The sequence below is a fragment of the Platichthys flesus genome, chromosome 22, assembly GCF_949316205.1.
Source record: "Platichthys flesus chromosome 22, fPlaFle2.1, whole genome shotgun sequence".
Taxonomy (NCBI): domain Eukaryota; kingdom Metazoa; phylum Chordata; class Actinopteri; order Pleuronectiformes; family Pleuronectidae; genus Platichthys; species Platichthys flesus.
Genome location: NC_084966.1, coordinates 7,541,342 through 7,593,331, shown reverse-complemented (window position 1 = coordinate 7,593,331; position 51,990 = coordinate 7,541,342). Strand labels below are relative to the sequence as shown.

The following is a 51,990-nucleotide window of genomic DNA, read 5'->3' as shown; positions in this document are numbered from 1 at the left end:
CTCGCTTCCATTTCTCCTTGCTTGCTCTCCATCAACATATGCCTCCGTGTCCTGTTGGGACCGGCAGGATGTCCACTTCAAGACAAGCCACACACACATATGGTCAGAGTGAGACTAGGACACGTCAGACGGTGACGTAAACATGGCTGAAATGGAGCAAGAGAAAACAAAGAGGAAAGACAGACGAGGAGAGGAGTTAATTTGGATTCAACAAAGACATCTGACTACAATAGTCACTGTGTGGCTTTTCATTTTGAGAAGAAATGCTGCAAGTCGAGATAAAACAGCAACAAGGATGAAAAATGCTTTGGAGACGTCTTTAAATGCTGTGATGATATAAATGAAACACTTGCTGGAACCATCACAGATTCTGGGGGAATGAGGAAATAAAAACAAGTCTATAGCAATGAAGCGTGCAGTTTCAGCCTTTTCTTTAAAAAACACCCAAAGCACTAAACTGATTCCACACAGTTAAGGTGTTTTCAGACGTGACCTGCGGGTAACATCCGGAGAATTGGCAACTGGATTTGCGATGCAGCATTCCAACACTTACACAAAATGTATATTTTAACTGCAATAAGGTGAAATAAAGAAATTACAATTGTGATTTAGAAATGATTCCCATTTTCCTTTCCGCAAATTCAAAGTGTCACGGAAATTCCGTCGCCATGTGATTGTTAGAGTCGCATCTTAAATACATTCCTTCGAGACAGCTTCAGCTCGACTGGGCTTTACCGTATAATTACCTTGTTACATTAGCTCATGTGCGTGTGTGCACGTGTGCAGGCATGTCTCTTGTTGTGCATGGGCGCGCGTGTGCCTGAGTGTGTGCGTCCATTAAAGACCCTAACAGCCTTATTACTTGCCGTGTTTCTACCTTAAACTTCCTTCGTGGTTAAACGGGAGCACAGATCAGCTCTAGATCGGCCTCGGGCGTTTCCTTACGTGCTCAGATAAAGGAGGGTGGGGGGATGGGGGGAAGGATCTCTGTAATTCAATTTCAATTAAAGGAGGAGGGGAAGAGGATGCTTTAATTGACTGTCGCTTTGCCAGGGATGTGTGTGTGTGTGTGAGTCGGACTGACCAGAGACACACACACCGATGTCCTACTTTCTCTCTGCTTGATTCTATTTAGGTTCTTTCCACGCGATGCTTGTGAATGTGTGTGTGTGGAGGGGGGGGGGGGGGGGGGGGGCTCATGTTTGAGATGACCACTATATTGTAAATAGCAGGAAACTATTTTTCCCTTTTTTTGTTTAAATATTTAGCTTTCATTTGAGTTTTAGTCGCTGTAAATTGGATTAGAATAAGATGAATCAGATAAAAATGCTCGAGGATTAATCCTTTTTTATCTATTGGGATTTTTATTAAATGGAGGCACAAAAAAAAAGTCAAGCAAACTCAAACTGTTTGTTTAAGCCACTTTCCCCATCCGAAGCTTATTCAAATGTGCCAAAGGCTATCATTATAATACCCCGCGCAAATATGGCGACGTCATTACACCGAGGACGGTTTCATCCCTAAAGTACTGGCCGCTGAAAAAGGACCTGAAAGTCGTGCACTGTGATGCCCGCCTGTCACATTGTGTACAAAACGACACGGGTCAATGAGTAGATGTGGAGAAAAACAGGGGACCCCACAGAACTGCTTTTAACCAACTTTGGTTTTTTTTGTCTTTTTATCCTTTGTTTGTTTGCGTTATTTGTGTGGGATTTTGTTTTTTTCTCATGCTGCATCTCCTCGTCCCTGGTCGCACTATTTGTTGGCTCGGCTGCAAAGCGTTAATGAAAGCGCTTGGAGCAAACATGTCGATTTTTTTTTGTTTCGCTTCCGCTGGGATCCAGAAGGCCCGACAATGTCACAGAGGCTTCGGCCAACAGACAAACACCGCTTGCCTTTCCCCCTCTTTTATTCACATTGTGTCCTTCCATTTCCCCTCAACCCTCCACTTCTTCTTAGACTCCTCATACTCTTGCCTCTTGGGTTTTTCCTTCCACGTTTCGGTTTTCCTAATCCCTCATTTTTTAGCAGCCTTTCAGCTCCCTTCTTCTCTTCTTCTCTGCCACTTTTCTACACCTTTCTTCTTCTGTCTCTGACCCCTCGCTATTCTCCTCAGTCTCTGTCTTCCTTTGTTGTCGTCTGTGTGCGAAGAGCTGCGATAAATAAAGACAAACATTGCAGTATACATGAGTGTGTGTGTTTTATGTGTGTGTGTGTGTGTGTGTGTGTGTGTGTGTGTGTGTGTGTGTGTGTGTGTGTGTGTGTGTGCTTGAGAGACGGACGCCAGCTCTCTGATAGCATTGTTAGCCTCTCCACCTCTCCTCACTCCACTGCACATCCAGCGACGGGCTTTCTTCCCCCTCTCCATCCCTCCATCCAGGCCCCGAGCCAGGAAGGCAGCTTCGGGGCCAAGTCAGGTCAGGTCGGAGGCTTCATTGTGGGGCTGCAGGGGACGCCGGTGGTGGAGGATGAGGACCAAGGATCCAGGCCAAGCCCTAGACCCAAGACCCTGATCGGGCTTGCCAGCCGGGCCACTGAAGGGCCTGTGTGGCTGGGCACAACATCAGGGCAAGAGGGGAGGCGGAGGCTGGAGGTCTCAGCAGCAGTAATGGCAGAGGCTAGATTAAGACCTTCTCTTAGAAGCAGCACAATGGAAGAGGGATATAGCGAAGCCACACACAGACCCACACACACACACAAGCAAACACACACACACACACAGACTGCCTCTATTCAGCCTTGTCCATGTCGTCCATCAGAGGCAGACAAACATGAATAAATACATGAGCAGTGTAGGGCTCCATAGGACTGATAGAAAGAAAGAAAAAACACACATGAATTACAGGAACTGAAAGAAAGAAAAGTAAATTGAAAAAAAGGGGACAGATGAATAATTTTTGATGGTTTTGTACTACCGTAATTGTACTGGGAGGGGAAAAATAGAGGGGGGGGGGACGATGAATTACAAAAATCCTCCAAGTCCCTAACCTCAGGAAATGGAATAATTAGGAAAAAGTTCAAGTTAATGGCAGAAATGGACTTTCAGAGGCCTCGGAGTTTGCTGATGCTACTGCTGTATAAGTAGCATCAGTTGAGTATTACCGAGGACAGTGGCGACAATAGTTTCCAGGTTGAGCTAATCAGCAACAAGTAGATAGAGGTCGACATTTTTCCCGGAGAATTAAAGGTAATAAAGATAACGGCATACGCAAAACAACTGCATCTCATCCAACAGAATTACTGTACCACAAATAACACGGTTACTGGTATGAACACGTACAGCCAGTATTATACTACTATACTTTCTTCTTCAATAACAGAAGACGCAACACATTTCTGAATATTCACAAAACCACGTCCAAGTTTACCCCCCAATTAAGAGAATTGTAAACACATTATTTAATGAAGACGCGGATTAAAAGAAGCAGATTGAAATACATCAGATCATTCCCCAGCTGGTAAAGTGTCCGCTAAGAAAAGCTCTCACCAGTGGCTACATTAACCAGGCACCCTATTTTCTAATTGGTTCACACAATAAGCAGCAATTCCGAGCATCTTTTCACAGATCATTCGAGGCATTAAGGGAGCGGGCGAAAGTGGAGAGAGGGAAGCCGAGAATAGAGATGATGGTGTGTATCAAAGTTCACCAAATAAATGCACGGGGACGGCGGGACACACGGCGTGTTGCTTTATTGAGCGCTGTTCATTTTTCTTTATGTCGGCTAATGTCTGTGTTTTCGGGGCCACGGAGGAGAGTAGAGGAGCCTGGCTGCCCGGTAATGTCTGCAATAAGACCTTTTTTACCACCTCTTACCTCTTCACCTGCCGTATGCTATACGCTACTTCTGTAGTCAAAGTGTTTGTGCCTGTGCGAATGCGTGTGGGTCACCGCGTGTGTGTGTGTGTGTGCGTGGTTGTGTCACAGCTCTCAGAGAGGACCCTGGGACCCTCCTCGACAGTGAGAGCTTTTAGCTCTTCTTCGCTAATGTCCTGAATAATGGCATCTTGATGGAGAGCGACTAGATGAAAAAGAGAAAGAGTGGCGAGGAAAGGAGAAAATAAAGGAGAGGACAAGGGGAGGGGAAAGAGATGGGGGGGAGACAGAGAGAGAAGCCACTGCATCCATCAGTCTTTACCTCCAGAACTCCATCAGCAGCACTTCTGCCATTATTCCCTCTCTGCCTCTTTTCATTACTCCCTGTTTTTCGGCATTATGATGATCCAGAGATTTGGGCACGTCTCGGTGAGCGTGCACGTGTCCACCCACATGGAAGGAGTGAACTTTTGATGACACAGGCACTATTAGGAAGAAAAAGCACCATAAGTTGATGCTACATACGTCCCTCAAGATCTAACACCTCTCCTGTTTCCATCAAAAACATAATTTCCATGAGTTCCGACAAAAGGCTTGAAGTTATATTAAAAAAATGTTTGATTACTTTTCAGAGAAGGTAATTTGGTTGGCATGGCTCTCTCATCCTCAGCTTCTCCCCGATTTTAAAAATGTACATTTGCCAACTTCAGCTGGTGACATAGATGCAGATGACCGCAGCCCTCAGTGTCGACTTGCAGGATAAAAGTTGTTCTTGTTTTTTGAGCCACAGAGCTCACATGAACTTGGGCTTGACTGACAAATGGCGTTAGAGAGGTCTGACCTTCCCAAACTTAAGTCTCTTTCCTGATACCTCCCTCAAATGTGTTATATTGTGGCTCATCATGTTTAAATGCTTTAAACGAGTCACTCTCTACTGATTCAAGTTTAAAATGTGGTTTTCAGATGAGATTCCATTTGAAGCAAAAAGGGGCATTTTCAAATAGATGTGACGAGAGTTTAAAAGAGTCAAGAGTACTGAAGAAATAAATCACCTAGTCACTTATTTAGCAGTATAGTTAATATAGCTCTAGTATAGCTCTTTGGTTAAATCCTACATGGTTGATAGAAGAACTGTTGGCATGTGGTCATTCTGGGATGTCAGCTGCAGCGACAGTTCAGGGTGAGTGACCGTGACCGAGAGACACATCCACACTTTCTCTTTCCTCACAGTTTCCACCTATTTTCAACAGCCCAAATACATGAGTAAGAGTGAGAGTGAGTGTGTGTGTACAAGAGTGAGTGTATAAGTGAGAGTGTTACTGTGAGAGTGAGAGTACAAGAGAAGGTTTGAGTGTGAGGGTGTGTGAGAGTCAGAAAGTGTGTAAGAGTGTGTGAGAGTGTATAAGTGAGAGTGTGGGTGTGTGTGAGTCTGAGTGTATAAGTGAGTGTGTGTGTGTGTGTAGGTGAGAGTGTCTGTGTATGTGAGACAGTGTATAAGTGAGAGTTTTGGTGAGTGTGTATGTGTGAGTGTTTGTGAGTGTGAGTGTATAGGTGAGAGTGTGTGTGTGTGTGAGTGTTTGTGAGTGTATAGGTGAGAGTGTGTGTGTGTGTGAGAGTGTATAATTGAGAGTGTGTATGTGTGTGTGAGAGAGTGAGAGTGACTATGTGTGTCATTCACTGAATAACACAAACACTCTCTTGCACAAACACTGGATGGGGTCATCGCCACATCAGGCAAGCTAACACAGGGAGCTGCACAAGTTAAACATTACTCCCTTTTTATTTAAGTGAAAGTGCACACGTGAAGATTATCTACACTTACTTTTCTTCATTTGCCATTATTACTCTTGTGGATTTCTTTTGTGTTATGAATTTAAGAGCCTTTTAACCCCTTATAAACTGATATAATTTAATATTTCCCATGCGCACAATTAAACATGGCCCCCTCCTCTTTGCGGAGATAAGAGGCGTCCACCAGTGCCTCGTCCTATTTTGGCCCTTGGTCGCTCTGGAGTCAGATTCATTTACTGGACTTTTGATGTTTTTTTTCTAAACGTGCGCGTATTCTCCCCCTCAAGTTCACGTCAAAGTTACCGAACTACAAAACGGCATCACCCGCGGCACGGTGGCTGCAATGGGGTCACAGCTTTTCTCAGCACATTGTTAAGTGGAGGAGGGGGCTCCGTGTGCTGCTTCGTGGCGAGGGTTCGGCTGCTGCGTCCGGGCCAAATAATTGGAAAGAGATCATTAAACAAACGGGGCCCTGTTTGTCTCATGCGTGCGAGGACAACCTGTGCGGGCAGGAAGCACACCTCGGTCTCCTCGGGACATTTCTGGGGCTTCAACGTTTTCTCTTCTGCTGTAAATCGACCCACACGAGCACTTCAAAAATAATTGTATAACTTCGTGCAAACGCCGATGAATCCCGTGCGTAATTGGGTTAAGAGGATGAGCTGCTGCATGAGTGGCTCCGCCGTGCGCGGTCCTGAGCCTGCTCGGATATTTAATTGTGAGAAATAATGGAGGAATATCCGTATTCATTTTTTTCCAACGACCTTGTTTAAAAAACAGCATGTTTAAAAAAAAAAAAAATTGTTTCATCTCAATAAATTGGATTTTTACAGTTTTATTAAGAAGATGATTTTTTTTTCCAGACACACGAACACACGGAGCGCATTGACATTCCTTTACATTAAAAAAACACACAGTTAATACCGGCACGTTTACTCACAATTTTACGCACAACTTTATGCGTAAAATACCAAAAAATCGCACATTTATTCTGTTTATTTCTTGCGTTTATCTGGAGAAGTTATGCGTCACTGCCGAGTTTTCCACCTCATGTACACAAAGATGCAGAATCTAACATCCACTGCGTTTTCCTCTGAGTGTGATTTATTCTGATTAACTTCCCTGAAAGATCCTCTGCGCTTAAATGTGTGTGTGTGTGTGTGTGTGTGTGTGTGTGTGTGTGTGTGTGTTTTTCTCCGTTATCCATCTTGTAGATTTTTCACCTGGCGCGTCCTCGCTCTGGCTTTTATTCGACGATCGGACTCCAGACACGATGGACGGAGGAGACACGACTCCATCATCTTTACGATTTTATTTAATCAGGCCAAACTCTCTTAAAAAGCGCAGAGTCTTCCAGGGAAATTCTGGCAAGTGAAACCACACGTTTACGCATTGAAGAGACTTAATAAAATCCAGTCTATAGAGGCCTCTGAGTGTTGTCTTCTAAAATGTTGGATTAGTGGAGGTGAGACTCCTCCTGCAGACGTGTCCTTGAGCCAAGCACTGACAGCCCCGGAGTTTTACCCGACTCCCGATGAGGAGGGGAGAGGAGATCCACCCCACTAGAAATATGTTACTCTATGTGAGCAACTTTATGATTGACAAGGAGCTGCGTAAAGACGCGGCCGAATGTTTTTCCAAGTGCGCGCACGCGATTACAGCTGCACCAAAAGTCCGAAAATGAATGAAAAAGAAACAGACCAAATTGATTCCATCTCAAGTTTATTAAAAGCATCGCATGCAGTGTAAACATCTCAACAGGAACATACAGTAAGAGCGGGAAAACAATTCAATAAATTATATAAATGACACAAGTGCATTTGTTGGATTCACTTTGTCTATCAGGTATCGAATACGTTGTGTCAAAAACTGAGATGAAATTCAGCATAGACGGAAATATTGGATTACATTGGGGGGGACAAAGGGATTTTAGTTATGTCCTTTAAATATGTAAAGATATTGATACAACAAAGTTTTTTCTCCGTAAATGAGAAAAGTTGGTGAACCTGACTTGTCCGCCTGCTCCTCTGCCTGCTCCTCTCTCCTCCTGCTCCCTGTGCAATCTGGGCTGCGCGCTGCCGTTTTTCCGGGAGGGGGGGTCGCTCCTTATAAATAAAATCCAGCGTCTCTGGCTCCTCTTCCTTATTGGTCAGGTGGAGGCGTTACCTCACTCCGGGACCGGTGACGCAGCGTCTTCACGTATCCTTCACGCGCGTCTCCCCTCGTTCCTTATTGAGAGTCTTGCAGTCGGTCAGAGCCGAAGAGACACGGTGCGCTCGATACAACACACTTCCCATCCCGGGAGGAGAGCGGCGCACAAGAGCAACCTCTCTCTCTATATCTCTCCCTTTCTCTCTCTCGCTCCCTCCCGTACACACGCTCACGCCCGCGCGCACGCACGCCCTTCATACGTCTCCACTTCGCCGTGGTAAAATTACGGCATTGATCTCAACGGCGAGTGCGGATCTGTCTCCTGCGTTCGCCCCCTTTTCTTCGACGGACCGACTTTGGGAAAACACGCTCCTCCGGAGAAAAGTACGTACGAACTTATTGTTTATATCTTGTGCGTGTGTTTGTGTCCGTTTGTGTGTGATTTGTCCGAGCGCATCGTGGGCTTTTCGGTGCAACTTAACTTCCACTGTTTCTTTCCACGCAATCCAGAGGGTTTCTTTTATTTGGCTTCTTGCGCGTCAGCCTCGGAGGGTTTGTGGCTTCTCGCGGCTCTGCGGGTCAGAAGTTTATTTTTGACATTAACGCGGAGCTTTGGGTTTGCTGTTGCTGTCGTTGTGCCTTTTTAAATGTCCTGGTCATTGAACGCAGAGATGAGCTTTAACATCACGCAGCTCGTGTTCTGTTTATCAAATTAAAATAATGAAATATGATAAGAGGTAAAATGTCAAAACCTCACGTAGACATCATCCAGATATGTCACAAACGCACGTAATCGGTTTTAATTTAATCTTATCACTGTTTTGGCTATTTTCTAGTTAAAAGCAAACTTTATTTGTTTATGATAAAATAATTAACAGCATGTTTAAGTTCAGGTGGACTTTGTCCTGCTGCTGCTTGTGTCCTCACCTTGGACTATAATTCTTGTTTGGAGAGATGACAGCCATCTCTGCGTATTTGCCGTGCGTAAAAGTAACAGCTTGCCAGTCTCTGGACAGCGGTGCTCTCTGCCCAGAGCGCACACACACTCAGGAACAGGGAGAAATAACGAGGGGGTGATTCCTTTAGCATTTTATTTTGGCGACTTTATCTAAACAAGAAGAGTCCTTTCAGCAGCAAAGTAAAATGTCTGTAAATTATGACTTTTGAATTATGAAGTTTGAATTCCAAAAAATCACTTTGACCCCGTTTTTCCCCTTTTCTCATTCCAAGCCAGAAGTAATTATATGAGGTGTAAGGCATTTTAGATGAAACCGTCACCGTTCATGGAACAACGATACATTAATTTACCCAGGAGCCACCACATACTTGCATTGCTTGTAAATCAAAACGTGCCTTTTACAGTTATTCATCAGTTACTTCCCATTTCCCCTTCAATTGCAGAGTGAGTTTTTCCTGCTCCTCAAAATCCAGATTAGATCTAAAGTTTCTGTTTTGATGCTGAAACCACAAACACACACACACACACACACACACACACATTCTCACATCTCCTTTCATTGCTCACCTCTCACAGGAGCTCACATGTGCATGAACGTGAGAAGATTTGCTTCTGAAACAAAGAACGGAGCAAAGTATCTGCACGTTTTGTGCTGTAAGTTAATACTGTCCGTGCTCAGGGAAAAGACCGTGAAGACTTCATTTTTTTCTTCCTATCACAGGAAACATTTGCTGTTTTTACACCGCCAGGCCCCCAGCTTGACCTCAGACACAAATTTCTAAAACTTTTCAAGCTCTTTGGACCCCCCATGACCCCCCCATCTAATCTAAACTATTTGTGTTGCCCTCCGCTGCCTCTACCAGACCTCTGCCCAGAGTACTGCCAAGAAACCAATAACGCAAACAGTGTGTGTATGCATGCATGGACTGTATGCAAGTGTGTATCTGGGTCACCGCCGGCCACTGTGCCGAAACACCTCTCGTACACAACGCTGACATTTTCGGAGTTACATTCAAACTAATCCTCCTCGTCCCCTGCTCGGAGAGTATTTCATTTTTAGCGAGGGCCCCTAAAGGAACACAACAGGGTCCGCTTTGTCGCCTGTTGTTTGGCAATTGCAAAAGCGTCTCGTTTGTGTCCTTGATTCCCTTTGAGCGTGTGTTTGAGCACGTTTGCGGCTTCTGTCTCCCTTCAAAATCTGCTTGTCGTGTTACGTTTGCACAACCGTGTGTTGTTAACAGTGGACTGGAGGCTGCCCGGCTCCCCGTGAGTGCAGGCGCTGCTCTGCCAAACTGTTTCTAGGAGGCAGCTTGAATTTGTGAAATATTTCCATTGACCTGACCCTGAAATCCCTTGCAAAACAGATGCAAACATGTAACATGAAAAAACGCTGCCTATGTACTTGTGAGCAAATATGTGTCCCACTTCCTTTTTGTTGACACTTTTTGGGATGTTCAGGGTTTTGTCTTTGTTAAATGCTGAAAAGGGTTAAATCATCTGTGGATTAAATTCCATTTTGGCATGAGACTTTTGAGTCTTTAGGAAATTAGGTTTTGATAGTTTATCCTTTTGGAAACTGCCTCACTCAATGGAGACACGATTTCCCACCCACAGGACAGTTTTAGCTGCTTTAGGAGCATCAATTTATCCCGTTTGCTGCATAATAAAATAAAAGGATGCACCGCTTGGAAAACTTAAATAGAATTAATTAAACTGTAACTTTTTGGTTAAAACAAACGACTTAAATTCACCGCTTTGGAGAAAAAGTAAGATAAGGACCTACATTTTTTGAAATCACGTGAAGAAGCAAAACACAAAAATGAACACAAGGGGATAATCTCTTTTCTTCTTGAGAGTGGAGTGAGAGCCCTCTGACAGTAAGAAAGTCGATTCTTCACAGCTTCTCACAAGATGTAGAAATCAAGGTTACCCCTCGGGGGGGGTTAGGAGGAAAAGGGAAATTATTTTTGTTATTACCGGCAGGTGTTACTCCTCTTTAGGAAGATCTTTGCTGAGTTCCCTTTGCTTTTGTAAGAAGGGTTTTATTTGTGTTGTGGGAAATAGTTTTGAAACGGCCCCAAAGTTGGCATTTTTGTTTCTATATGACAAATACACTAACATTTTCTGTCCTGTATTTGTAGTAAATGAAAAAAAACTATCACTGTATTTAAACGAAAATCACTGAGGTTTCTGTCATTTGTTCCCGTTGTTGACTAGGTGACTCCTCTCGTCCTGCATGTGTCTGTGAGGACCCCTGGTCATGTCCAGTTAGCTGCCCTGCGTGATGCCTGATCATGACAGCACCACCCTCCTAACTAGACAGACGAAGCGCCGACGCGTCGACATCGGGGTGAAAAGGACTGTGGGTAGCGTCATATTCACCCGCGCCAGGGACACCCTGTTTGACAGCATGAACCAATCGCATGGGCCCGATCAGGACGGAGACTGCTCGTTGGTCAGCCGTAGCCACGGGGGCTCAAGCGGCGATGGCGAGAAGTCGAATGTCTTGAGGAAGTTGCTGAAGAGGACCAACTCGTATGAAGACGCCATAATGCCGTTCCCCGGTGTGACCATCATCTCTCAGCTACTGAAGAACAACATGGGCAAGAATGGAGGGAGTGACTCAGGCTTCCAGGTACAGACACACTCATACAGTTGGTCGTGAAACATTAATTCCATTAATCGCCAATTTAGATCGCCATTGAATCAAACCTTGCATCTCTATCTCACCCAGGAAAAGCGATTATACTGTCTGCAAACCTCATCCATTAAATAATGAATTTACTAAATCCGTCTTCCTTTACAGGGGAGTGGTGCTCTGTCCAGTGGTGGCTCGGAGATGCAGGCCGAAGATGCCTGCAGCAACTCCTCCCGCGACCAGGACAGCCCGTCTGACTGCCTCTCTCCCGGGCCTCCTCTTCCCCCCTCTTCTTCCTCCTTCGGGCGACCACTGCCTCCTTCAGGCCTCAACTCCCACGCTCCCTCTCAAGCCCTCTCCCTCTCGTCCTTCGACTTGGACCGGCTATCAGACGAGCACCTTCGCGCAAAACGCGCCCGCGTGGAAAACATCATCCGCGGCATGAGTCACTCGCCCCTGGTCCGGCCCAGCGTCGGCGACCACAACCAAGAGAGCCACCGCCACAATGAGAACAGCAGCAGCAACAGCAACAGCAGCAATGATCACAGAGGAGACGGCAGCGGCCACAACATCAGCAACCACAGCCACATCCGGAGCGACTGTCCCTCCCTCATGAGCTCTCCAGGCTCCCGCGCCGTGGTCGTCGGTGGTGCTGGTGAGGTTTACCGGGAGAATAAGAGAAAGCAGCGTCTGCCGCAGCAGCAGCACAGCTTCACCCAGCTGGTGTGTTCCAGGCAGGAGCAAAGGCAGGAGGAGAGACGGCAGCTCAAACTGCAGCTGGAGGACATGCAGGTTGGTGGCAGGGGAAATGGAGAATTGACGTTTGAATCAAAAACGCAGATTCTGTCATACAGTATAGATTCTCTTTAAAGAATGTTAATACATTTTTTCAAATATCAAGAGATTCAGGGTTTTTTAGTGAGCAACTTGTGACATTTGAAAAATACGCAGATACCTGTTTCAGGGTCTAAAAGAAGGCCGACTTTTCAAAGTTTAGCAGCAATGGAAAAAATACACCATATACATATTGGATGTCTACCCAGAGAGTGGCTGTAGAAAATCAGTGCTTTGGTGTCAAAGCCGGGGTATTCCTCTCAATCATCGAGAAGCTTTTTAAGAACAATTTCTCCGGAGGGCTTTTCCTCTCCCGACATATGAGTAAATGAGATGTTTGGTAAATGTAAAGAAGCAGAAAAGAAATGGTGTCTGAGGCCTATTACACTGTTATCATTTCTCTTTCCTATTCTAACCTGATATTTAAAGTTATGATAACAGGTTCTCTAGATTTTTTAGGAGACATCCTCTGTAATATTCTCTATCTTCTCCATTAGAAACAACTGAGGCAACTTCAGGAGAAATTCTACCAGATCTATGACTCCGAGACGGAGGAAGAGGAGGAGAACGGCGAAAGTGGAGAGGCGGACCGAGGAGGAGAAAGAGAGGAGGATGGTAACTTGTCAGAGGACAGCATTCGCTCCGACGGCTTGGAGGAAAGGCACAGGGCCAGGGGGCGGCACAGACATGACGAGCTGTCCGAGCTGGACCCAGGTCTCTTCCTGGACCGGGCCCGAGCCCTCCTTCGTGAGCAGGCGATGTTAGATGGAGAAATAGAGGAAGACGTGGACGGCAGGGAGGAGGAGGAGAGGAATGAAGAAAGGGTGATGAAGAGGAGAGGGGCCGCAGCAGGGGGAGGGGGAGGAGGAGGAGGAAGGCAGTTAGCAGAGACACTGAAGCAGGAGCTGAACTGCGCTGTGTCGCAGGTCGTTGACACCGTCGTCAAGGGCTTCTCTTCGCCCAAGCAGGCCAACAGTCACCACCACGGCTGCCACAGTAGCACCCCAGCAGCACCCTCCTCTTCCTCAAACTCATCCTCTTCCTGTCCTCCGCCTTTCGGGCCTCTCCCCTCCCTCACCCCTCCCTCACGATATAGCGGCGGCGCTCTGGCCCTCACCCTCAACGGTGGCGGCAGTCCCACTCCGAACTACCACTCCTCCAACCAGAGGCTGCACTGCTTCGGCGATGTCATTGTCCCGAGCCCGATGGATTCATTTGGAGGCTTGAGTGGCAGACTGAGTGGCGTGCCGACGCCGAACGACCAAACAGAGGCGCTGCCGCTGGTTGTGCGCAAGAGTGGCGGAGGCGGCGGAGGAGAGAACCTCCACCCCTCTCTTCCTCCTCCGCCTCCTCCTCCCCACCATCCCTCTCACCATCCCTCTCTCCATCCCTCTCCGCTCACGGCCTCTCTCGGTTTTAGCCCGCCATCTTTTCGCCACCCGTTCCCGCTTCCCCTCATGGGTTACCCCTTCCAGAGCCACCTGGGGTCGCACGGGGGCGGCGGTGGCTACCATCCAGGGCCCAAGGACCACCATCGGTCCTCGCCCGATTCCCTGGACATGACCCGGGAAACGATCAGCCTCCGAAACAAAATGGCATCCCTCGGAGGGGGTCATCTCAGTCACCACCACCATCACCACCACCACCACCGGCAGAATTCCCCGAACCAGCACGGACCAGAGGGTCTGTCCCTGGCTCTCATCAAGTCTGAGTGTGGAGACCTGCAAGACATTGCTGACATCTCGCCCTACTCCGGCAGCACTGTATCCTTCTAACTGTGAGAACTGTGGGTATGAATTCTTGAACCCATTCACAGATATTTGTTCCCTAAATGTTAAAAAATGTCAACAAGATCCACAAATTATTAATCCTGTTACTATCCGTCAAACACACGCAGACCAAAATATAAGTATGGACCTTTGACAACTACAGGGAGCATGACAAAAATAGCATTCTATCTATTTTGCTAATACACACGTTACACACACACAGAGACGTCTTCTGCGGCAGTCCTCACAGAGAGTCTTAAACATCAATTCATCTGCATTAATTGGTTCCTGGTCTAACCCTCTTGTTTCCCTTTGCCAAGTGGGGAAGATGAAAAGGGACACGCAGGGTCTTGCAAGAGGGGGTAAGATTAAACGGGTCTCGCACTGCTCTCTCTCTCTTTTAAGTCTGTGCAGCAGGTTGTGGTGTTTAAAGGTGCTGAGAAAGGCAACACACACACACACACACACAGACACACACACTGTTCCCACAGTCTGGGACACTTGTGCCGTTTGGTTCCCTTTCATCACAAAGACTTTGTACATAAATGCTCAAAGCAAATCATATTTCACTTTGTCTGTGTGAGTGTGTGAGTGTGTGTGTGTGTGTGTGTGTGTGTGTGTGTGTGTGTGTGTGTGTGTGTGTGTGCTTGCGTGTGGGGTAGGACCTTGTACATAGGAGCTCAAAGCTAATCATATTTCAAAGAGCGCAGCAGAAAGACAGGTGAATGCTTGGGCCTCATTGATGGGAGCGTCTAAATGTGTGTTTCAGCATGTGTGTGTGTGTGTGTGTGTGTGTGTTTGTGGGCACACATAAGGAGAAGTGTGATATCCAAAACGCACACGTTGGTTTCCTCTTTACAGTTTTTAGCTCGCCGTCTCCCACCCCCTTGTTGTCGAAACTTGCTTTCATTCGCTGGCCTTCGCTCTCGGTTGCTCGGCAGATGTTCGCGTGGTGTTTGCCTCCTTTTCGTAACACGCACGTGGAAACACACACACACATATACACACACACTCACACACACACACACCCCCCCTTTCATGGCGCATGCATGAGGACAGGTGTTTGCAGGTAGCTGTTTATCTTTTTTCATTTCTAACCTTTCATCAGCAGAGGGCTTCTCCCGGCCACTGCCTGCGCTCTGCACACAAACAGGCGCTGGTGTGTGTGTTTGTACTTCGCACACATACAAACACACACGCGTGCACGTTTGAAGAACAAAGTGTAAAGAAAAAATAAGACTTTGAACCTGACAAATAGGAACTCCTCACACCGCTGTGATGAGGATTTGATCACAGTGTCGTCTTCAAAGCCAATTTAGATGTTGCTTTAATTATAAAAATAAATATTTGACACGTCTCTTGATCCCGCTGAGCCGTTTCATTCCAAAATGCTTCCCCATTCATTTGGAGTAAACAAAAAATTGGACATTTATGTTTCAAAAGGTACCGGCCACCCTTCAACCCTGCCAGCCCTGCTTCAACAAGAGTTCATTCACCAAATTCAGTTTTTGTATTTCTAGAGAAGGTCTGAATGAAGTTAATACTTTTAGTCTTGCGAGGATCGGTTTAATTAATCGATTCATTTGGATGAACAGGAAATTAAAACACAAGATTGAAAGAAAATATGAAAATAATTTTGCAGTTGCAGCTTCTCAAACGTGAGGTTTCTGCGTTTTTACAGAGCTAAAAATGAATGGCTTTACACTGGACAAAATGAACAAGCGATTAATTGATGATTGAAAATTGGATTTGTGTGACCAGCACATGTTAACATTCACATATATTCCCACTGCCGACTGAACTTGAATTTAATATTTATAAAAGTGAAACAATCCCAGAGTTTTATTTATCTTCTCCAAAAGTCCAAAACGTTTTCACAACAACTGCTTTTTGCTGTTCTCGTCTCCCGCTCTAGTTTAACAAGCGCGTTCTTGTTTGATTTACATGGTCGGAATAAATGGTGATGGCACCGTCCGAGGGTTTATGGCTTCAAGGAAGCCCGGCGGCTCGGTTAAGGTGTTTTGCAGCGATCGTATTTCACCTGAAAGTCGCACAAACACCACAAAAACAGAACACACACGCGCTCCGTCTCTCAGGTCCGTGTATCTTTAATCCTCACCACAGAGCTGAGCAGATGTCCCCCTTTTATTTATTAATTTACCCCCCCCCCCCTCGCTCTCGTCTCCTTCTCTCACACACACACACACACCTGGCAGCAAGGTCAAGTTACAGCTGATACAGTGAACGCTGCACAAAACACACAACGCACACACACACAGATGTGTATCGAGAAGAACCCGCACAGCATTAGGAGGGGAGGAGGGGGGGGGGGGGGGGGGGGGAACATCATTTCATTTATTCACTGAGTCACGTTAGCTCCTGCCACACACACACACATATATTTGCTTTTTATTCATTACGATGCTGCTTCTACCTGTTGACTCTGAGTCCTGTCTGTGTGTGTGCTTCAGTATATGTATGTATGTGTGTGTGTGTGTGTGTGTGTTTCCATATAAAACACAGGTTGGTATGAATGTTAACCAGGCGATGGTGTTGTTGTCCGTTGACCTGACGTAGCCACCGCTCGATGAATGATGCACACACAGCTCGGCGCTCGGCAGTCATCGAGGCCGAGTGTGCGGTGCGGTGGTGTCACGGCCGTTTCCAACGTTCGGTTGCTTCTCATGGCATCGTAGCTCAGATTTAATAAACTAACATCACAACTGGTAACTGGTGATAACAACCAATGACAGCTGGAGTTGCTCTTTCTGGCTGTTATAAAACAATTATCATGACGAAAAAATGGCCAAACTAGAATGTCTCCTCTGCTTCCCGTCAGGACGCTGCTCCATCCCGGTTCTTCTTTACACTTTATTAACTTTCTTTCTCTCCCTCCTTTACCGATTGCTGATGATGCGACTCTCCCTCTTTCCTTGTCCCTCTTTCCAGCCATATCGGGCCCCTGGGGTTTGTGCGTGTTGTGTGTGTGTGTCTGTGTGTGTGTGTGTGTGTGTAATTGTCTGTGTGCTAATTGACCTTGCAGGGGGTTCCATTGATTGCCTCATCTTCTCTGATAGATTATAGGGTTGTTAATGTGGTGGGGAAATGGCAGCGTGGTGGGCCACAGCTGTTGTCACACAAGCACACACACACACACAAACACACACACACATTGCACATACACACACTCACTATGATGGACCTGCAACCAGGGCCTCCACAATTATTATTTTCCTTGTTGAGACAATGGGGTTGACATTGGGGCCTCGGAGTCGGCGAGATGCAGGAGTGACTGTGGGATTTGATCCAAACCCAGCAGGTGCTCGTGTTTGCTGTTTTTTGCTCGCGGTGTAAAACGGCGCGCCCATCGCCCGACCTTGGTCTCGACTATTGTCCATCTGAAATGCTGTGGCTGTGTTGAATGGCGCTGTTGATTACAGGTGGCCAGTGCTCCCAGTGACCCGCTGCCAACGTGCTTTTCTCTGAACTTTCCAATATTTAAATAGAAAAAAGTCTATCATCTTTCCATCTATTCATTTCAGATTCCCTCACACCTACGGGTCTTTATTTGGGAGCCCCTCTCTCAGTCACACAATGTTTATAATGATTTGTTGCAACTTGCTCGCTGGCTCCTTAACACGTCACTCAGATCCAGGAGGGTTTGTCTCCCAACCACCTGAAGAAAGCCAAGCTGATGTTCTTCTACGCCCGCTACCCCTCCTCCAACATGCTCAAAATGTTCTTCTCCGACGTCAAGGTAAGACCTTGCCCTCCTCTTTTCTTCCTCGCACCTTTCTTCTTCTCCTTTATGAATCTATTATCCCTCATAATTCCCGTCTAATTATTACATATTTTCCTTTTTACATATCAAGTAGCTCCTTTGTGCCTTTTTTTCCGCCCGACTCTTTGTTTTGACCCTGAATTGATTGTATTTATTTCTCATCAGATTGTTGGTGATAAAGAGTTTATTTTATTTTTTAATAGCAGGTTCAAACCAGTGAAAAACAACTTAAACTTGATAAATGCCATGCAGCCACACACACACACACAAACACACAAACAATCTCACACAATGAACCAAAAAGCAAGAAATTAATGAACACACCAGGTTTTATAATGAAAAAGCGTAAAAAAGAATGAAACTTAACCGCCTAACTACATTTTTGTTAACAGGACACGAATGTTGGAAATAGATTCTTAAAAAACTAGATATAAAAAAAAAGTCATGTTTGCATTGTGAGTCCGCCCTGTCGAGATAAAATCGCCGGTGTGTGTGTGAGTGTGTGTACAAGCAGATATAAGACAGAGCAGGAAAAAGTGACTCATGCCGTGAGGAGCGATACGATAAAGTCACGCGAGCACCGTCAGGCGATGGGAATTCAAAAGGCATCTTTAGAATCAGAACCTCAAAAATCACATAGTGACAGATGGTGCAGATGAACTGTTCTGGACAGGTACGAGTCTTTGTGTTAGTGCTTTTGGTTTTCTAGATTCGGTTACACTTTGGCTTTTATTTTTACATGATTGTGCTTTACACCACTGTCGGACACTTCTGTGTTTGTGAGTATTTCTGATAATGTTCAGTTATTTTGCTTTGTGTATTATTCCGTTACTCAGTGTGTGTGTGTGCGTGTGTGAGAGAGAGAGAGAGAGAGAAAGAGAGAGAGAGGGAGAGAGAGAGAGAGAGGGAGAGAGACAGAGAGAGAAAGCGCAGATGGGTGCTCCAGTCTGTCACTTCTTTGTGGCATAATTAGAGATTCTGGCCTTAATCGGCCTGTGGTTGGAAAGGGGGGTTAATAGCGCCCACTTTCCCTCTCACACACATACTGTAACCCCCCCACCACAACACACACACACACAGGCCATTACCTCTATCTCCTTTTCACCCGAAACACAGTTTCACTATCACTCGCTAACAAATGAAAGACTGTTTCAAAAAGACGAATAAGACAAATAATCCCACTTTAAGTGTTGACAGATATCAGGATGCACAGGTTCAAAATAAGAAGAAAAGACATATGCATGCAAAAAGCCAAGAAAGTAAATAAAATCATCAGGAAAAAGAAAAACAGAAAGTAAAGGAAGTTAGATGGGAGGCCGGCGACGACGCAAACTGTGTGCGTGCGTGTGTGCGGTTGCGTGTTTTGAGAAAATGATGGAGAGAATGTGGGGAGGGGAGGACAAACAAATGAAAGGGATGACAACAGAACAACAGCTTTAAAACAAAGGCGCTGATTGTTTTGTGTTTACAGGCTGCTGTGTGTTTTGTAAAGGAGCATACGGCTCCTCCACGGATTCAGGACACTGTATTCAAATGAGCAGCCCCCCCCCCCCCCCCCCCCCCCCCCCCACACACACACACCAGCTGCCCTTTGGCTCATGTCTGTGGTGATCACTTCCTCATGGCAGTGCCACATCCTCATCGGGTGCCATGGCAACAAGGGTCGCTGGGACACCGGGTTGCTAGGCAAACACAAGGTTGCTAAGCCTACCTGCCCCCAGTACATGCCAGTCCGATTTGCCATTAACTCAGAGAGAATGAGGTGATGAGACGGGTATTATAGTATCCAGTTATACCTCTATAATGTTATCGGGTCGCTGAAAGTGGGAAATGATCCAAACTCGAAACTGTTTAAAACTTTTAAACTTATTTTTTTAACGTCATCGCCTGAGTCACATTGTCGGGGAAGCCTTTTAATCCAGATTAACAATGAACTGGCACTGATTAGCATAAAAAATGTCAACTGTTATACAGAAGCTAAACTAAACTTTTCTCACATTAAACACACATTATCTGCACTCTACACATCAACGACTAAGAAGAAGCTTGTAAAGTGACATTTCAGGTGCTCTTCATCCCTGAAGGATTTTGACTCTTCGTCACATCACTTTGACGGCAATGAATGTGCTGAATAAAACCAATAGATGGGTTTTCACGGATGTGCAATCTTCACTTCTCAAAATCGAAGGAGAAAAGAGTTTGCAAATGAAATTAATTCAGAATTCACTGAGATCTATTATGAGATTTAACAAGATTGTGTATCCCAAAACGTCCTTTATTTTGAAAAGCCTAATTAACCTTGAGTTACGGGAGAAAGAAAAAGGAAAACAGTTTTAAACTGTTATGTGCTGACATTGATAATTTGTCCTTAATCAGCTTACTCCCAGTCTAAATCATGGTTCCTATTATCTGAGTAAATATGCTTAATATTTACGTGGCCAAATACGCTGCAGCTTCGGGTTTTAATTTTGAAAAAAAGGACAAATTAGGACTAATGAGTTAATACATAGGCTTGTGGAGATTGATATTGGCTTTTAAAATTAATCTAGTCTCCAATCTGTGGCTTTATTTCCATACTGATATTCAATTAATCTCTTCATCTCCACAAACATGGATTTAGATTAGGAGATGTTTGCGGTGCTTTGGTCCGACACTTCGCTCAGCAGATGGACGGCGCTGCTGCGAAAACGGGAAGTGGGATTTAAAGGAATGAATGAAACCGCTTTTCTAATGGAATTTATTGCCTGAGGTTTGAAAGATAGCATCACAGCCTGAAGAAAAATAAAATCAGGTATTGATTGGATGGCAAGCGCCCCTTTGGATTAGCAAAAATTAAATACAACTTCCTGTGAATCCGTCTGGCGTGTATCTGAATCGAGAAAAAGGCGTCTGTACCAAGTGCTGCCTTTTTCTTTTATTTGACAAAGGTCGACTTCACAAACAAGTGGTGTCCTATTACAGGGCCCTCTCTCTGAATCACATCCAGAAACCAAAGAGTCTGTGTCCTGGATCTCTGCTTTGGGGGGGTTCAACAAATGTTTGTCGTTAATTATATATTTTCCGGTTTCGTTTCTCCTTGTATTTCCATATTTTTTCAGTTAATTATATCAAGTTTGATCACAAAGGAGTACATGTGGTCATAGAGAGGTAATGACAGGCTGTGAATGCAAAATACTACAAAGTATGAGACCGATGATAGAAAATGAAGTAAACTAAGTCCTTTAAAAGCCCAAACTACAACTGTTAGTTTTCCTGTCCTCAGTTTACATTTCAAGTCCACTGGTTCCTCCTGAAGTACTTTTCAGTACATTTAGCATTATTCTGGAATATTTCCAGATGCGTGAGAAAAACTCATTTGATGTATGTCAGTGGGAGCAATTATGTTTTGATTTTGTAATTTCATAAAACACAATGTGTCTCGCGTTTCGCATCGAGCTTTATCCTTAAAGAAACTGATGGCTTCTTGTTATTCATGTTCATGCAAATACTGGGGTACAGTCCAATTTAGTTTTAATTGAGTCATAATCCCAGTTAATCCATCATATTTATATGTGGGAGGAACCCTTCCAGACATTTATTTTGCTTAATAAAAAAATGAATCACGGATAATCCTATTTGTGATGAACAATGCTGTTCTTTTCAAGGCTCTGGGGGTGTGTGTGATTGTGTGTGTCGAGCGAGCACCCTGTTGCTGTCTGTCTGTGTATGTGTGTGTCCTGTTTCATTGTCCCATTGCATTCATTACCCTCATCATTAACATATTTACAAAATCCGGGTCAATGTCTCTTTTTCTTCTTCTCTCCCTCTCTCTCTCTCTCACCCTACTCTCTTACTCCACCTCCCCCGCTCCTCCCTCCATTCGCCCCCGCCTCCTTCCCAGGGAACAATAAGTAGCATGTGTTAGGAGGATCAGGCAGATTCACTGTAAGGGAATTAGGGCCCTGAATGGCTTCCCTTAATTGGACTTGAATGGACTTTGTCTCTGGGAAACTGGTTCTTAAAGATGAGCCTCTTACGCACAATGTCCGCCTCGCTCCGTGTGGGAAGTGGGTTGAGCTGACAACTGTTTTAGGCACAGATGAGCAAGCACGCACACACACACACACACAAACACACCCACACACACACACACACACACACACACACCAGATCCTAATTGCACAGTGAAAGCTCTTGCCTTCTGACCAGACAATCATACATGTTAGCATGAGACGCTGAGGTCACCACTGTCTCGTCTTGAGAGTCAGTGAGAGTAATTAAGACCGCGTAAAGACTGAAGGAGTTCGGATTAATTAGACCCTCGCTGGCTCACACACACACACACACATACATACACTCACTCCCATCTGAGAATTACTGTACACTCTCGTTAACACACGCACACTCATAACAGTGACACAGTTGTCTGCGAGAGCCCCTGACGACTCGCCTTGAGAGGCTGGGAGGACGACTCCACGACGCCGTCTCAGCTGGAATCAATTAGCGTCCTGCCCGCCTCTCGCCCGCCTTGTCAATTAGAGTTACACAGCCAATTTGGCAACGTCCGGATCGGAAGCAGCAGCAGCAGCAGCTCGTCTGCCGACGCGTATGCAACTGAACTTGAGTAATTACCACCTTTAAGTGTTTTCTGGAGATGAGAACCATCAAGAAGGAATGCCGCCGCCTTCATGAGTCGAGCAGGCTGCCGAGGCACAGCGTGCACTGATGTGGGATCACAGACGGGGAGCATTAAAACGTCTGCCTTCAAATGGAAACTGATTAAAACGTGTCTTTCTTAGTTGTTTAGTATCTTAAATTAAGCGCCCCTTCTCTTTCTTTTGTAATCTTGATTAGGTGGTTGCAATTTACCTTCATTTTAACTCCAAACCTAACAAGAAATACAGTTAAACGTTAATGAATTTTACACATTATTGTGAGCATGGAAGGACAAAGTTGTGGAGAGGCTTTTTGGCATCCGAGATCAAAAGTTAGTTCTGTAAATTTCCACAGATTTTACAAGCTCCGTCAGTGATTGGTGACTCAAACCAAACTCAAGCACTCCCCTCCTTCTCCTCCAGCTCTCCATACATTCTTTCACAGCCAAACTGACAATATATGACAACCTACAATTACTTTTTATTTTCATGTCAAGCCAAATATTTGTCTATCCCTCACGCAAACAAATACACACACCTTAATGCTAAATCAGTGGTTTTGTACACCAGGCCTGACACTGCCTGATGAATTTCTCTTTCCCTTTCTGTCACACACACACACACACACACACACGTACACACACACATGCAGAAAATCAACTCTGCTGAAGTGTGTACTGTCGAGTGTGGCAGAAATGCCCTAAAACATAATTCAAATAAAAGTTACCACAGCAGCTATTCGTCCCACATCCACGGGAAACCTTTCGGTGTTCGAGCCCAGTGATTTGTGTTGATTGTGCACATTCGCCCCTGTCCTCTAAATTGTGCCGAGCTGCAACGAATCTGGGTAAAGTGGTGGGCAGATTCTTAAAGGATGTGTGCGTTTGCCCTTCCAACATGGCCTGGGGGCCGGGCGCGCAGGGGTTGACAACACCCGCCATCAAGGGGAAGGAGAGGCGAGTTAGGCCACCACGACACTTTCTCTGACACTCTCTCTTTTCCCCTTTTCGCTGTAAACAGAAAATGGCATTCCTCTAACTCAGCGTTTTGCCCCCCCCCAACCACCACCACCACCCACCTCCATTCTCTGTCTGTCTTTTGTCTCTCGCCTCTCTTGTGTTTTTTTTCGGGGTTGTGCTGATTGTGATGAGCTGGATGGGACAGCGGGCGGGTGGCAGGGCAGGTGGCGGGGTTGGTCGGGTGTGTGCATGCTGTGAGTATTCCCCAGTTCTGTTAAGTCTGTGCAGACCATCGAGTGAGGCAAGGTCAAGCGTGCAGCGACTTTGACCCAGTGGTCAGGAATAGCACTGCAACATTTCCCCCACAGACTCCCATTAAAACCTCTTCTCTCATTTGCCGTTGAGCGCCCTTTAGTCTGAATAGCAAATGCATCTGAGGGCCCAAGGGAGTGTTTCTCTCAAAACGAGGATGATCTGCTCATAGATTTGTTTCCTCTCCAGAGAACCACTCTATATTACTCTTTGTCAAATTCACCATTACAATAGCAATCCGCCCCAGAGAAAGCCAAGATCACCGAGTAAAACCCTTGTGAACCGTGCGCCTGACGCAGCGACATTTTCTCCTGCAACCAAAACTAGTAAAAGTGGATTTGAACACACTCTAGTTGCACTTAACCCATGATCTTTAGACCATTCTCTCAGATCATTGGTATGTATAAGTTGGCAGAAAAGACAGTTTTAAACTAATTTAATAAAATTGTCCAGTGGTAAATGAATGTGTCTTTATGCTATGTAGCTCCTAGCATCAGCTCTAATCTCAGCGTGAAGGGGCGAGGAAAAGAGGTCAGGGTCACTAATGGTGCCAGGGGTCACGCTATGCAAATGCAAACTGGGTAGGGACGTGAGCGATGGTGCACTGATGGCCACCGAAGCTTCTGAGAATTCATCCGTGAACTAGGTTCATGCCGATAGAAATAAACATAGTAAAACAATGCTCCTGCCTCGTCTCACACCTTCCCCTTTTCTGAATTTTATTAGTGTATATATTATTTATTGGATGTACAGGGGCCGTTGTAGTTTTTCGTTACTTTGTGTACGTGTGTTGTTTGCGTGTCGGGTGGCCGTTTGCAAATCGACAGATGACATCGCCTTACGCGTGCGTGTCGCTGTGTGTGTTTGTGTTTTAATTGCTGAGTTATCACAATCCTTTCGTGCAACTCTTTTTGTGGGTCAAAGCACCCCCCCACACACACACACACCATCACCACAGACTTACACACACAAACACACTTTCCCCTCTTCACCCCGAGCTTTGTTAAAACCAACCCTCTTTCCCTCTGCTGCACACACACACACACATCCCAAATTATGCTCCATTATGTCACCCCTCTGACCGCTCCTGAAAAAATATCTCTTTCCCTTCCGTCATCCTCTTCTTGTCTCTCTCTCTCTCTGCATTCCTTTTTCCACGCTGCCTCGCTCCATTCATCTCTATCTCTCCCTGTCTCCCCCTCTCTTTCTCCCCATCTCTCTCGCTCATCCCTTGTTCCTGTGAGACAATGTCTTGTAACAATACCGAGCTTAATCTCCGTGTCAAAGCCGTTTTTCCCCTTCACTGAACACAGACATACACACACAGACACACTTTCACTGGGCCGTCGCTGTACATTTTTTTCTCTTATGAGTGTTGGGGTTAGGGTTACACACACACACACACACAAAACTATGATGAAACCCTTTTTAAAGGTTTATTTAAATATATATACATTTTCTAGCTATATATTAATGAATTCATTTTTACTTTCATTCATCTAGTTGTAACTTGTTTTGACTATAACCTGTTTCACGACTATTATATTTAAACAGTTGTGCCCTTTCCCAAGGTGCTTTAGTGACTAATGAGGTGCATAAATGGAATTATATTATAAAGTTTAACTCTTACTTATTCGAAAGCTTGAATTGCTCGAGTTCAATTTGACAAATGTTAACATTGACCACGCTGCCTCAAAAAGAGTAATAGTCAATAAGCAGAAGATCCTTGTGTGACTGTAGACTTCCTTTCAGCAGTATGTGGATGAGACCGCAGCTCAGTGTTAAAGATACTAAAAACGTTGAACTGACCTAGAGAGAAGAGTTTTAACTGCATTTCAAATGCCCTCAGAGGCCAAGGTACATTTGTATCACAAACCAGCATGTTAATAAGTATCCAAGCAGTAGATCTAAATCTTGTTATGATACGTTTAAAATCTTTCATAAAGCTTCTAAATTATGACAATCTGTAAAAACGCTTTAAGTTATATATGGTTTAACAGAAAATAACTTTGGTGTCTGGAAAAAAGCTCAAGAACACTGCTCCATCTGTTTGGGCTGTAGATTGGCATGCTGGGAAAATAACAATGAATTTAAATAAAATCTATACTGCGTATTAAAGTGTCGTTATATCTGTGTGCGCTGTTCTAGTTCAACCGCTGCATCACCTCCCAGCTGATCAAGTGGTTCAGCAACTTCCGGGAGTTCTACTACATCCAGATGGAGAAGTTCGCCCGGCAGGCCATCAACGAGGGCGTGACCGCCGCGGAGGACATGACGGTGGGCCGCGACGCCGAGCTGTTCCGGGCACTCAACATGCACTACAACAAGGCCAATGACTTTGAGGTAAGCAACCGGAGCCGAGTGCGTAAAGACGATCAGTTTTCTCTGTGTTTTCCTGAAATCATTCAAGGAAACGTGTGTCAACTCAGCTGACGCACACTCACACGAACGTCCTCTACTAAGTCAGCTGTTCGGAGCGCAACAGTCACCTCGCGATTGTGCTGAGGTGTGGAAGTCGCAGAACGTGCGTGTGTGTGTTTGCGTGTGTGTGTGTGTGTGTGTGTTCGATGAGGCGAAAGAGGACTCTGCTCGAGGCATGGGTGTCCTTGTCAGAGCGATTTGCAGAAGTCACATCCCCTCCCTCGCTTTTCCCCTCCCAATATTGGTCTAAGGGGACCTGAGGGCCCTTAAACCATCCAACGTAACATCAGCAGCATTTAGATGTCCATTAGCACACACACACAGACACACACACACACACTCTTTTGGCTAAGGGAGGCAAATGCTGAAGCTTAAATGTTTAAAGATTTGCAGACACGACACACATGCACAGTGTCGGCCTTTGGAAGAATGAATAGCACATACTTTGCATGCTTTGCATATCAAGGGTCAGGTAGCTTTTCACAGGTGTGTATGTAAAGAGGCTGTGCAAGAAAAAGACACACACATGCAAATAATTTATGAGTGTGTGTGTTTATTTTGGCTGGTCTTATTTTTAGGAATGGCAGGCTAGGGTTCATGTCGGGGTTAGGAACTTTAGTACCACGGTTGTGGCTTTGCATATTTCTGCCTTTCAAAGACACATCATTAAAACTCTAAATGAGTGGCAACAATTTTCCAGGTCGATTTCAACTTTGAAGGACTAATAATTGTTTTTTTTATTCGATATAATTAATAATCAGTCTTTTACTTTTTGAATAGACCTTAATAATAAATTGATAGAGTCCTCACCCAAGAAGTTTCTATTTCCTAAATTATTTCATAAGCAAAGCAGCACAACTGAGAAAATTATTGGTATGATAAAAAAAAATGACCTGATATTACTTTTTCCTACTTTTGCCTCAAAATAAAATTGATTCAGTGACAGTCCACTCCCTGGAACATTTTCTGCTTTCTAAACTGGTTCAGAACAGTAAGAATTTTTTTGTGGAGCTGGCATTTTGCACAAAAAGAGTGTTTGTTTTGAAGAAGTCAGACGGACACATGATTGGAGCCGATAGCGATATTCAATCTGCTTGGACACAAACCAGGGAAGACAATCAATCCGAGTCGATACTTTGAGGAATATTTCGCCTCCATAAAAAAAAGAATCTTCGTTTTACAAAATATCTCTGTCCAGGCGAAAATACAAAAATAACTAGAAACGCTTAAACAAAGATTGCCAGGCCAGTAGGTGGCGATAAAGTCTAGATCAACAATTCGTAACGAGGTAAGACTGCTTTAATGTAATAGCGGGGCGAGGCAGATGCCTGAAAATGTCGGTAATGTGATGCGGTGGTGCAAAACTCGTATAATGCAGAGAAATTGGTATATAGCCACCATTGTTGTTGTCGTTTCTGGCTAATGTTAATCACGCAAAGTAACAGAGGGCGTGTGGGAAGCAAGCTGTGATGTCATCGCATCCCAAATTCTCTGTTTTACTTCTACAAACTGATGGATGGTTTTTGAAAATCTCTACTTTGGAGGGCGATATGTACCGTGAAGGAAAGAAAGACGAATAGTATCACGTCTTATGGGCAGGCGTTGAACTTCAAGATTTGTCTTATCGTTAGCGGTAGAAGATGCTGATGTCAGTAAAGAACACGTGGGCCCTCTGTGCACTAACGCGTTTGAAGAGGTAGGAGTTACTTTGTCCCCTTTCGTCCCCCCGTCTCTCTCTTCACCTCCCTCCTTCCCTCCCTCCAACCTCGCGTCCGTCCGTCTGCCCTGAGGGAACATTACTGGCTAGGGACACTTTCTCTCTCTCTCTCCCTCTCTCTCTGTCAAACTCCGAGGCGTGAAACTGGAACCAGGGCCGATTCAGCAAGTCTCCCGACACACACACACACACACACACACACACACACACACACACACACACACACACACACACACACACACACACACACACACACACACACACACACCTTCTCCTTTTGCCAAATTTAGCATCATCAGAGTTCCACCTTGGTTTGTCCCCATCACACTCACCCCTCCCCTCCCCTACTTCCTCCTCCTCTTTTGCCTCCCTTTCCTTGCTCCCTCTCCTTCCTCCTGAATCTGTCCTCTGTCGATATGTTCTCTCCGTCACCTCCTTTCCTCACCCTCTCCTTTTTTTTGTCCCTCCTGCGCCTTTTGTCCTCGCGCCTCCTCCACTATCGTCCAATTGCTGTCCCAGTCCTTCCCCTCTTTTCCCAGCGTCTCGCCCACTTTTCCACTGCTCTCCAACCTTTGTCTCGTTCTTTCCCAGGCTCCCTTCATATCCACATCTAATCCAAGATTTCCTCTCCCCCTTTTCTGCACTATTGTTCCATCACCCACCTTAGCTTCCAAAATTCAAACCGTCTCCCTGTCTAATTATGTGCTCAAAGTTGGCCTTGAAGGTTAAATAATTAGCATTTTTTTTATGTTTTCCTACAGTCAATCCTAGAAATAAGAAAGTCTTCTTAGGTTTGACGGGTTATTAAAAGCTTGTATCATTAGTTAACGCACATGTCCAGCATTTTTAAACAGTAATTGTAGATTATTGCAGCGGAAAGGTGAGTGTAATTTGTTGAGTTTGTGTGTGCGTGTCTGTGTGTCTGTGTATGTGTGTGTGTGTGTGCTGTCTCCCTAAGTTGGCATAAACAGGCCTCAGTAATTATAGCAGCTTCATTAATTACCTCCTCCTCCTCCCCTCCTCTTCAGCCACATTCTTTCAACTCTTCTTTCTTGTTTACCTCTGTCTCCCTCTCACTTGCTCACTCCATCCTTACTGTCTCCCATTTACTCCCCCCCCCCCCTGCTCCCTGAAACAATTTTGCCCTAATTGCAGCTCTGCCCACCGACTAATGAGGAAGGCAAAGAAAGGAAGGAGGCTCAGAAAGGGGACAGGAGACAGGGAATAGTCTCATCTTCAAAAAAGAAAAATAGAAACAGAAAAAAAAGACAGATTTTCTTTGCCAGGACACTGAGGGAAAGGTGTCAGCTTCTACCTTCTGCCAAGAGGAAGAGAAACATTTCCTCTTTTTTTTATTCTTTTATATTGAAAACAGATTGACGAGTCATTGGTAAAGTTTGCCAGCCACCCTGGGCGATGCCACTCAACACCAGCTAAAGTGTGTCTGTTAACGTTTTGCAATACGTGAAATATTGGAAGTGTGTCTGGTGGACACCAAAGTGCACTAACTGTGCACTTTGGTGTCCACCAGACACACACAATGTCTAAACGCGAATAGTGGTGAAAGGGTTGAAGCTGTAATATCTAGGTGTGTGTGTGTGTTTGTGTTTGTGTGTGTGTGTGTGTGTGTGTGTGTGTGTGTGTGTGTGTGTGTGTGTGTGTGTGTGTGTGTGTGTGTGTGTGTGTGTGTGTTGGTTGAGAGCGGACAATGAGACATTTTTATGAAGCCTTCTAAGGGACGTTCTCATCTTTCCAGTTCAAGGATCCTCACTGGCTCTGTCAGCACCAAACGATGGCACAGCTGCGCCACACACACACCCACACATTCACAAATACACATACATGCGCACACACAGATCCTCATTTGTGTTCATCTCAAAGAGCAGAGATATCCTCTCTTGAAGGGTGGGTGTGGTTGCGACCAAAATCTGCCCTTTGACTTTGAACCACACACACACACACACCTGGAGGCCACAGAGTGGTCACACACTCACATTTCAGGGCTATCTGGTTTCATAAGCTCTGCACTTCATGAAAGGCTAAAGTTCTCATGTCTTTCTCTGCCGTTTGTGAGTCTTTGTCGACCTTTCGCTCTCCTTATTCATCTATTCACTCATCTTTTCCACTTCCTCTTCATACGAGACCGCTGAGCTCAGGGGCCCCGCTCGACTCTCAGGAATCGATTCTCCGAGTGGGCTTTCTATCTGTTCTCTCTTCTCATAGAAAACTCTCTGCAGCCTGAATGCCTTGGTGCTGAATATTGGGTTTATTGTTTCTTTTTGTGTGGTGGCCAGCGATGTTTCAATGAATCAGCGCACGCATGCATATTAAAGTGTGTCTCCATCCAGCGGCCTTGAATCTATCGTTCTTCTTCCGAACATCTTCTCCTGCTTCCTGACGTCCTAACCTCTCGTCTTCTGTATGTAACCTACCCAGAGGGCATGTGCGCTCACACACACAGACACACACCTCAAGTAGCAGACCGGCCTTTAGAGACGCAGAGAATTTCAAACACTACACCTGTCCTGCTTTCTTTTCCTCTCCTCCCTCTCTCTCGCATGACATCTTACACCCTGGGACTCATGTGATGTCATGTCGGTTTAAGAAAAAGATGAAGGTTACATTTAATTGTCTTTGATGCATGTCGCACAAAAGTCCACAGACCAGCACTAAGCTTCACTACAATTTGATAAAAGGCAAATTGTTGTTGCTAAAAGGAATGCCCCACCTCGCTGCATAGCTCCTCTGTTACAACCCTCTCCAGCGACATTTGGTGCTTTATCGCTATCGTTTTAAATATTGGACAGATGTCCATCTGTCCCTATAACCTTAGAAGTAGAGACTCTAGGTAAAAATGCGAGTATAATGTCTAAACATAGCAGCGTCCTTGTTACGTTGCAAAAATACTGTTGTCGCTCAATGTCACCGAGTACGAGTGACCAAGTCTTCTTCACTGTCACTTTGTGTCTGCTGCTGGAAGACAGAAAGTGGTATGGTACAGATAATGCCACCTGCCAGTTTCTGTCACTATAATTATAGCTATCCGCAATGTGTGTGTGTGTGTGTGTGTGTGTGTGGTATACCAGTTGAGAAGAAGGAATCATCTTTGTCACTGAGCCTGATTGGAGTCACGAGGGGGGGTAGGGTGTATATGTGCGCGCGTTTCCCTGTGTATGGTCTTCCTGTATGTGTGTGTGTCTTTGTGTGTGTGTGTGTGTGTGTGTGTGTGTGTGTGTGTGTGTGTGTGTTGTGCATGCAGTGATTCCCTTCCCCTGCCCCAGCTGTCTCCTTAGCTTCAACAATAGGCCTGGTAACAAAGACGTGGCCTTCAGCCTCTGTCATGTGATACTAGTGGTCTGCAGCCTCTCAGTCAGATGACCCAGGCTATTGTCCTCTATGGATGACACACACACACACACACACACACACACACACCGATCCAAGGAAGAACAGCACGTGTATGAATGGACACACATAAAGTGGCAGCATGCAGAGATACGAAGACACTTGAAGCAGTTGTACACAAAACCAAGATACACACACACATGGAGATAGTGAGAGCAGACACACACACACACACACACACACACAGACACAATCTCAGGACGCAGACCCTTCCTCTCAGTCACATGCAGTGTGAACAAAGAGAAACTTTAGTGCCATTGTCCTGGTGACAGTGAGATCAGCGGCTGATTGACAGAAGAGCAGCAGAGAAAGGAAACATATTGCTGATGTCCTGGAGGAACCTCCAGTCTCCACTTATACCTTCAACTTCACACCGATTTTTTTAAACGTTATGTCCTTGCAAGTGTGATCTTTACAGCGCTTTCCATGTCCTGCTACGCTCAGGATCAGCAGCTATCTGCACGGTGCATATGTAGGTGACTGTGTCAGAGAGCATCAGAGCCGCAGGTTGCCGGTCGTGCTATTTATGCGCGTGCACTGTGTGAGGGAACACAGGGGAACGGAACAGACTTAAATTTAAACAGAGCATTGCCTCATCTTCCTTAAATAAACAGCTGGTCAAGGAACCTTGAAGAACGGATCAAACCCAACAACAGGAGCTGTTTTTAGACTGACTGAGACAAGTCCAAGTGTCTTCTTAAGCCCCTGAGGGAATGTCCCAGGCAATAATCTGGGAAGGCTATTTGCGTTCTAATCTTTCAAGACTCTGGACGACGATACAAGAATTGTATTCATTCAAACCCCAATAAATAAAATCTATAAAAGGCCACGTCCACGGCACCCAGACAGACTTTTGGATAAAAGAAGCCCTGCCCTTTCATTTCATGGAGCCTCTTAAAAAACAAATGCAGGGTCGTCCGCAATAAAAGTTAAACCTGACTTTTGGTGGTAAAAAAAGGACAAAACGTCTTAGAGGTCTAAACCAGAATGCTTTGAAATTACACAGTGTCCTTCGACTGAAATCATTCCTGAAGTTAGATGAAGCAAAGAAAGCAAAAGCTTGATCAGTCTTCTCTCCTCAGATAGATGAGATCAAAATTGGAAGAAAAAGCATATAGAGATACAGACAGGAGAAAGCTAACATCATGTGTCTCATGAACCATAAGTGTTTCCCTACATTTCTGAATGTTTCTTCCCATTGTGAGAGAGAGCATTCTCTCCTGATACATGCACTACCCCCATGCAATTTATTTATCTTACTTGTTAAGGCCGCAGTTCAATCTATATTTGAGATACAGAAATCTTAAAAAACAAATAATCTAATTTGTGTGAAGTTGCGTTATTTGTATTTGCTGAAGGAGACGCGATGAAAGGAAAACACAGGGAAGAGGATGAGTGAAAGGGCACTCCACAGTGTGTGTGTGTGTGTGTGTGTGTGCGTGCATGTATTTTCCTGCCAGGGTGTGTGTGACTAAAGCCAGACCTGATAGCGGGAAAAAGAGAGAGAGAGTGAGCGAGAAGAGGAGGAAAAAGGAAGCAGATGCTCGTGTGTTGGCACAAACATGATACATCCACTCAGTCTCACACACACACAAGCACACATGAAGACACACACACACACACACGCACGCACGTACGCACGCACGCACTCACGCACGCACACAGCATTGCTCAGTTCACAGAAGGAGCAGCAGATGAGAGAGCTCCAGTATTGTGTTAGTGGTCGAAAAGAATACTCCACTGACCAACAGTACTGTGTACCTCAAGGCCACAGAGAGAATGATTGGCAACAAAATGGAGGGTTTGTGTGTGTGCGTGTGTGTTTGTGTGTGTGCGTGTGTGTGTGTGGGGGGGGTCCTACAGTGTCATTGTCTCTTGTGTCGAGGGATTAGTAAGAAAAAGGAAAAACACAGTTTATTTCTGTTTGTACACCTTGAGAATCAAGCATATGGTGTTTGTGCAGTCGTTTCTTAAGAACCCAGTGTGTGTGTGTGTGTTAGTGTGTGTTTTTCTTTTGCGCATGTCAGCGAGAGAGGATGGAAAGGTAAAGGAGCGAGAGAGCCGAGTCAGCTGAGGTCATGCAAACACGCAGCCAGAGCAGACGTCTGCATCGGTCTCCTGGTGACACCGTGTAGAGGAACAGCATGGACAGAGAGACTGAGAGAGAAGAGGGCGATGAGCTGATGAGAGCTGCAGAGGATGGATGGATTGACAGAAGTTAAGAAAAGGGTTTGAGTGTGGAAAAGGAAAAGAAGTGAAAGGAAAGGCAGTCATTAACTAAGTTATTAAACCTTAATTCATTATTGTATTAAATTATGGAACAAATGATCTTTCAATTAGACTATTTTCATTGATTCCTTGGAGGTATCTTTGAAATCCAACCACCAGTCCAACACAAGGTTAATCAAAAATAAATCAAAAGTCTTTCAAAAGAAATACGCTTCACTCTCCAAAAAAGCCCCAAAGCTCAATGGCCGACAGTTGCTACTGTGCAAACAGAAAAGCAACAGAGAGACACAATAATATCTTGTTAGCAGCTATGATTAGCATGAGGCCAAACCGTATTGACAAATCCGAAAAGTGTGGGCACCTTTGTCGGGTCAGGTTTGGGAGCTCTGTGATTACACATCATTTTTGAAGTCTCTCTCGATGAAAGAAAAGGCAAATCTCATTTTTTGTAGTGTATCCAAATGAAGTAACCTACTTTATTCTAAAAAATATTTGTTTTAAGTACAAGACCCGCTTGTGCTCGTGGCCTGCAACTCTGTAAAAAAAGAAAGAAAGAAAGAAAATGACTTCACCGTTGCTAAATGTTGCACTACAGGTTTGAGTCTCTGCAGGTGGAAGCTGGTTTGTGTTTTTACTGCTCAAGCTAACAATGTCATTTGCCCTGTGTTTATTGCAAACAAGCCTCTACTGTTGTTGTTACCAGAGGAGTATATTCGTCCAGGTTGGTTTTTTATTTTTTCGTCTGGCAGGTTGAAAATACAAAGTTTCTAAAACAGCTGAAAATGACTGTAACCTTAAACCCATAGTAAAGCATTTAAAAAAAGGTAATTTAAATGCAGCCAGAGATACAGATGAAGCCAAAGGAAAAAACAGGTAAACAGAAAAATGCAATTGACAGTAACGTGCGCAGCAGTGGAAAGTGACTGAGGACGAGCGGTAAGAGGCTAAAGTAGCCCTCATGCAGGTGACCCGTCGTCTTGAAGGCAGCGGCTGTTTCCCGTCAACACCGCTCCCTTCAAACGTCTCAAAATATACCACGGGTTTAAAGGTGTGATGACAGATAAATGGTTAAGTGAGCTGTGTCATGAGATAAAGAATACATTTCTAAAAGGAGATGAGGGGCAGGGGAGCCAGCAAGGAGGAGGAGGAGGAAGACGAGTGAGAGAGAGAGAGGAAGGAGATAAGGGAAAAAGGGGGGGGGGGGGGCTGTCCCAGTGGGCGTCTTTGTTGGGCAGCAATTTAGAGATTTAAAGGCTCTTGTCCTTCTGCGTGCGTGTGCTTGAGTGTGTGTGTCTGTGTGTGTGTTTGGTGTGCGCATGTTCGTGAAGAGAGTAATTGAGCCTCCCTTCATCCAATATTTACCCACCAAACCAGAGCAACCATGCGAATTCTGTTTACTGGGAACCAAGTGTCTTTCTTCCTCTTTATCTTTCTTTCTCTTTCTCAATTTTCCCCCATTCCTCACTCGCTCCCTCTCTCCTGGCAACAAGACATCATATCAAGATCCAAGCCAGGAGTAAATCGTGCGCGCACACACACACACACACACACACACACACACACACACACACACACACACACACACACACACACACACACACACACACACACACACACACACACACACACACACACACACACACACACACACACACACACACAAACACACACACAAACACACACACAAGGGAAACAGGCCCATCTGTATTGATGATGGCCTAATTTAGATCTCTTTATTGGACTGATTTACGACAGCCAGACAAATCTGGGCATCTGGACCCAAGTGTGTGTCTTCTTGTGTGCGCGAGTGTGTGCGTGTGTTGTCCAGTCGAACTGATACCCAAACCGGACACACAATATCCTCCCGGCATCATTTCATCCTTTCTGCTCGTGTTTCCCTACCTCTCTCTATGTGAATCAGCAGTCTCCTCCCCCCGCCCCCCCGCCGCCGTCGTCTCGTTTCAGCACTTTGAGTCCTCTCGACGTCCTGAAACATTTAAAAAAAAACAAAAACACATCAGTCAACGTGCGGAACAAGGCGGACGCAGCACTCCAACACAAAGACCTCCCTAGACCTTGACCCGTAGAAGGCCGGGGACCTTTCTAGGTCAAGGTCACGTTGTGATTTGAGATATCTACACAAACAATGGACAAATGAAAAGACAGCACTTTGACTTTTACAGCTCCAGCCTTGAATGTGGGAAAAAAAACTGAAGCTACACGGTCTAATATCTTGAAATATTAGACCGACAAAAAATTGTCCTGGGATGTCATTAAACTGTAGATCTGTTTTTTTCTAAAGATGAGAGCAAATTTGAACAACTAAGAGATGGGTGGGGGGGGGGGTGGGGGGGTGATGCAATCCAAGAGGGAGAGGACGCCTCAAAGGCACATTCATCTTCAAGATCAAGCTCGGGTTTCAACTTTTATTTTTCCCCGTGGACACTTTCACAGCGGCTATTAAAAAACAGCAGCTTGACTTTGGGGCTTCCTTTTATTTTCTTGCAGACGTAAAACAAACACTTTTAGACCTTTCAAAGCTGCATAAGGGGCGCAGGCGTGCTCCTATTTCCGGAACTGCCGATTTCATTCATGTCTCTAATGATATAACTGTTTTCATAAAGTGAGGAAAAGACAGAAACTAAAATTTGATTTGACTGGTTTTAAACTTCCAGGTCATTCGAAAGGAGGAAATGAAAGAGTCAAAAATGATAATGAAAGTGTTTACGGGTGACTTCCAGCTTTAACTTTGATTCATGACTAGTTGTAAATGTGCAGACACACACACGCACACATAAACAAACACACACACACACACACACATCCTGAGCAGTGAGGCATCATCGCAACTTCCTATTTGGTTTCACCTCAAAATAAAACGGTTCAGAGGATCCAATACAAATAGTTAAGTTGTGACAAAGTACAAAGAGTGAGGAGTCTACCCTGTTGGCATGAACACAAGTTCTCACCTGGAAAGGTTAAACTTGGATTTGTGAACGTTTGTGTGTCTGTGTGTGTGTGTGTGTGTGCCTGCACAGTAGTGTCTATACCAAAGACAGTGACAGAGGGCCTCATTGAAATAACTGTGGTCTCAAGGGGCCAGCTAAAATGAGAGAGAGAGACGGTAGGTGAGGGGAGACGGAGTATACGAGAGTCCGGGGAAACATTTAGGGTGGGTGTGTGTGTGTGTTTGACTACGAGTGTGTGTGTGTGTGTGTGTGTGTGTGTGTGTGTGGAGGGTGATTCATCCGTTCTGGTGGCGGCTAACCTTGGCGCGTCCTGCCACGCGTGACGGGGTTACACCCAGACAGCACTGTGCTGTCCTCTACGTGCGAGTGTTAGTTTGTTGGGGTGTTTCGGGAGCGTGTGCTCATCTGGAGGGGTCTGCCTTATGTGTGGGTGTGTTTGTGTGTCTGCATGAAGAAACAGCGACAAAGAAGTAGGAGGGGGGGGGGGTCCTCGTCAGGTTGTTTAGTGTCTTTGTATGATCTTGCCCCCGGGAGAAAGGGCAGAAAAAAGAATGAACAATGTGTGTGTCTGTGTTTTGCTGTCAAACACGGCTATGAGCACAAACACAGCATTAAAAACACACACACACACACACACACACACACACACACACACACACACACACACACACACACACACACACACACACACACACACACACACACACACACACACACACACACACACACACACACACACACACACACACACAGCCTTGTGATGACAGTATATTTATGCCTGCACGGGTAAAGGACAATTGGAACCCTGCAATCCTGTTTAAACTCCGCCCCCTCCACACACAGACACACAAATACGCACACACCCGCACACACAGTAAAAGATCCCAGACTACTGTTCACCTGCCATTGTCAAGGACTGAGTGTGTCAGTGTGTGTGTGTGTGCACAGACCACACACACACACACATTCACCAGGGTCTGTTAAGAAAGGGGAAGTACGATTAGAGGAAGTTCACCACTAAAGAAGAACTTGCTACAGGAATAGAAATACGTGCACACCTGAAACCCACACACAAACACACACACGCTGAACCCAGATCTGTGATCCCGTTCAGTCACACAATAACTTAACGGAAAGCAAACTTTATTTTATATTTGAATATAGGAAAAATATCTCATCGTCATTAAATAAATACGTTTCCTCCTTTACTCGCTCTTTTGTTTCATGTCTTTTATGGATTTCTGTCACATCACCCATGATTTCCTTTTTCTTTCACCCTCAGGTCCCCGAGCGATTTCTGGAGGTGTCTCAGGTGACTCTCCGGGAGTTCTTCAACGCCATCGTGGCGGGCAAGGACGCCGACCCCTCCTGGAAGAAGGCCATCTACAAGGTGATCTGCAAACTGGATGGCGAGGTCCCGGACGTCTTCAAATCCCCCAACTGTCTACAGGAACTCCTCCACGACTGAGGAGGTCGTGAGGAGGAAACGCGGCGAGTAGGACAAACCTGCACGGACCGTGAGAAGACTGTGAGAACATGTTTCTAGAGGCCTGGGTCGGGATGAGGTCTTCAGTGAGATACGTTTGAAGGAGACTGACGATGCAGAGACTTGAAGTTATTCTTCTCGGAGGTGCCGGGGGAACGTTTGCTGGTGGTTGTTTTTCGGTCAGCCCATCTTTTAAAAGACAAACCCCGCCCTCCAGATGTTTTATAAAGAAAATAAAAAAATCCCTCTTCACCGAAGGCAGAGGGCCGAGACTCCTCAGATTAACGAATCCTGCAGAGACTTTTATGACTCAAAAGCAAAACGGTGAGAGTTGAATATCCTTGCACTTACAGAACAGCCCCTCCCGGCCTGAAACACCCCATCCCCTCTTTCTCCTCCACCGCGTCCAAGCTCGCTCTTCGTCCGGCCTCACCGCTGAAGAGGAGGTCCTCAGCCCCAAGACCTGGGACTGGGAGCGAACTAAAAATGAAGATGATAATATATATATATATAAAAATCTTTTTATTGTGGATGTTTTTAAGTTACATGGACATTTTGGAAAAACAAAAGTGATGTTTCTGTATTTTTTTTCTCCTTTGTATAAGCTTACACCTCCTCAGTCACTTACAAAGATGCACACAAACGCACACACACCTTCACATACACACACACACAGAGGAAAGCACAGTAGCAATTCCAAATCCCCAAAAACTAACTTAGTTGTTGTTTATTTCCCTTAATTCCCCCTCCTCTTTTTACTTCTTCCTCTTCTTACTGTACTGAGACTTCCTGGGTGTTCGTCTTGACTGTGCCCCCCCCGGCTGCCCCTTTTGGCTCATGTTGCATTCAGGTACCCAGAGGATCAATGGCAAACATTTTCAGTAAGAATGAAATGACTGAAACAACATCAATCTTATTTTTTTTTAACGATTTTAGAAGACCAAGACAAAATATCTGAGACGGTAGTGTTAATAGTGAGATTATTTATAAACCAGATTAAAGAGAGCAACCTGTTCTCCTAATCTCACTCTCGATTTTTCTGCATTTACACAATTCTAGCTGCAGAATTGACCTTAAAAAGTGACCCTTCTTTTTCTTTTCTTTTTTTTTTTTTTTTTTTTATATAGAAACACAAACCTCAGCTCCCACACACTGTCGTCACTCGAGTGAATTGACTCGCTCATTTTAAATCCTCATTAGTCACTTACCACATAGAAAATAGGAAATGCCTGATGAGGGCTTGGAAAATATACGTCAGTGTTTACTTTTTTTGGGGGGGGTATTTCTGTGTTGCAACGTAGACACAAATATCTAAATGATAAGGTTTACTTCTGTTGTTGGATAATGGATAAATGCAGGATGGGGTACTCAGGCCATGTTTGGTGCTGTACTAATTTTGGTGCCATTGTTTGCCTTTATTTTGAAAGAAATGTGGATTCATGCCAGTCAGATTGCTTAATTTCAACGGTCATCCCAGTTTCAACTGGTTCTTAGATCACAGAGCATAAATCACAAGATAAACGAGAATATGGTCGAGAGCATCTTTCCCCCAATGCCCAAAAGTCCCAATCAAGTTGCAACAAATTTCAATCTCATTGATTTCAGCTTTCTACATATTTTTTAAATCAAGATTCATGAATTATTTCCTGGGAAAAATGATGGAAAACATTCCTGGATGATCCCCTTGGTCCAGATCTTCTTCCCTGAACTGTACCGCACTCTTCCACCAAGTTTCATAGACAGGTTTGAACTGTGACGACCGACTTTGCTACAATCAGGTGTGTTTCAAATAAAAAAAGGAATTTCCCTCATTATGATATTTTACCCCCCCCCCCCTCATCAAAAGCGACAAACCGCGGGATGGAAGCGTGGTTGTTATTTCAGATACTCCTCTCTGCTCTGGCAGAACAACAGGGGCAGCTGCGCCAGGCGGGTCGTGTGTGAAGTGTTTAAAGGTTTTAACAGCAGAAAAAAAAGAAGAAAAAAATGACATACAACAAAATGCTGATATTTGTAGCTTGTATAGATGTAATAATTACTCTGGTCACCCTGATACTTTTATTATTTATAATTGAAATAATTATTCCTATTAATGTTATTATGATGATGAAGAAGATGATGGAGGGATGATGATGATTAATTCTTGCTACAGATTTGACCAGTGGTTTGCTCATTGTTTATCCATCACACTGCAACATGAAATAAATTATTCTTTGGAAAAAAAAAAGTCGGAGGGGATGTTTTTTTGTTTTTTCGGGGGGGGGAGTGACTGTACTTTGTGTTTGCACTCAGCGGAGGTGCAGAGGGCGTTGACCCGTTTGCATGCGCCTGCCCACAAACACCAAATCACCATCAACCCAGGCAGTAACTAGGCAACATGATGGCCACTTTATCTCCGTCCGTGGCCTCCCTCCCTCCGTCACTCTCCCTCCCTCCCTCCCTCCTTTCTCTCCCTCTCTGTCTCTCTCTCTCGCTTTCTGGATTCTGTAGAGGGGACATGTGATCCCTTGTTGTTGTTGCTGATGAATTGAAAAGAGGAGCGCTGTGTGATTATTGTCAGCACAAAAGCCTCAAAAAGCTGCTGACGTCTAGATTAGCCAGTACAAAGACACAGGGACAGACACACACACACTCACAGACACACACAAAAAGACATAGGTACAGACTTGCACTCACACACACGCACGCACACACAAAGGCACAGGGACGAGGCCCGTCTGCCCTTGCTGCCCTAACATCCTTCTCACTCCTCTATCCCAACTCTGTTCCCTCTCAGCCCTCCATCACTGATATCACTCCCCTTTTTTTTTAATTTTTTTACCTCTCCTGCCTCCTCTTCACTTCCCTCCTCGTAGCTTTTATTCCATCCACCCTCCTCTCACACCACTTACCTCCCTAACACACACAAACACTCGCCGTGCCCTCTCTGTGTTGGCGCCAAACACTAACTGGCATCACACAATGCCAACCACCATCACCAGCATGGGACAAATTGCCAGCACTCAATGTTCCTCTTTTTTTCTCTTCCCCCCCTTCTCTCGCTCTTTATAACAAGGTGTGTAAAAACAATGGCGAGAAATTCAGCGGTGCTCTAAATAAAATTGCGTGATGATGTGTGGCAGCGCTTTCATGTAATAATGCAAATATTGCAAGAGATAATTAAAAAAAGGCGGTAATTGCATAATAAAGCTGTTTATAACCCTGTAAAGCAACACCTCCTGTAATTATCCCGTTGCTATGAAGATCATTTTCCACTCTGGAGAAGTCAGATGGGATTAAGGGGAAAAAAGTGATGCAAGGAGTTAAACACCTTACAAAATAAAAGCATAAAATAAAGACATGGGAGGCCTTAAAGGTATGGACAGTAATCAAAATACTAGGATGTTTTATTTGAATTGTGTTATTACTAGGTATATAATTTACTATAAGGTACACTTTTAGGTACACTTTTAGAGATCCTTGTAATACGGATACTCCACAAAGCTAGATTTTAGCCATCTGATTTCAACCTATGTCTCCAATTGTTTTTCCATGATAACTAAAGTCCTTTATGACAATAAAGGTCTGGTGTTGCGTTCACTGAAGACTTTTTTTGGTAGGTAGTGGAAGAGTCAACCAGTCACACCATCCCATACATGCACATGAGGCATTTTAAGGCTCATTAATGTTCAACATTTGCCAATTTTCCTCCAGATTTGTTCACGTCTTCCGGAAGCTTATGGAATGCGGATGAAACAAACGAAAAGGGGCAGTACCACAGGAAACCAGATGGGGGGGGGGCAGTGTAGCGAATAGCTCAAGTCCTGAGCGCTCCCCTCTAGTTAATATATTGCTCAACGGCTATGCCAACGTAAAAGATGCATGTGGTAGGTTACGGTTTCATCGTTAGAAATGGACGCAACTCTTTTTGTACGTTAATTAAGAAGCTTTTAGCAGAGAGCTAGTGGCATCTGGCCTTGTTAGGGGGTCTCAGACAATGGTGTCGTTGTAGTCATCATACAATTTAAGGGAGTCCCAACAAAATTGACATCGCTGTGGACTTATGTGATCGGCCAGTTTCAGTGGCCTCCTCAGAGTTCGGGGCGATTGCCTGCGTTAGCTGTTGGAGGCAGGATCCTAGACCTGACCCTGCTGAAAGTGCAAATGGAAATCAGAGACTGATTATTTATTGGACATAAAAACTCAAATATTTAACTTTCAGCAAATCCAAACTACACAGAGGACAATAAGGTGGTGTTTTGTTGCTTAATCTTGAAGTTAATTGTATGCAGAACTAAACCAACACAGATGGACATAATAAAGACGCATCGTAAAAACAAACCTGTTGCACATTTCAGCTTTAAGAATATAAAAAAATAAATCGCAGATATGCAGACGGGCCGAGATGAGCAGTATCTCGTGCATTAGCTCCCACTGCCAGAGCTTTTCATTAGAACAGGAGGGGCTGAACAGGAGGTGGGGTCACTCTTTGCTCTATATGATCACAGACACACACACACACACACGCCCGCACGTGCCGTCTGCCTGTGAAAGCACATCTGAGCGGCGCAACAATAAAACAGCTGTGTTTGTGTTGGCCTGCTGATTGTTTCATTCTCAATCAGCCCGTCGTACACACAAAACGCACTCGCGCAGACACAAACACACTTACTGTCCGCGGAGATGGCACGACAGTGATACATCGTGGGTAATAGCCGCCGTTATTATGGAGGAGGGAGCGGGTTTATTATGGAGAAAATCTCTCCACAACATCATTCTAATAGCTTTAACTGTCGCCTCTGTGTTAACTGCTGCTGGAGTGAATGTGGTGTGTGTGTCTGTGTGTGTGTGGGGAGTGAGATTTGTTCTGCTTTATTCACTTCCACTATCATGTTGGCAGTTAGTGGATGGTCTTAGATGAAGCAATTGATTTACGCAGCTACAAAATAATTTCTATATCAGGACATCAGGGTTGTATAATTGCGATCTAATATCCAACAACAAGGTTTTTAGAGTATGATTTAGTTGTCAGCCAATTGGTTTGCATTCCTACAATTATATCAACTGTAATGATCTCTATAATTAGCAATGCTAACAGTTGTGAAAGGGTGTTGCACATTCTGTTTCGATCTCTCTCCCTTTTTCACGTCAGTTGGTTTTTTCCTGGTTTTAAGTTGATCGATTCATTAAGAGGGATGACCCGCATTGCTGTGATGTCACAACTGGTCCAGCCTTCAGCTCATTGGTTGGCAGTCTTTAAAAATACTTGAAACTACAGATTGAGACCATTAAGCCGATAGGAAAAAGTTTAAAGACGTAAATCAAGTGAAAAATAGGAAACTGCACCAGTTAAGTCACCCTCTCTTGCTCGTTTGAGAGAATACAGGCTTCAGGCACTTTTGCATTGCATTCACTTTACAAAGTTTGCTTCCCCTTGTACTTTTATACGATGTATGAGCTACAACAGAGTGCTAGATTTAGGTGAAAGGGGTTTTTGGAGGTTAGGGGGTTTTTAGCTGCAACATGCAACGTCACCACTAGATGTCACTATATTCTACACTGAACCTCTAAGCAAAGATGAATTTTAAACAACATTACTTAAACTATAGAGCACATATTCTGTGAGTTCACCCTGTGTGACCTCATTCTGACCTGTAGGAAAACTAAACTCAGTTTTAATTGAGACTAAATCCGACACAGTGACTTCAAGACATAAATCAAAGATTGACTGATTGAATTGGACCAGGACTCGCTGCAGACCTCACTATTGGCTTGTTGAACAGACTTTAATCAGCCAGCGCTGCATGTTCTCTTGCATCAGTTCTTTAAGATGGCACCCAGGTGGATGAAGCTAATTGTTGTTTAGAACAGCTGCCCCGACAGCGCTCTCACTTCCTCCTCCCAGCAGGCGCTGCATATCTTTGTTTCTCCGTCAGGTCATGCTTCTCTTTCCCTCCAATTCTTCCGTCTCTTTTGTAGGCCATGCGTTCTTCCATCTCTATTTGCATTCAATTGATTCCTTTTGCTGTTAAATTGTATTTCAGCCGACCGTCTACCATTCATCAACTCCTAATTTGAAAAAAACAAACAATCCCACATGTGGAAAAGTTCTACATCTATCCATTTATTCTCCGAGTCAACCATTGTTTCATAATGTTTCTGTCCATTGATCAATCATCTAATTCCCCTTTTTTTTTAATCCATCTTTACATCCAAGTATCCATCCCTCCACCTTCTTTTCACCCCCGTACTCACTGACATCTACCCCACCTCCCTCATTCCTCCCACCATCCCTCCATCTCTCCTTCCATCAGCGGTCTGTTCGCTAATCAAACACCATCTGTCCTTCCATCCCCAACCTGTCAGGAACAGCTGCCAGCCGCTCTCTTAACAACACTTTTAACAACCCTGCCGCATCTTCCACGGCCCGCCGCCTGCACCGGGGCGGACGCCGCCGATCGGGGGCCGCCGCCTCCTTTGCAGGCGCACGCCAACCCAGCGGACACATGTGCGATCGGCGGCGTACAAAAACCGACGGAAGCGTGGCCTGTTAGCAGTGTGTGAGGTGAGCAGGAGGAGAGAGGGAGCTGTAATTGAAAAGACATTGGAAATTGGAAATGGCTGTGGGAGACACCAAGAAAAGGCGTGTAGGAGCAAACTTCAACTGTCCTCTTGTTGAACCTAAGTGGCGACTTTATGAACTGTGGGCAAAGAAAATAAAAATATTCCAGAGAAAGAGGAATAATGAGCAAGCAGAAGGTATAAACCGAGAGATAAAACAAAGGAGAGATGGCGCACGGTAAACGAGTGGAAGTCTAAATAGTAATCAAGGGAAGAATCAGCCGCCTGCTCAAAAAAGGGTTTGGAGCTAATGGTGGGAAGTAAAAGCTCCCAACACAGACACACAGACACACACACACACACACACACAAATACAATTTTACACACTGTATAATCACCACGAGCAAACAATCATAAGAATACAATCATCTTCAACTCGTTCAAACATAATGGTTTTTCCTCAGACAAATAACACCAATCCTCCCGAACGCGTGCGTACCATGGATGTAATCACTTACCAATTTTCACACACGCAAAAAAACGCAGTCATCAAACACACACGCTGCGCAAACTGCACTGCTGTTGTCGTGGACATGCCAAGACATTTTCAAGTGTTATATCCTGAGGAACTTCCCAAACCAATCATTGGCACATAGGCCAGATGTTCACTGGCGCTGCAATACAATGTTCTCCTGGCACAAGCGCACACACACACACACACACACACAGGCTGGCATCTTTGTCTCCCTCTCCCTTTACGCATATGAGCATTCGATATGAGACTGAAACGCCAAGACTGCACTTTTTCATCACACAAAGGGGAAGGAAAGGGGTTGAGGGGGGGGGGAGAAAGAAGTAAAGGGGGCAACGAAAGGACAGAGGAGAGACAGATGGAGGGAGAGAAGACAAAACAGTGTGTCAGTTCAGGGCTGAGACACGTGAGTCGAGAGGCCAAAGACGGAGGAAGAGACGGATTTGACACCGAATGCAGCAGTGGTGGATGCAGGTGCCTCAGGTGATATTGATAAAAAAAATGCCTCACAATGCCACCTAGTGGGAAAAGTGACACGCTCACATTTAGCCTGAAGGTTGTTAATGTCTCCTTTATGGAGGGAGTTTGTTTGGGCTGCAGAGATAGAAGATTTCCCCCAATTTCAGCTCAGGTAGAGCAGAGGAGTAAATCTGCACCGACAGGCAGGAGCAGACTGGACTTCATTTATGTGGTTGAAAAAAAACCAGCAACTCTGTCGACTTATCTATTAGAATAGAAGGACTTTTCACTTAATGTTGAAATTTACACAAACACTTAACCAAGTGGTGTGTTTAGTTTCCTGTATATTTGTTTCAACTCTTGATGTTTAGATATTGTTTAACTGTGGTTGTATTTTCCCATTGCAGTGTGATGACCCTGGGGTTTTGTTTAATGGTTTCCAGCAAAAAGTTGCCTCGATTTGTTTCCAATGCTCTCAGTGAAAAAGAAAAATGTGTTTTTCATGTGCGGAAATGTGTCCGCGGATTAACTTTTTGCAGTCCGCTGCCACCTGATGCGCCTCCCTTTCTCTGATTTAATTTGGTAAAACAAAAGCTTCCAGCCGGCTGCTAAAAAAGCAGAGAGGTGGATTTATTCAAAGCTCTTTGTTTCGAAAGAATAACAGGAATTAGTTTATTAAAAACGATGTTTCGAGGACACATGGAAATCATGTTCTGCCGCAGTCACTCTGAATAGATGCCACCGGCGAGTGGAGCCATTAAAAACACCAAACTGAAGATGACTTGCAAGTGGAAACCTTTGATCGCAACGACAATTTTAGAGATTATTTGACATGATCAAAAATCGGAGTATTGAAACCTCCTCTCCCTGCGTGTACCAGGCGTCCTGCGGGCGGCGAGTGGACACCCTGCGATGTTAAAATTCAACCAGCGGGGAGAGGAGACGTCTGGTGTGGCAATCAATCCGGGCTCACACAGGGCACATGCGGTGGGGGTGGGGGGGGGGGGGGGGGGGGAATCACACACACACACATTCATACACACTTATAGACATACAACACTCTCGGCGTCGGCTTCCATCCGCACGCCCTTGACGGAGTGTGCCGGCCACGTGTCCCGTGTCCAATAAGGGCATCAAGTCTGTCAATAAGAGCCTTTCAAGAATACCAGGGGTTCCATCAGCTGACACACACTGACATACAAGGACAGCTAATAGAGCCTCATCTGCACATGCACACAAACACACACACACACACTCACACAAAACACACAAGAACTCATTTCCCCCCCTCACACTTTGTCCTTTAACCAGACTAAAATGGAGAGAAGCCCCGGGCCGCTCCATTTTAATCCACATTACCTTCCCCTCCTGACCTCCCCCCCGACTTACACATGTTTCGTTTTTGTCCTCTCTTTGTCTCTCTCTCACGGTTTTTTTCACCCTTTCCACTGACTTTCTCTGTCTTCAGTCTCCTGTAATGAAATATAAGTGTGCGGATCGCCCCCCGGTTCTTTTAGCTTTGCCGAGGTGGTTATGTTTTCAGCCCCCCGTCTTTTATTTGTAAGTAATATTAGGGGAAAACTGTGAGACAGATTTCCATAAAGCTGAATTGAAGGACGCAGAATGGGACAGGGAATTTGTTGTGGATCCGGATAATACATATTTTTGATGGATTCGGTTTATCTTGCGTTTGTGTTCTACCTTTGTGAGCGTTTTTGAAAGTAATCTTAATTGACCAACATATTTCTTCTTGTCAAAAGAACCGCAAACTCTGGCCTTGGATTGAAATGACCACACCACAATATCCAGCCCAACTGAAGTGTCCTTGAGCAAACCATCCAAAAGAGCATCTCATCATGGAGAAGTTTTGAGAACAAAGGAAAACTATATCACAATGGACAAAAATATTTAATCAAAGACATTTCTCTGTGGCCGATAATATGAAAAGGACAGTGCTTCACTAACATAGGGTGACCAGATTTGAGTTTGTAAAAAAGAGGACACTTCGTCGCGGGGAGGGTTGGCGTAGGGAGGTGTAGTGTATAGCATGCCGCACCATGACCATGGTGCGTTGTAAACAGCGCACGGAGTGGAAGCGGCAAGGTGCTCAATGTTGCCAGATTGGAAATGGCAAAGTAGCGTTCCGAAGGCTCATAATTATTGTGGCTCTGGCAACCCTGAGATCAGTCGCCCAATGACAGACTCTCTCTACAGTCAGCTCGCGCAAGAAGGTGGAACGTAAGGGTGGTACCATTTCCAGAACTTGGAAGGCCGAAATAACTAGTAGGCTATGTGAAAGACCCAGAAACATAAATATGCGACGAGGCAAAAATAAAATAAAAAATTATTAATATTTTTTTTGCGACGAGGCAAAATACCGGACGTTTTGGGAATCCCTGCCGGAAGCATTTTTTAGGTCTCGAAAAGAGGACATGTCCGGGAAAAAGAGGACGTCTGGTCACCCTAACTAACATGAAGGTGAAGGTTGAAAACAAAAATCTAAAGTTCTGCTCCGGGAATTAATAAGTAGAGGTAAACACACACACGGATGCATTGACATCACTCTGCATTATTTCACCGGGGAATAAAAGTGTTTTCTGAGGAGCTCTTACTCAAATTACCCACAATCTACACCACTACTGACCATTTTCATGAATATGTTGATTGTATTGTAATTTATGTTCTTTTTTTGATTCGTCCCTTTATCATTAATCCACTCTGATTGCAATTTGGATAAAATCATATAAATTGTGTAACTCCTGGAAAAGTAGTCTGTAACGCTTTATGTGGCATGGAGATGAAATAACCGATGAACATTATGTTATGCAAATCCACACAGTTGATTAAGTGTCCTTAGTTCCTGTCTGTGTGCATCCTTGGTTTGAGAGTTTCCATTCACACCTGTAACAGTACGGGGGGGGGGGGCCGAGACATAGTTCAGATGGAAACTCTTCTCTGTTTGACACCCCCGCATGTCGTCGTTTCGTCTGAAGGCAGCCTTGAGCCGAGAGGGAATCTCTAGACTTGAGGTGTGGAGCAGGTGCATGAGTGTGTGTGTATGTGTGTGTGGGTGGGGGGGGGGGGGGGGGGGGGGTACATGTTCTCAGTGGTTTAAGCTGTGTTGTCCTTTTGTTAAGACCCCAGAGTGGGCCAAGGAATTTCATTTATCAAGAAATGGATACGGCTCCTGGAAGGGCTCTCTTCAGAAATACACACATACTATAAATAACTAAGGGCCAGACAATGGGGAATGGGACTCCGTGTGGGACTGCTTACTGGTCTGAAGGAAGAGAGGAGGAGAGTTGACAGAGGGAAAAAGAAGGGATAAAGAAAGAAAGAAGAATGTCAAACGAGCGCTCGCTGTCCGCACACACTTGAAATACGCTTGGGCGGCTTCTTTGAAACATGTGGTGGTCAAGGTTCAGCGGCAGGTCGACCGGGGGAGAGGGTGAACAGAACATGGAAAAAAAGTGCACCCACCCGCACACACACACACACACACACACACTTGCAGACAGCTGTCAATTGGCAGCTAAGCAGGTCTGATGTGAAACAATGGGGCCGGAGGAGAACGGCGAGAAGTTTCACCGGGGTTAAAACAAGGTTAAGCTCTGAGGTTAGCATGTGCCGCGATAAATCAGGGCGAGAAATGCCTGGAATCTTATGTGTGTTTATAACACGCTAACATGTGCTATATCAACAGCATGATGAGACACTGAAGAATCCTCCGTCTCTGACACACTGCACCACAGTGGAAAGAATGGCGTAATGTGGTGGAGTAAAGTAAAACGAGTATTTTCAGTATGGCTTGATCTCCGGAATGATTCCTTGATTTGTTGTTTAGTCCGGTTATAGAAGTGAAATAAGTCCAGTGGACACGTTTAATTAGCTTGAAGCATTTTTAGTGAGTTGAGTACATGTTAGGTTCAAATATTCAACAAAGACTAAATATATTCATGGGATACGATAAACTGGATTGATCCAATGCTGGGAATAGCGTGTGAAAGTATGAAATAGCACAAAAATAGGCAATCAAATTGAAATAAAATAAATCAAGTGAGTTTAACCTTTTTACTACACACAGAATATGATGGGTAGAGAAAGCTATTTAAAAAAATTGCAGTAGAACAGGATGATTGGAAAAGGATGAATCATTACTTTTTTCTATCAACATCCTTCGTTTGACCCGACATGAACATAATGGACTGGTATCGGGTTGAATGGCACCAGACCAGAGTGCTTTTCCTTTTAGTTTAGTAAGTTTTTGACATATGACCAGACAATTGATGATTCTCATATCAACCTTTTGGACCAAAAGACACACGGCACATCACAGTTCCCTCTATTTTTGAACTGATATCTTTTCTGTCCTTTCCAGATTGTCAATTCAAGAATGGGACAACGTCTCTGTCTCCACCACATATTAATCAAATTTGACGTTCATGCATAACAATACATCACTTGGCTTTTCCTGTTCAAAGCCTCTTAAGGCACTGCAAAGCAGCATATGACCATGTAATGCTCTTTTACTGCCCCCTGTCTTTCCTTGTCCGTCCACAGGAGAAAACAAAGAAGTAAGACAGACACGGGGCTTTGTTTCCAGACGGAGAATCTAAGCCTGCGATAAGGATAAGAGAGATAAACATATGGTAATGAAATGTTGTGAAAATATTCGAAAGCTTACAATGCTGTGGCTTTTAGGATCACCGCAGATTACCGCGGGGGGAGAGAGAGAGTGACATTGAAAACTAGAAGAGTTCCTCTCCTTACATTGAAGTCAACAGAACTGGAATGGCTTGAGTCAAAACCCGAAACTGAAACTTTGCACAACAAACCTAATTGTTGATCTCAGCTTTAAACATTAGTTTAAAGCCACTGTTTTTGGAGACATATATATATTGAGGATCTGAACTCAAACTTTGCTGTGTTGTGGACATTTTCTTTTTATTAACATTCAGTTACAAATCATTGACCTGTTTTAATGCAGCGGCGAGTCAGCTCATAATCAATGGGATGCTGGCTTATGTCAAATGGTGAGCTTGTAGATACAAACTATACAAAATATATGCACCAAGAATGATGTGTGTATAAACGATTAAAGGTGTGAAACTATGAAATTCTGACATTTACTAGCTAGTCTTAAGTTGCTTTCAGACGTTTTCAAGAACTTTCCCCGTCGTCCCCGTTGTAAGATGTCCGAAAAATGTCAGAGTGAAAACATGGCTGTGTCTGAAATCATAAACAAATCACTATACACAATTTTTTTCCCATAATGCATCACAAACAGGGTATTTACAGATTGTCACGAACCAAGCAACATCTACCATCATGCATTGCACTCGCGGTGGAGAGACGAGAGGAGCGAGGGCAGCAGGAACAGCCGACCTTACTTATAAACGGGCACAAGTTTATTTCTACATTTTAAGATTGTCATGTTTTTTTAACCTTAAAGTATTAATGCTAAGTGTAAAGTAAACGATTACCGGCCGACACTGTTGTTGTTGTTGTTGTGCGTCATAATCCTGTGACTGCACTGGAAGAATACAAATATCTCAGGGTTTGAAAAAGAGGAGGCATACGGTAGAGGACACAGACGACGAGATTCAATCTCTCGCTGCGTTCTTCAGATGTGATGAATGACCTATTTACACTGGAAGGACTTCAAGAAGCCATCTCTTCACTGCAAGGACTTTTGTTTTATTTCTTAAAAAAACTGGCTGAGTGAGGACTTTTTGTAGGTATTTTATTTGTGCTAAAACAATTCTAATCACAAGGTTTTGATGTGGAGATATTAAAAAACAATTATTGTAACAATTAGACGATTGGAACATCGACTGCCGGTCCCTGAAACAGCCTCTTCATAACATCCTTATCGGATGTAAACCAAATTTCAAAGATGAAGTCCGGCCCGGCTCTCGAACTAAGAGCACATGTCAGGAATTACAACAATAAAACAAAATGTTTCATAAATATAATCTGAGTTTAAGCATTCGGTGACCTGAGGGCATAATCTCCCCAAAGACCACTCAGTCTTCCTCGACTAATCCCACTCTTCCTCATCCGCACCCCCTCTATCTTCAGACCACAAGCTTGTTCTTACACACAGACACGCACGCACACGCAGGCTGGTTCCATCCATTAAATCAAGAGTTATTAATAAAGGACCACTCTCAATTGTGTCTGTCCTCTACAGTTTCACACTTCAGGACCTCAATTTCTTTCCAACTGTTTGATTATTTTCAATAAACTTCATGCAAAAAATCTAAACAAATAAGAAAAAAGTTTGCGTGTGGTTGACAAAGACAAAGAGCAGCAAAGTGCAATAGGATCACATTGGGGAATAAAATATATAGTTTACATACAGCACTTTTTTCACCAGGTTTCTGATGGCTTCAGGTTTAACTCGAGATGTCCTCTCTCCATGAAGCCGAATTCACATTGATGTAGTGGGTGGAAACGTGCATATGGGTTAAAACACAACTCATATCAGCGTGAGATTGGGGAAGTTAAGAAACTACGCTAAAAAACGCAAAATGGTGCAAATCAAAGAGACGTCAAATAAGACGACAATAGACAGAATGCACTGTAAAG

At 44.6% G+C, this 51,990-nt stretch overlaps 1 protein-coding gene across 1 annotated transcript; it reads left to right on the top strand.

Moving 5' to 3' along the window:
* Positions 1 to 7,330: 7,330 nt before the first annotated feature.
* Positions 7,331 to 38,808, top strand: LOC133933426 (prospero homeobox protein 1-like). The gene is made up of 7 exons (XM_062380536.1): positions 7,331 to 8,140; positions 10,932 to 11,349; positions 11,521 to 12,144; positions 12,684 to 13,949; positions 17,605 to 17,712; positions 25,790 to 25,984; positions 37,665 to 38,808. The coding sequence occupies exons 2-7, from the start codon at positions 10,999 to 11,001 to the stop codon at positions 37,848 to 37,850; spliced, it is 2,730 nt and encodes a 909-aa protein (XP_062236520.1). The 5' UTR covers positions 7,331 to 8,140; positions 10,932 to 10,998; the 3' UTR covers positions 37,851 to 38,808.
* The last annotated feature ends 13,182 nt before the right edge of the window (positions 38,809 to 51,990 follow it).

What these genes read in the sequence shown, in the direction of transcription:
- LOC133933426 (XM_062380536.1), top strand. Translation starts at nt 10,999, where the DNA reads ATGCCTGATCATGACAGCACCACCCTCCTAACTAGACAGACGAAGCGC. An exon ending in TGCAGCTGGAGGACATGCAG is followed by an intron (nt 12,145 to 12,683) that starts GTTGGTGGCAGG and finishes CTTCTCCATTAG; the next exon opens with AAACAACTGAGGCAACTTCA. An exon ending in ACAAGGCCAATGACTTTGAG is followed by an intron (nt 25,985 to 37,664) that starts GTAAGCAACCGG and finishes TTTCACCCTCAG; the next exon opens with GTCCCCGAGCGATTTCTGGA.